Below are 72,089 nucleotides of genomic sequence, written 5' to 3'. Positions count from 1 at the left end.
ATGTACCCTTGGATTCTGAAGGAAGCAGCTGGAGAGATTGCGGAGGCATTAACAATGATCTTTCAAGAATCAACTGATCTGCCATTGTACCGGATGACTGGAACTCTGCTATTTAAGAAGGGTGGGAGGCAGCACAAAGGAAACTATAGACCTGTTAGCCTGACATCAGTGGTTGGGAAGTTGTTGGAATTGATTGTTAGGGATGAGATTACGAATTGCCTGGAGGCACATGACAAGATAGGCCAAAGTCAGCATGGCTTCCTGAAAGGAAAATTCTACCTGACAAACCTACTGCAATTTTTTGAGGAAATTGCAAGCAGGGTAGACAAAAGAGATGCAGTAGATGTGATGTACTTGGATTTTCAGAAGGCCTTTGACAAGGTGCCACACATGAGGCTGCTTAGCAAAATAAGAGCCCATAGAATTATAGGGAAGTTACTAGCATGGGTGGAGCATTGGTTGGTTGGCAGAAAACAGAGAATAGGAATAAAGGGATCCTATTCTGGCTGGCTGCCGATTACCAGTGGAGTTCCACAGGGGTCGGTGTTGGGATGGCTGCTTTTTGTGATGTATGTCAATGATTTGGACAATGGGATTAATGGATTTGTGGCTACATTTGCCGATGATATAAAGATAGGTGGAGGAGCAGGTGGTGTTTAGGAAATAAAGAGCCTGTAGAGAGACTTCGATAGTTTAGGGGAATGGGCAAAGAAGTGGCAAATGAAATACAATGTTGCAAAGTGTATGGTCATGCACTTCAGTGGAAGAAATAAAAGGGCAGACTGTTATTTAGATGGGGAGAGAATTCAAAATGCAGAGATGCAAAGGGACTTGGGAGTCCTTGTGCAGGATACCCTAGAGGTTAACCTCCAAGTTGAGTCGGTGGTGAAGAAGGCGAATGCAATGTTGGCATTCATTTCTAGAGGAACAGAGTATAGGAGCAGGGATGTGATGTTGAGGCTCTATAAGGCACTCGTGAGACCACACTTGAGGTATTCTGTGCAGTTTTAGAAACATAGAAACATAGAAAATAGGTGCAGGAGTAGGCCATTCGGCCCTTCGAGCCTGCACCGCCATTTATTATGATCATGGCTGATCATCCAACTCAGAACCCAGCCTTCCCTCCATACCCCCTGACCCCTGTAGCCACAAGGGCCATATCTAACTTCCTTTTAAACATAGCTAATGAACTGGCCTCAACAGTTTGCTGTGGCAGAGAATTCCACAGATTCACCACTCTCTGTGTGAAGAAGTTTTTCCTAACCTCGGTCCTAAAAGGCTTCCCCTCTATCCTCAAACTGTGACCCCTCGTTCTAGACCTCCCCAACATCGGGAACAATCTTCCCGCATCTAGCCTGTCCAATCCCTTTAGGATCTTATACGTTTCAATCAGATCCCCCCTCAATCTTCTAAATTCCAACGAGTACAAGCCCAGTTCATCCAGTCTTTCTTCATATGAAAGACCTGCCATCCCAGGAATCAATCTGGTGAACCTTCTTTGTACTCCCTCTATGGCAAAGATGTCTTTCCTCAGATTAGGGGACCAAAACTGCACACAATACTCCAGGTGTGGTCTCACCAAGGCCTTGTACAACTGCAGTAGTACCTCCCTGCTCCTGTACTCGAATCCTCTCGCTATAAATGCCAGCATACCGTTCGCCTTTTTCACCGCCTGCTGTACCTGCATGCCCACTTTCAATGACTGGTGTATAATGACACCCAGGTCTCGTTGCACCTCCCCTTTTCCTAATCGGCCACCATTCAGATAATAATCTGTTTTCCTATTTTTGCCACCAAAGTGGATAACTTCACATTTATCCACATTAAATTGCATCTGCCATGAGTTTGCCCACTCACCCAACCTATCCAAGTCACCCTGCATCCTCTTAGCATCCTCCTCACTGCTAACACTGCCACCCAGCTTTGTGTCATCCGCAAACTTGGAGATGCTGCATTTAATTCCCTCATCCAAGTCATTAATATATATTGTAAACAACTGGGGTCCCAGCACTGAGCCTTGCGGTACCCCACTAGTCACCGCCTGCCATTCTGAAAAGGTCCCGTTTATTCCCACTCTTTGCTTCCTGTCTGCTAACCAATTCTCCACCCACACCAATACCTTACCCCCAATAGCATGTGCTTTAAGTTTGCACACTAATCTCCTGTGTGGGACCTTGTCAAAAGCCTTTTGAAAATCCAAATATACCACATCCACTGGTTCTCCCCTATCCACTCTACTAGTTACATCCTCAAAAAATTCTATGAGATTCGTCAGACATGATTTTCCTTTCACAAATCCATGCTGACTTTGTCCGATCATTTCACCGCTTTCCAAATGTGCTGTTATCACATCCTTGATAACTGACTCCAGCAGTTTCCCCACCACCGACGTTAGGCTAACCGGCCTATAATTCCCCGGTTTCTCTCTCCCTCCTTTTTTAAAAAGTGGGGTTACATTAGCCACCCTCCAATCCTCAGGAACTAGTCCAGAATCTAACGAGTTTTGAAAAATTATCACTAATGCATCCACTATTTCTTGGGCCACTTCCTTAAGCACTCTGGGATGCAGACCATCTGGCCCTGGGGATTTATCTGCCTTCAATCCCTTCAATTTACCTAACACCACTTCCCTACTAACATGTATTTCGCTCAGTTCCTCCATCTCACTGGACCCTCTGTCCCTTACTATTTCTGGAAGATTATTTATGTCCTCCTTAGTGAAGACAGAACCAAAGTAATTATTCAATTGGTCTGCCATGTCCTTGCTCCCCATAATCAATTCACCTGTTTCTGTTTGCAGGGGACCTACATTTGTCTTTATCAGTCTTTTCCTTTTTACATATCTATAAAAGCTTTTACAGTCCGTTTTTATGTTCTCTGCCAGTTTTCTCTCATAATCTTTTTTCCCCTTCCTAATTAAGCCCTTTGTCCTCCTCTGCTGAACTCTGAATTTCTCCCAGTCCTCAGGTGAGCCACTTTCTCTGGCTAATTTGTATGCTACTTCTTTGGAATTGATACTATCCCTAATTTCTCTTTTGGGCTCCTTATTTTAGAAAGGATATACTGACATAGGAGAGGGTTCAAAGAAGATTCACAAGAATGATTCCAGGAATGAAAGGGTTATTGTATGAAGAACATCTGGCAGCTCTTGGGCTGTATTCGCTGGAGTTCAGGAGAATGAGGGGAGATCTCATGTAAACATTCCAAATGTTAAAAGGCCTGAACAGATTAGATATGGCAAAGTTATTTCCCATGGTAGGGGATTTTAGGACAAGAGAGCACGACTTCAGAATCGAAGGAAGTCCATTTAGAACAGAGATGCGGAGAAATTACTTAAGTCAGAGGGTGGTAAATCTGTGGAATTTGTTGCCACAAGCGGCTGTGGATGCCAAGTTATTAGGTGCATTTAAGGCAGAGATAGATAGGTTCTTGATTAGCCAGAGCATCAAGGGTATGGGGGAGAAGCCAGGGGAGTGGGGACGACTGGAAGAGCTGGATCAGCCCATGATTGAATGGCGGAGCAGTCTCGATGGGCCAAATGGCCTACTTCTGCTCATATATCTTCTGGTCTTATGGTCTTACCTAAGCCTTTTGCACTAAGGAGGTGCCAATCATTATTAGGAAAGTTGAAGTCACCCGTGACAACAGCCCTATTATTTTTGCACCTTTCCAAAATCTGCCTCACGATCTGCTCCTCAGTGTCTCTGTTTCTATTGGGAAGGGCGGGGAGTGTCTATGGAGTACTCCCAATAGAGTGATTGCCCCCTTTCTGATTCTAACTTCACCTACTTTTACTCAGTAGACGATACCTCCATGACGTCCTCCCTTTCTGCAGTTGTGATATTATCTCTGATTATCAAAGCCACTCCCCCACCTCTTTTTCCTTCCTCCCTCTCTGTCTCTTTTGCAACAACTAATTCCCAGATATCCAGCTGCTGTTCCTTTCCATGTGACAGCCAAGTCTCCATAATAGTCACAATGCCATTGTTCCATGTACTGACTGTGCTATAAGTTCATCATCCTTGTTTCTGATACTTCTTGCATTAAAATAGACACGCTTCAACCCATCCCAATGACTGTTGTTTTCCACTGCCTATCCTTCCTCCCAGTCTCTCTACCCTTACAACAACTATACAATCCTTTGACCTAACACGTTGGTTCCATTCCCCTACCAAACTGGTTTAAATCCTCCACGATGGCTCCAGCAAAAGTACCTGCAAAGATATTGGTCCCCCTTGAGTTCAGGTGTATCCAGTCCCTTTTGTACAGGTCATACTTTTCCCAGAAGAGATTCCAATGAACCAGAAATCTGAAACTCCATTCCCTGAACCAATTTTTCAGCTACACATTTGTCTGCCAAATCATACTATTCTTACCCTCATTAGTGCATGGGACAGGCAGCAATCCAGAGATTACTACCCTTGAGCCCCTGCTTTTCAGCTTTCTACCTAGCTTCCCATATTCTCTCCCTGGAAAAAAGATGCAGAGGGTTGTAAATTCAGTCAGATCCATCATGGGCACTAGCTTTCCCAGCACCAAGGACATCTTCAAAAGGCAATGCCTCAAAAGACCCTCAGAACCCAGTAAGTGGCCTCTTCTCATTGCTACCATCAGGGAGGAGGTACAGGAGCCTGAACATTTTAAGAACAACTTCTTCCCCTCCACCATCACACTTCTGAACAGTCCATGAACCTATGAACACTGCTTCACTATTTTTGGTCTCTTTTTTGCACTGATTTATATATGTATAGTTTTTTTCTTCATGTAATATATAGTATCTTTTATATCTTGCAATGTACTGCTGCCATAAAACAATACATTTTATGATATATCTCAGTGGTCAGTGATACTAAACCTGATTCTGAATCTGAATCCCACCCCCTTTCTCTCCTACTTTCTGTCCCTAGTACAAAACACAGTTGATCACCTCCCTCTTTAAAGTACTGTTTCATCTACATTGGGGAAACAAAGGACAGATCAGATACTTTCTTTTCCATCCCAATTCCTATCAGTCTGTAACTTCCTGCATTTTGCCAGTATGGGCCAGTACAATGCCCAATATAAACCTGAGGAGCATTAAGCAACACACATCAAAGTTGCTGGTGAACGCAGCAGGCCATGCAGCATCTCTAGGAAGAGGTGCAGTCGACGTTTCAGGCCGAGACCCTTCATCAGGACAAAGTCAGGATGAAGTTAGTCCTGACGAAGGGTCTCGGCCTGAAACGTTGACTGCATCTCTTCCTACAGATGCTGCCTGGCCTGCTGCGTTCACCAGCAACTTTGATGTGTGTTGCTTGAATTTCCAGCATCTGCAGAATTCCTGTTGTTGTTTGTTGTTTGTTGTCTGAGGAGCATTAACTTAGGTTTGTATGGAAACACCAATGCCGCTGAATGGAAAATCCTAACAAAAGCAGTGGATATGGCCCAGTTCATCACAGGTAAAGCCCTCCCGACCATTGACTACATCTACATGAAATGTTTTTGCAGGAAAGCGGCATCCATTCTCAGGGTCTCCCACCCCCCCAGGACATGTCCTATTCTTGCTGCTGCCATCAGGAAGAAGGTCCAGGAGCTGTAGGACTCACACCACCAGAACAGGTACAGTTCCTACCCCACAGCTATCAGGCTCTTGAACTAAAGACGATAACTTCTCTCAACTTCTCTTACCCCTTCATTGAAATCTTCCCACAAGCAATGGACTCACCTTCAAAGGCTCTTCAACTCATGTTCTCAATATTTACTGCTTAGTTATTAATAATTATTATTTCTTTCTTTTTGTATTTGCACAGTTTGTTGTCTTCTGCACTCATGTTGAATGCTGTAGTTGGGTGGTCTTTGGTTGGTTCTGTTATGATTATTCTATAGGTTCATTGAGTATGCCCACAAGTAAATGAATCTCAGGGTTGTATACGGTAACAAATATGCACTTTGATAATAAATTTACTTTGTACATGTTGCATCCTTCTGCACCCAGTATCAAATGCTACAAATTCAGTTGACTCTATTTTTCTGTTTATTTCCAGTTCTACTGTAGGTAATATTAACTTAGATCTGTACCTCTCCACCTTCGCTGACTGATTTTATGGCGATTTCCTAATGCTTTGAAAGATTATCTTTAATTGTCACATGCACCCCAAAACATCAAAACATACAGTGAAATGCATCTTTTGAGTTAATGGCCATCACAGTACAAAGGATGTGCTGTGGGCAGCCTGCAAATATTGTTATGTGTCCAGCACCAATATAGCATGCTCACACCTTCGGAACCCAAATCCATATATCTTTGGGATGTGAGAGGAAACCAGAGCACCTAGAAGAAACTCATGTTGTCATGGGGAGAACATAAATATTCCTTACAGGCATCATCATCATGTGCTATGTCATATGACGTGGGCGATCATGGTCTTTATCTGTCTTTCCATCTTTTGTTCTTATTCTTTTCTCTATCCTTGACCATGATTGTTCTTGGTAGACTTTTCTACAGAAGAGGTTTGCCATTGCCTTCTTCTGAGCAGTGTCTTTACAAAACAGGTGGCCCCAGCCATTATCAATACTCTTCAGAGGTTGTCTGCCTGGCATCAGGGGTCACATAACCAGGACTTGTGATCTGCACCGGCTGCTCGTACGACCATCCACCACCTGCTCCCAGGGCTTCACATGACCCTGATCGGTGGTAGGAGTGGGTGGCTAAGCAGATGCTACACCTTGCCCCAGGGTGACCTGCAGGCTAGTGAAGGGAAGGAGCACCTTACACCTCCTTTGGTGAAGATGTATCTCCATCCCACCACCCAGCTTTACTGACAGCAGCAGGAATTAAAGGTTTGTTTTTCATATTATTTCCACACTCCTCTGTTTGCTCTCTCTTTCTCCCTAACTCCCTCCCGTGACCAGTCAGCTAGAATGATACATCAGCAGCTTATCAGTGTGGCAGCCCTGTCAGACATGTTCCCTTTTGTCCTATCCATTCCACCCCATTCCATCTTGTCTGCAATTTACACCTGACTCGCTCAGTTCTTTACCAGGGTGCTGCCCGGATCAGAGGGCATTGAGAAGAGGTCGCACAAACTTGGGATTCTCCTCTTGAGTGGTGGAGGGTGAGGCGGAGACCTGATAAAGGTTTATAAAATTATGAGAGGCAGAAAGTGGGCAGCACTATCTTTCTCCTAGGGCTGAAATGTTTATATATGCATTTTCCGTGAGCAGGGGTAATTTCAACGGAGATGTGCAGGGCACATTTCTTATCACAGAGAATGGTGGGTTCCTGAATGCACTGCCACGGGAGGGGCAGGGTCGAGGGGGAGGTGCTGGTAGCGGATGCAAATGACAAATGCATTGAAGGGGCTCTGAAGGAAAAGAAAAGAGATGGACATTGTGTGGCAGAGGGATTAGTTTAATTTAATTAATAATGTGATGTTGTTAGTTTTTTCAGTCTTGGTCTGTCCTGTGTTTTGTGATATCATACCAGAGGAAATATTGTATCATTTCTTAATGCATGAATTACTAAATGACAATAAAAGAGGACTGCGTGTCTTCATAATCTAAAAAAAATGTTTAATTATGAGCTTAATTGGTTTGGCTTAACATTGTGGATCAAGGGGCCTGTTTCTGTACTGTACTGTTCTATGTTCTAAAGAAAAATCTGTGCCCTCGAACACTAACTCTGCTTCTCTTTCCACAGGTGCGGTCTGACCGTCCACTTTGAGCATTTTCTGTTTTTATTGTGACAGTTGGAGGTTAACCTGATGACTTGTTTTCTATGAGCTGAAAATTTTTACCTTGGGAACTGGTTGGTGATGAACAGGTCATGGTCTGCCGATCCTCTGCATGCCTTTGATTTTATTTTACAGTAATAAATTGTGACAAATCTAAAAAAAAAATCACTTTGCCAGATGTTGTGTGAACCACAGTCTTGAAAGTGGAAACATTCATTTGCTGTTGGTGTTAACCCTGTAATTACCAAGATGGAGATGCTATCAGGCTTTTCTTCGAAGCAGACCCAGCCCAAGTTCATCCCTCAATCAAACAATATCCTTTATCAATTTGTTGTAAGGATATTATACTTACATTATTGTATAAAGAGTTATTTATACCATAAATCCTTACAATAAAGCTAAATGGAAGATTTAGAGAGGGTAAGGAGGAGACTTTCCAGGATGCTGCCTGGATTAGACAGTGTTTTCTGAATGGACATTGAACCCATGAACACTTCCTCATTAATTTTTTAATTTCTATTTTTGCAGTACTTATTTAATTGATATATATACATTTACTGTAATTCACAGTTTTTTTTCCTCTATTATTATGTATTGCATTGTACTACTGCCACAAAGACAACAAATTTCACAACATACGCCAATGATATTAAACCTGATTCTGATGTCTTATCTTATGAGGATAGGTTGAGGAAACTGGGGTCTTTTCTCTTTGGAGTGAAGGAGGATAAGAGGAGACTTGATAGAGACTTGTACCAGGTAATAAGAGGTATTGATAGAGTGGACACCCAGAGACCTTTTCCCAGGTGGAAATGGTTAATACCAGGGGGCATAATTTCAAGGTCATTGGAGGAAAGTACAGATAGGAATATCCGAGGTAGGTATTTTACACAGAGAGTGGTGGGTGCGTGTAACTCACTGCCAGGCCGATACACTGGATACACTTAATAGACTGTTAGACAGGCTTATGGATGAAAGAAAAGAGACAGCTCTGTGGGAGGCAAGGGTTAGATTGATTTTGAAGTATGTTAAATGATCAGCATTACATTGCGGGCTGAATGGCCAGTACTGTTCTATGTTCCATGTTCTATTATGGGATCTTAATGTTCATTGCCATATACCTGTGATTCATTATTATCCCAAGGTGCCTCTTGGTAAGCTGTTCTCAGCAGCAGATCATGTGTATAGTTATGCAATTTGGAAGAAGGAATACAGGCAGAGATTCCTTTTCTAAACAGGGAGCAATTGCAAAAATCATAGGAGCAAAGGGTCTTGGGAGTCCTCGTGCAGGATTCCCTGAAGGTTAACTTCCGGGTTGAGTCGGTAGTAACGAAGGCAAGTGCAATGCTGGCATTCATTTCCAGAGGACCAGGATGTCAAGGAAACAATGTAATACTGCAGATTTTTAAGGCATTGGTCAGACCATGTAAGTGGTTTAGAGAACCTTATCTGTGAAAGGTTGTGCTGCCTTTGGAGAGGGTCCAGAGCAGATTCATGAGAATAACCCCAGGAATGAAAGGGTTAACATATGAGGAATGTTCAATGGCTTGAGGCCTGTACTTACTAGAGTTCAGAGGAATGAGGGGGATCTCTGAAACCTGCTGCATATTGAAAGGCCTGGACAGAGTAGATGTGGAGAGGATGTTTCCTAGAGTGGGGGAGTATAGGACCAGAGGGCACAGCCTCAGAACAGAATAATCTCCGGTCAGAACAGAGATGAGGATGGATTTCTTGAGCCAGAGGCTGGTGAATCTGTGAAATTAATTGTCACAGACAGCTGTGGAAGCCAAGTCATCGGGTGTATTTAAAGTGGAGGTTGCTAAATTCTTGATTAATAAGGGTATCAAAGGTTATGGGAGGAAGGCAGGAGAAGGGGGTTGACAGGGATAATAAATCAGCCATGATGGAGTGGTGAAGCTGATGTGATGCACTGAATGGCCAAATTCTGCTCCTGTGTCCTATGGCTTTATCTAATTTCAGAATCAGAGTCAGAATTTCAGGATGTATATTTGTATACATTTCTTTGACATTAAATGTACTTTTGAAACCTTTGAAAGAATCAGAATCGAGTTTACATCTCTAGCACGTCGAGAAGTTTGCTATTTTTTGGCAGCAGTACATTGCAATAAATAATAATAAAAGCATATATAATACAATAAGAAGTATATATAAAACTGAATTAATTAATTAATACAAAAAGAAAGGGAAAAAAGGTGAGGCAGTGTTTATGGATGTATTGTCCATTCAGAAATCTGATGATGGAGGAGAAGAAGCTGGCCTGAAATGTTGAGTGTGTGCCTGCAGGTTCTGTATTTGCTCCTTGATGGTAGCAATGAGAAGAGGGGAGAGGTCATGTCCTGGGAGATGGGGGTCTCTAAGGATAGATACCACCTTCTAGAGGCATCAGCTTTTGAAACTGTCCTTGACGTTGGGGATGCCACTGCCCATGGTGGAGCTGGCTGAGATGCAAATTTCTGCAGCTTTTTGTGATCCTCTGTAGTGGCCCTTTCACACCAGGTGGTAATGCAACCAGTTAGAATGCTCCCCACGTTACATCTGAAGAAATTTCCAAGTGTCTTTGCTGACATTTCAAATCTGCTCAAACTCCTAATGAAATGTAATCACTGTCATGCCTTCTTTGTAACTGCATCGATATGTTGGGTCCAGGATAGATCTTCAGAGATGTTGACACCCAGGAATAGTGCAAAAGATAGAAATAAAAAAGTAGTGAGATAATGTTCATGAATTCAATGTCCATTCAGAAATCAAATGGTATAGGCAAAGAGGTTGTTTCTGAATCACTAAGTGTGTGCCTTCAGGCTTCTGTACCTCTGTCCTGTGCAATAGCCTTTCCCCATATCTGATGGTGATGCAGCCAGTTAGAATGCTCTCTGCAATCAAATTCCTTGATCTTATTGACATTGAGAGCAAGGTCAGGACTGATGAAGGGTCTGGGCCGTAAACGTCAACTATACTGTACTTGTTTCCATAGATGCTGCCTGGCCTGCTGAGTTCCTCCAGCATTTTGTGTGTGTTGCTTGGATTTCCAGCAACCGCAGATTTTCTCTTGTTTGTGAAAGATCTGAAGGTAGTTAAGCCACATGGACCAGATGGACTACATTTCAGAGTTCTGAAAGAGATAGCTGAAGAGATTGTAGCGGCATTAGTAGTGCTCTTTCAATAATCACTAGATTCTGGAATGGTTGCATAGGACTAGACAATTGCAAATGTCACTTCACTCTTTAAGAAAAGAGGGAGGTAGAAGAAAGGAAATTATAAGCCAGTTAGACTAACTTCAGTGGCTGGGAAGATGTTGGAGTCCATTGTTAAAGATATGGCTTTGGGGTACTTGGAGGTGCTTGATAAAATAGGCCAAAGCCAGCATGGTTCCTTCAGGAAAAACCTTGCCTGACAAATCTGTTGGAATTCTTTGTGGAAATAACAGACAGGAAAAAAAGGAAAAAAGAAAGTCAGTGAATGTTGTTGTTTACTTGGATTTTCAGAAGTCCTTTGACAAGGTGCTACACATGATGCTGCTTAACAAGTTAAGAGCCCATGGTATTACAAGAAAGATACTAGTATGGATAGAAGATTGGCTTACTGGCAGGAGGCAAAGAGTGGGAATAAAGATGACCTAATTTGGTTAGCTGCCAGTGACTAGTGGTGTTCTGTATAGGTTGATATTGGGACTACTTTTCACATTATATGTCAATGATTGGATGATGGAATTGTTGGCCTTGTGGCCAAGTTTGCAGACAATGCAAAGATATATGGAGGCACAGGTAGTGTTGAGGAAACAGAGTCTATAGAAGGACTTAGACCGATTGGGGAAATGGGCAAAGAAGTCTCAAATGGAATGTAACATAGAAACATAGAAACATAGAAAATAGGTGCAGGAGTAGGCCATTCGGCCCTTCGAGCCTGCACCACCATTTATTATGATCATGGCTGATCATCCAACTCAGAACCCCGCCCCAGCCTTCCCTCCATACCCCCTGACCCCCGTAGCCACAAGGGCCATATCTAACTCCCTCTTAAGTATAGCCAATGAACTGGCCTCAACTGTTTCCTGTGGCAGCGAATTCCACAGATTCACCACTCTCTGTGTGAAGAAGTTTTTCCTAATCTCGGTCCTAAAAGGCTTCCCCTCTATCCTCAAACTGTGGCCCCTCGTTCTGGACTTGCCCAACATCGGGAACAATCTTCCTGCATCTAGCCTGTCCAATCCCTTTAGGATCTTATACGTTTCAATCAGATCCCCCCTCAATCTTCTAAATTCCAACGAGTACAAGCCCAGTTCATCCAGTCTTTCTTCATATGAAAGTCCTGCCATCCCAGGAATCAATCTGGTGAACCTTCTTTGTACTCCCTCTAAGGCAAGGATGTCTTTCCTCAGATTAGGGGACCAAAACTGCACACAATACTCCAGGTGTGGTCTCACCAAGGCCTTGTACAACTGCAGTAGTACCTCCCTGCTCCTGTACTCGAATCCTCTCGCTATAAATGCCAGCATACCATTCGCCTTTTTCACCGCCTGCTGTACCTGCATGCCCACTTTCAATGACTGGTGTATAATGACACCCAGGTCTCGTTGCACCTCCCCTTTTCCTAATCGGCCACCATTCAGATAATAATCTGTTTTCCTATTTTTTCCACCAAAGTGGATAACTTCACATTTATCCACATTAAATTGCATCTGCCATGAATTTGCCCACTCACCCAACCTATCCAAGTCACCCTGCATCCTCTTAGCATCCTCCTCACTGCTAACACTGCCACCCAGCTTCGTGTCATCTGCAAACTTGGAGATGCTGCATTTAATTCCCTCATCCAAGTCATTAATATATATTGTAAACAACTGGGGTCCCAGCACTGAGCCTTGCGGTACCCCACTAGTCACCGCCTGCCATTCTGAAAAGGTCCCATTTATTCCCACTCTTTGCTTCCTGTCTGCTAACCAATTCTCCACCCACACCAATACCTTACCTCCAATACCGTGTGCTTTAAGTTTGCACACTAATCTCCTGTGTGGGACCTTGTCAAAAGCCTTTTGAAAATCCAAATATACCACATCCACTGGTTCTCCCCTATCCACTCTACTAGTTACATCCTCAAAAAATTCTATGAGATTAGTCAGACATGATTTTCCTTTCACAAATCCATGCTGACTTTGTCCGATCATTTTACCGCTTTCCAAATGTGCTGTTATCACATCTTTGATAACTGACTCCAGCAGTTTCCCCACCACCGATGTTAGGCTAACCGGTCTATAATTCCCCGGTTTCTCTCTCCCTCCTTTTTTAAAAAGTGGAGTTACATTAGACACCCTCCAATCCTCAGGAACTAGTTCAGAATCTAACGAGTTTTGAAAAATTATCACTAATGCATCCACTAGTTCTTGGGCTACTTCCTTAAGCACTCTGGGATGCAGACCATCTGGCCCTGGGGATTTATCTGCCTTCAATCCCTTCAATTTACCTAACACCACTTCCCTACTAACATGTATTTCATTCAGTTCCTCCATCTCACTGGACCCTCTGTCCCCTACTATTTCTGGAAGATTATTTATGTCCTCCTTAGTGAAGACAGAACCAAAGTAATTATTCAATTGGTCTGCCATGTCCTTGCTCCCCATAATCAATTCACCTGTTTCTGTCTGCAGGGGACCTGTAGTGCAAGGAAGTATATGTTCATACACTTTGTTAGAAGGAGAAAATTCAAAATTTCAGAGGTGCGAAGGGACTTGGGAGTCGTTGTGTATAATTCATTAAAGGTTAACTCGCAGGCTGAGTTAGTGCTAAGCCAGGAAAATGCAACGTTGGCATTGATTTTGAGAGGATTGGAATATAAGAACAAGGATGTGATGCTGAGGCTTTATAAGGCGTTGTTCAGACCACACTTGGTGTATTATGAGCAGTCTTGGGACCCTTATCTAAGAAAGATATGCCAGCATTGGAGAGGATCCAGAGGAAGTTCAGGAGAATGATCCTGGGAACAAAAGGCCTAAACAAAATGGATGTAGAGAGGATGTTTCCTTCAGTAGGGGAGTCTAGGACAAGAAGGCACAGCTTTAGAATGGAGGATATCCATTTAGAACAGAGATGAGGAGGAATTTCATTAGCCAGAGGGTGAAGAATCTATGAAATTTATTGCCATGGATGGCTGTTGAGGCCATATCTTTGAGTATATTTAATGGGAGGGGGGATTAATAGACTTGATTAGTCAGGGTGTCAAATGTTATAGGGAGGAGACAGGAGAATAGGCTTGAGAGGGATAACAAATCAGCCATCATGGAATGGCAGTACAGACTCAATAGGCCAAGTGGCCTAATTCTGCTCTATGTCTTATGATCTTTGTGGTATAAATGATTTGTATGGATGGCAGGCAAAATAAAATGTTTTCTGACAATACCTTGGTACATATGACAATAATAAAGCAATTATCAATTCACATTTCAATAGCAGTGATTGGCTGTTTCCCTGAGGCTTCCCTAAGTTTTTGAACAGTACCTCAAATGTTTGACCTGTATATCACTTTGCAGGTACCAGTGGGACCCTCATCAGAGTCTGCCAGGGACCTCTGACTCGATAGCTAATGAAACCTTTGCAGAGACTAATACCAAGGTAGATCACAATCTATACCAGTGAGACATGCATAGCGAGACTCATTCAGAGAGAGAGGTATTTAATTATGAGAGGCATAGGTAGGGTGGAAGTGAGGATTTTTGTGTTTAAAACTGGAGGCCATCATTTTAGTGCATCGCACGGCACAGTGGTGAATCTGTGGAATTCTCTGCCACAGGAAACAGTTGAGGCCAGTTCATTGGCTATATTTAAGAGGGAGTTAGATCTGGCCCTTGTGGCTAAAGGGATCGGGGGGTATGGAGGGAAGCCTGGTACAGGGTTCTGAGTTGGATGATCAGCCATGATCATACTGAATGGCGGTGCAGGCTCGAAGGGCCGAATGGCCTACTCCTGCGCCTATTTTCTATGTTTCTATGTTTCTATGTTATAGCACCTGCGATTGGAAGGTCAGCATTCAATTTCCACTGCTGTCTGTAAGAAGTTTATATACTCTCCCTGTGACTGTGTGGGTCTCTTTCAGGTGATCCAATTTCCTTGCACATTCCAAAGACGTATGGATTAGTAAAGATTAGTTAGTTGTGGTATAGCACAGTATGCCGGCTTTGGAACCATGGCAACACTTTTGCCCCCAGTACATTTCCAACAGTGTTGGTTGTTGATACGATGTGCACATTTCACCATGTCTTTGGTTGTACATGTCACAAATAAAGCTAATCTTTAAAAGCAAAATGGTTTAGAGGGGTTCTTAGAGAGGAGCTTCCCAGATTGTGATTACCCTGTTATAGGAAAGATGTTATTTAGTTAGAATGAATGCAAAGAAGGTTTACATCGGTGAGACCTATTGTAAATTGGAGGACTACTTTGTCGAGCACCTCTACACCATCTTCCACAAGCAGGGCTTCCCAGTGGCCAAACATTTTAATTACCATTCCCATTCCCATCCAACATGTTGGTCCATGGCCACCTTTTGTGCCAAGGTGAGGTCACCCTCAGGGTGGAGGAGCAACACCTGATATTCTGTTCGGGTGGCCTCCCAACATGATGGCATGAATATCAATATCTCCTTCTGAGAAGCAAATTACCCCTCCCCACCCTTCCTCTATTCCCCACTTTGACCTTTTACCTCTTCTTACCGGCCTATTACTTCCACCTGAGCACCTTTCTCCTGTGGTCCACTCTCCTGTCCTATCAGGTTCCTTCCTCTCCAGCCCTTGACCTTTCCCACCCACCTGGCTTCACCTTTCACCTTATAGCTATCTTCCTTCCCTCCCCTCACTTTTTTATTCTGGTATCTTCCTCCTTCCTTCTCAGTTCTGAAGAAGGGTCTCGGCCTGAAATGTCAGCTGCCTGTCCATTTCCATAGATGCTGCCTGACCTGCTGAGTTCCTCCAGCATTTTGTGTCTGTTGCTTGGATTTCTAGCATTCGCGGATTTTCTCGTGTTTATGATTTACGAGGTATCACCAGCGCTTGAGGGCCTGAGTTATAGGGAGAGGTTGGACAGGCTAAGGCTGTCTTCCTTGGAGTAACATAGACTGAGTGATGACCTCACAGAGGTAAATAAATCATGAGGGATATGGATAAGGTGAAGACACACATCATTTTTCCAGGGAAGGGGAATTAATAACTGGAGGGAATAGAGTTGAGGTGTGAGATAAAAAATTTATAATGGATCTTCTTCATACAGATGGGGTGCATACATAGGCAGGCTGCCAGAGAAATTAGTTGACGCAAGTCCAATTTCTTCTCTGCACATCTCTATATGTCATGAGTGTTTTTTGGACCCCGTGGAACATCACTGGGCAACATGTGGATAATATGTTGGATTCCAGTTCCCCTCTACTGCCACTCTGCTCCACCTAGCGGAATTAGTCCTTACTCCTAATAATTTCTCCTTTGGCTCCTCCCACTTCCTCCTAACTGAAGGTGTAGCCATGGGCACCCGTATGGGTTCCAGCTATGCCTGCCTTTTTGTTGGCTTTGTGGAACAATTCGTGTTCCAAGCCTATACTGGTATCTGGCCCCCACTTTTCCTTCGCTACATCAATGACTGCATTGACGCTGCTTCCTGCACGCATGCTGAGCTCGTTGACTTCATTAACTTTGCCTCCAACTTTCACCCTGCCCTCAAGTTTACCTGGTCCATTTCCGACATCTCCCTCCCCTTTCTAGATCTTTCTGTCTCTATCTCTGGAGACAGCTTATCTACTGATGTCTACTATAAACCTACGGACTCTCACAGCTACCTGGACTATTCCTCTTCTCACCCTGTCTCTTGCAAAAGTGCCATCCCCTTCTTGCAATTCCTCCGTCTCCGCCGCATCTGCTCTCAGGATGAAGCTTTTCATTCCAGGATGAAGGAGGTGTCCTCCTTTTTTAAAGAAAGGGGCTTCCCTTCCTCCACCATCAACTCTGCTCTCAAACGCATCTCTCCCATTTCACGCACCCCATCCTCCTGCCACCCCACTAGGAATAGGGTTCCCCTTGTCCTCACCTACCACCCCACCAGCCTCCGGGTCCATCATATTATTCTCTGTAACTTCTGCCACCTCCAATGGGATCTCACCACTAAAGCACATCTTTCCCTCCCTCCCTCTCTCTGCTTTTCGCAGGGATCACTCCCTACGTGATACCCTTGTCTATTTGTCCCCCCCATCCCTTCCCACCGATCTCCCTCCCGGCACTTATCCTTGAAGGCGGAACAAGTGCTACACATGCCCTTACACTTCCTCCCTTACCACCATTCAGGGCCCCAGACAGTCCTTCCAGGTGAGGCGACACTTCACCTGTGAGTCGACTGGGGTGATATACTGCGTCCGGTGCTCCCAATGTGGCCTTCTATATATTGGCGGGACCTGACGCAGGCTGGGAGACCATTTCACTGAATACCTACACTCTGTCCACCAGAGAAAGCAGGATCTCCCAGTGGCCACACATTTTAATTCCACGTCCCATTCCCATTCTGACATGTCTACCCATGGCCTCCTCGACTGAAAGATGAAGCCACACTCAGGTTGGAGGAACAACACCTTATATTCCGTCTGGGTAGCCTCCAACCTGATGGGATGAACACTGACTTCTCTAACTTCCACTAATGCCTCACCTCCCCTTCGTACCCACCCATTATTTATTTATTATTAATTTTTTTCTCTCTCCTTTTTCTCCCTCTGTCCCTCTTACTACTTGCCCATCCTCTGGGCTTCCCCCCCCCCCCCACCTTTCTTTCTCTCTAGGCTTCCTGTCCCATGATCCTCTCATATCCCTTTTGCCAATCAACTTTCCAGCTCTTGGCTCCATCCCTCCACCTCCTGTCTTTTCCTATCATTTTGAATCTCCCCCTCCCCCTCCCACTTTCAAATCTCTTACTATCTCTTTTTCCAGTTAATCCTGACGAAGGATCTCGGCCCGAAACGTCAACTGTACCTCTTCCTAGAGATGCTGCCTGGCCTGCTGTGTTTACCAGCAATTTTTATGTGGATAATCTGCTTTATTTGTGGAGATCCGACCCAAAAGTAGATATCCTTATCTGTGCAGAGTCAGGAAGTAGAAATATTTGTATTTCTACAGTCAAAGTCACCTACGCATGAGCAGTCCCTAAATCAGCTGTAAAAGGAGCAATCCCATCCTGTAAAAACCCAGTGCTACAGAAAAGCTTACAGAAGCCCAAAAGACCTCATCCCTAGGAGAGGAAATATCCTCACCTGGAAGACGTATGAAGTCGTTTGATGAAAGCGGAAGCCACAGGGCGGATCAACTTTTGACCCAGGTCAAAGGGCACTGGCGAGCTGCTGTTGGCGGCCAATGGCTCAGTAGGAGTGATGGGCTTAAGAAGAGGAAGAAAGTCAAAATCAACTTCAGTTTATGGTCAAAGTATGTAAATGTCACCTGAGATTCATTTTCTCACAGGCATTTACAGGCAAATAAAGAAATACAATAGTATTTATGAAAAACTATACATAAATACACTAGTGAAGTTTAAGAGACTAGTAGACAGGTATATGGAGGAATTTAAGGTGGGGGATTATATGGGAGGCAGGGTTTGAGGGTCGGCCCAACATTGTGGGCCAAAGGGCCTGTACTGTGCTGTACTATTCTGTGTTCCATTTTAAATAAATACTGACAAACAGCCAAGGAGACAAATTATGTAAGTAATATATATATATTTTTAAGTTATGTAATTAATATATAAATAATATTGAAAACATGAGTTGTAAATTCCTTGAAAGTGAGCCTGTAGGTTGTGGAATCAGTTCAGTGTTGACTGACTGAGACTGACAGAGCTGACAGAATAGTGGTGAATGAAGTTATCCACGCTGGTTCAGGAGCCTGGTGGTTGTTGGGTAATAACTGCGTACAGACCCTAAAAGCAGCTTTTCAGAGTGCTCAGAAAGTGAACTACAAGTGTATACACTACATTGTCCATATCCACTTAAGAGATGTGCTGATCTTGTGATGATGTGCAGATCCATTCCCATTGCAAGCACCCAGTTAGGATGCTTTTGCTTGGTACATCAGTAAAAATGGGGAGACAACTGGTCATTTGCATTCAGAGAATCAACCCTCTCTGCCTCCACAGCGTGGTGGGATGGGTGAGTATAGGGTGACTCCTGCTCCTCTGAGCCCTTGAGGAATAACTTGAGGATGCACTGGCATGGATCCCGCTTTAATTTATTCAACCCTTTGCCAACTCCAGCTCTCTAGTTAACACAGTGAAACGGGCAGAAGGCCACCTTTGTCTGTAGGCTGTGGAGGTGCTCCCCAGATTGGGAAGGAGAGCAGGCTGAGAGAGACACAGGATGGGGTCGTGCCGGTGAAAATTTTGACTATGGAACTATATCTGCTATCAATCCTGGCTTCTAATTGAGGGTTATTGGGAAAATGGAAGAGCTGGTCATTGATTTAAGGAAAGGGGTAGTGCACGTGCTCTTGTCTATATCAGTGGTGCTGAGATTGAGAGGTTTGACAGCTTCAAGTTTCTAGGAAAGACCATCAACAATAGCCTGTTCTGGCCCAACCCTCTTGATCTCACGTGGTCCCTCACCACTTTTTATAGATGCACCATAGAAAGAATCGTATCCTTTCAAGGTGCATCACTGTAAAGGCAACTGCTCTGCAAGGAACTGCAGAGAGTTGAGGCACATCGTGGGATCCTGTCTTCTTTTCATGGATTCCGTCCACACTTCTCACTGCCTCACTAAAGCAGCCAGCACCATCAGTTACCTCACCCACCCCAGTCTTTCTCTCTTTCCTCTCTCCTCTCATTGGACAGAAGATACCAAAGCCTGAAAATATGTATTACCAGGCTTAAAGACAGATTGGTTATTAGACCCAACATTATAAGGCTGTTGAATAGTTCCCTAGTACATTAAGATAGACTCTTGACCTCACAATCTACCTCATCAAACCACTTACCCTGGCTTCTGCCTCCTTCCTTCCCAGTCCTGTTGAAGCTTATCAGCCTGAAATGCTGTTTATTTATTCCCCTCTATAGAGGCAACCTGACCTGCTGGGTTCCTCCGGCATTTAGGATGTGTTGCTCAAGTTCAAGTTTATTGTCATTTAACCATATACATGTTTACCACCAAATGAGTCAATATTCCTCCAGAACAACACACACAAAATGCTGGAGGAGCTCAGCAGGTCAGGCAGCATCTATGGAAATGAATAAATAAACAGCATTGCTGGCTGAGAACCTTCTTCAGTAATGGAAAGGAAGGGGGGGGGTGGAGACACCAGAATAAAAAGGTGCGGGGAGGGGAAGGAAAATAGCCAGAAGGTGATAGGTGAAGCCAGGTGGGTAGGAAAGGAAAAGGGCTAGAGAGGAAGGAATCTGATAGGAGAGGAGAGTGGACCATGGGTGAAAGGGAAGGAGGAGGGTCACCGAGGGAGGTGATAAGCACATGAGAAGAGATAAGAGGTTAAAGTGTGGAATAGAAATAGAGGGGAGGGGAGGGAAATTTTATTATAATGGAAGCAGAAATTAATGTTCATGCCATCAGGTTAGAGGCTATTCAGACGGCTTGAAACTTTCGATTGTTTATTCATTTCCATAGATGCTGCTTGACTTGCTGAGTTCCTCCAGCATTTTGTGTGTGTTGCCCTGGATTTCCAGGATCTGCAGGCTTTCTTGTGTTTATAATGTTCCTCCAGACCAAGGTGCACGACACAGTACATAAACTCACACACAACACATAAGGGAAATTACATTAAATTAACTTAAAGGCATCCGTTAGTCTTACGAGACCATGGACCTGCGCCTGGAAAGTCTTCATTCTTCAGGGTGCAGGCCAGGGCAAGGTTGTATAGAAGACCGGCAGTTGCCCATGCTGCAAGTCTCCCCTCTCCACGACACCAATGTTGTCCAAGGGAAGGGCATTAGGACCCATACAGCTTGGCACCAGTGTCATCGCAGAGCAATGTGTGATTAAGTACCTTGCTCAAGGACACAACACGTTCCCTCGGCTGGGGCTCGAACTCACGACCTTCAGGTCGCTAGTCCAATGCATTAACCACTTGGCCACGTGCCCACACACATAAAATAATATTATCACAAATAAACTTACAAAGAATAAAATATATTCCAGAAGATTTCCATTTAGCATAAGGTGCATTTTCGATGCAAGTTAAAAAGTAAACAGTATAACGCTACTGGTACTTCATACGTGATGAGACCTGGGTGGTGGCAGGAAGTTCAGTCATCTCGCGGTCTGAGGAAAGAAGCTGTTTTCCATCCTAACGTTCCTCGTTCTAATGCTAAGGTACTTCCTGAATGATGGTAGGGGGTCAAAGAGTTTGTGGGACAGGTGGGAAGGATCCTCGACAATGCCAAGAGTTTAAGGTGAGGCGTAAAGTTTTAAAGGAGACCTGAGGGACATGCATTCACACAGATAGTGGTAAGCATTTGAAATGAGCTGCTGGAGGAAGTGGTAAAGGCAGGCACAATTAATATTTCAGTGGTTCAATGGGCCAATTTAATATCAGAGAATGTATACAGTATACAACCTGAAATTCTTACTCCTCGCAGACATCCACGAAACAGAAGAACCCCCACGTCAAAAAAAAGAATGACAGATGTTAGAACCCCAAGGACCCCTCCTTCCCCCCCATGCACAAGCATCAACCATCCCCCCCCTCCACTTGCTCCAGCAAAAGCAAAGTACAATATTCAAACAACACTTGGATAAGTATGGATAGAGAAGGCTTAGAGGGACATGGGACTGGCTCAGAGAGTCATCTAGGTGGCATGGATGAGCTGGACTGACTCTATGGCTCTGTGATCACTGCTCCTCATGTACGACCACCGTCAGTGGATGTTTTCTGTATCAGCAACAAATGGCAAGCTTTTATTTGCATTCCCATGAAAATCCTTTGCAACACAGCTCACAGATCGCTGAATAATTCCTTCCTCACTCATTCTCCCAATGGGTGCAAGGAAATGAAATTATTGAATATTACAAACCAACCTCCTTCAGGGAGGAAAGTGAGACAACATTTGTTTTTATGTTTATTCATTTTCTTTGGGATCTGGGTATTGCTATCAATGGCAGTATTTATTGCTCATTACTAATTACCCCTGAGAAGGCAACCATGAGCCCCTGCAGTTACCTTGCTGAAGGCGCTGATGGAGTGTTAGAGGAGCGGGGAGTTCCAGGACTTAAACTTGGTGATGATGAAAAGTCAGTGATATAAAAAATAGAATATAGAAGAGTACAGGACAGTGTACTTACCTATACACTCAGTGCATGCTTTATTATGTACCTCCTGTAACTAATAAAGCAGCCACTGAGTTTATGTTTGTGGTCTTCTGATGTTGTAGCTCATCCACATCAAGGTTCAATGTGCTGTGTGTTCAGAGATGCTGTTCTGCAAACCATTGCTGTAATGCCGATTTAACTTCAAGAGGAGGAAACCAGAGGGCATGAGTCAGTTCTGATCAGAGGATCAGAGTTGGAGAGGGTCAGCAACTTTAAATTCCTCAGTGTTATTGTTACAGAGAATCTGTCCTGGGGCCAGCACGTAAGTACAATTATGAAGAAAGCACGGCAGCGCCTCTACTTAGGAGTTTGCGAAGATTTGGCATGACATCTAAAACTTTGACAAACTTCTATAGATGTATAGTGTAGAGAGTATATTGACAGGCTGCATCACAGCCTGGTATGGAAACACCAATGCACTTGAATGAAAAATCCTACAAAAAGTAGTGGGTATGGCCCAGTCCATCATGAGTAAAGCCCTCCCCACTACTGAGCACATTTACATGAAATGTCGCAGAAAAGCAGCATCTATTTTCAGGGACTCCCATCACCCAGGTCATCTCTCTTCTCACTTCTGCCATCAGAAAGAAGATACAGGAGCCTCAGGACTTACGCCACCAGATTCAGGAACAGTTAGTACCGCTCGACCATCAGGCTCTCGAACCAAAGGAGATAACTTCAATCAACTTCATTTGCCCCGCCAGTGAGGTGTTCCCACAACCAAAGGACTCACTTTCAAGGACTCTTCATCTCATGTTCTTGATATTTATTGATTATATATTTTTATATTATTATTATTATTATTCTTTTTGTATTTGCACGGTTTGCAGTCTTTTGCACATGGATTGTTTGTTCCTCTTGTGTGTGGTCTTTTATTGACTCGATGGTGTTTCTATGCATTTACTGTGAATGCCTTCAAGGGGATGAATCTCGGGATTGCATTTGGTGACACATACAGTACTGAGGAAAAGTCTTGCGCACATGTAAAAAAAAACTTGTAAATTGAAGATGCTTTCAAAAGTAAATGTACTGAAAAATTTCTAAATATCAGAAAATTTCTATAAGAGCAGTCATCATCATCAGCATCAGGTGCCATGCCCAGTTTGAGCTTTGACTGCCATGGCCCACACACTCCTGTTTCGGGTCAGTGGATCAATTCATTGGTATTCATTTCCAGTTCTCTGGCTGCTGTCTGCATCATCATTTGTCTTTGTCTTCCTCTTGCTTTCTTCCCTTCAATCTTTCCCATAATTACCGTGCATTCTAACTCCTCTTTCCTAATCACATGTCCAATGAAGTTATGTTGCCTTTTCATGATCTCATACATTATTTCTCTTTTTGTGTTTGCTCTGTTCATGTCATCCTCGTTAGATATTCGTTTCGTCCATGTTATTCTTTGCATCCCCCTCAAAAACAACATCTCTGCTGCTTCAATTCGTTTCCTCATGTTACTAGATATTGTCCAACATTCTGAGCCATATAACATAACTAGATAAACGTACGATAAGAGCAGTAAACAGTCAAAAACTAAAACAAATCAATATTTTGTGTGACCACTCTTTGGCTTTAAAACTGCATCAATACTCTTAGCTACACTGTCGTGTAGTTTTACAAAAAAAAAATCAACTGGTTGGTTGTTCTAGTCATCTTGGAGAACTTGCCACAATTCTTCTGCAGACTTTGGCTGTCTCATTTGCTTCTGTCTCTCCAGGTAATCCCATCCAGCCTTGATGGTGTGGAGATCAGAGCGCTGTGGAGGCCTTACCATCTGAAACCACGTGAAAAATCTAGGTGCCTAAGACTTCTGCACAGTACTGTGTGCACTTTGATTATAAATATACTTTGAACTTCATGTTTCACAACAATTTCGCCAGACTTCATATCATCCACAAATTTATTGATTATACCTTCCAAACCCACATCCAAATTATTCATGTATGTTACCTGCAGTGAAGGTCCCAACATTTATCGCTGTGGAACATTACCAGCCACCTGAATCCAATCACAAAATCAGCCCTCTCCTACCACCTCTTGTCACCTATCATGAAGTCAATTCTGGAAGCAATTTGCCAAATTACCCTGGAAACCAGAGTCTTTGGTGCTAAAGGCAACAGGTTCTACTAGACGTGCCACTGTGTCACCACTTTACGCAGTCTATTTAACAAATGCCACTTGGAGTCTTGAATAGTTCAAAGTAAATTTATTATCAAAGTACGTTTATGTTCCATATGCTACTTTGGGATTTATTTTCTTGTAAATATTTACAGGAATAAAGATACTATGGAATTTACGAAAAACTACTGTATATATAGGAGGAGGGGAGGAGAAGATGGCGGCGCGACGCAGTGCGCGCGGCCGCTCCGGAATGATATCGGTATTTGTTAAGTAGGTACCGTGCACAATCCTGATTTGATGGAGACAGACGTGGGAAGCACGGAGGAACATCTGGAGAAACTTCTGAAATGCCCGCTTCGCTGCCGCTGCTACTGTGCGATCGAGAATCTCCGGAGGGGAAGGCCCCAAATCCTCGGCTTTGCCTGTTGTTGGCGGCCGGAGCCGAGGTCAAAGCGCTCGGCAGAGATGGTGCTCGGTGCTCGGTGTCAGAGGGCTGGTCGGAGGCTCAAAGTTTTTGGACGGAATCAAGAGTCGCTGTGGTCAGGTGCTTCCAGGGTGCTGCATTGGCAAGTTTGCGGCGCTGGAGGTTCATGGCAGGGAGAGTTTTTCTTCCTTCTGCCGTCTACGCGAGATGATGGGACTTTCGAGAGAAGTTGAGACTTTTTTTTTAACCGTGCCCATGGTCTGTTCTTTATCAAATTACGGTATTGCTTTGCACTGTTGTAACTATATGTTATAATTATGTGTTTTTTGTCAGTTTTTTTTTTAGTCTTGGTTTGTCTTGTGTTTCTGTGATATCACACCGGAGGAATATTGTATCATTTCTTAATGCATGCATTACTAAATGACAATAAAAGAGGACGCGTGTCCTCATAATCTAATCTAATGTAATCTAATATAAACAGACAAAGACTGACAAAAACCAAAGTGCAAAGGGTATTCTGTGCAAATAAAACAAAATACTGAGAACATGGGCTGTAAAGACTCCTTAAAAGTGAGTCTGTTGTTTTTAGAATTAGTTTCATTGCTGTGGTGAGTGAAGTTGACCACACTGGTTCAGGAGTCTGATGGCTGAAGGGTAATAACTGTTCCTGAACCTGGTGGTGTGGAATCTAAGACTCGTGTACCTCCTTCGCAGTGGCAGCAGTGAGAAGAGAGCATGGCCTTGATGGTGGGGGTCCTAGATGATGGATGCTGCTTCTCTGGGGCAGTGCTCCTTGTAGATGTGATCAGTGGTGGGGAGGGCTTTACCTGGGTACCTCATTATGACCTTGCACTTTACTGTCTCCCTGAAATACACTTTCTCCATACAATGTATTCTGTATTCTATTAGTGCCTTTCCCTTTGTACTACCTCGTTGTACTTATGTCTTGAAATTCTCTGTCTGCATGTCAAGCGGTTTTACACTTTATCTTGGTACATGTGACAATAAAAAAAACAATTACCAATTTCCCAGTCATCCTTCAGGTCAAAATGATGTTCCCAATATGTGAATGGCCTTACTTGACATTGAATGAGGCAGTGGCTCTATTAACTGGCTCTATTAATTGCAAAGTGATACCAACAGCTGGTGATAAGATGCCTCTTTGTTTAAAAACCTTCCTAATAAATTCTCCCTCTCCCCCCACCACCCACCCCGCCCCACTCTCGCCATCTCAGGGTGTCTATTAAATTAATTCCAGAATATTTCACGCTGACTGCTAAGTGATAATTTGCACGTGTTTCGTGTTGTTTGCGTTTTTTTTTCTTCAACTTTCACTCTCGCTCCCTTGTATGAATTATCGCCTCAGCTGAGCAGAGATGATGGACGCTCAGCTCCCTGATAGCGGAGAGACATTAACCCTTTTGCAGCACGCTCGATCACGATGCTTGCTTGTAGCGTGCAACTATAACTTCACAAAGCATCTTATAGACTAGAATCACAGTCATAGAACACTACAACACAGAAACAGACCCCTTGGCCTGTCTAGTCTCTGCCAAAATGTTATTTGCCTATACCCTTTAAACTACACCTGGAACACCCTTCATCCATGTACTTATGCAAATATCCCTTAAATGTTAAAATCAAACCTGCATTCACCACTTCCTTTGGCAGCTCGTTCTACACTCTGAGTGAAGACGTTCCTCCTCAAGTTCCCCTTAAATATTCCACCTTTCACCCTTAACCTATGACCTCTAGTTCTAGTCTCACCCTACCTCAGTGGAAAAAGTCTGCTTGCATTTACCGTTTATACCCCTCATAATTTTGTATTCTTCTATCAAAATCTCCCCTCATTCTCCTTTTTATTCAGCTGATGAAAAGCTTTGGGCAGGGTGGGTACTTTTGGGACATGCAAAACATGGCAACTTATTTGTGCACCGCAGGATCCCACAAAATGGTAACAATCAGATAATCTGCATTAGGGAAGTCTAGGGAAGTCAAGTTAAACACTGTGGTGATTCATGGGTGACAACACATCTTGGCTCTCCTTCAAGAACATAGGAGAGTTCAGCACAGGAGCAGACCCTTTGGTGAATGATGTCTTTACTGAACACAATGATGAATTAAACTCTGCCTGTCCATGGACCATGTCCCTCCATTTGCTGAAAATTCACGTGTCTGTCTAAAATCCTCTGAAACACCATTATCGTATCTACCTCCACCACCACCCAAGGCAATCTATTCCAGGCACCCACCTCTCACTGTGTAAAATCTCACCCTGCACATCTTTGTTACGTTTTCTAGCTTCAAAACATTAAATGCAGGAGTCCAAAATGCGGTTTAACTTTGAATTTACTTTAAGCAAGGCACGCACATGTCAAGTGGTAGCGTGATGATGCATGCAATTGATGTATTTATACATATAATCCATAATTAATTATTTAAACCAACAGGAATGCTTAATCATACACAAAATTACTCAAATATTATTGAAATACTAAATACACAACAATTCCTCTGAACTTTCCTTCACTCACTCTAAATGCTGCCTTCTAGTATCTGACATTTCTGACTATTTTCATATCTATGCTTCTTAAAATTTTATAACCTTTTATTAGTTCACCCTGTAGCCTCTGGGCGGCATGGTAGCATAGTGGTTAGCACAACGCTTTACAGTACAGGCGACCTGGGTTCAATTCCCCCCGCTGCCTGTACATTCTCCCTATGACCGTGTGGGTTTCCTCTGGGTGCTCTGGATTCCTCCTACACTCCAAAGACGTACTGGTTGGTAGGAAAATTGGTCATTGTAAATTGTCCCAGTTTTAGGCCAGAGTTAAATCGGGGATTGCTGGGAGACCCGGCTCGAAAGGCTGGAAGGGCCTATTCCGTGCTGTATCACAGTAAATAAATAAATAGATATTCCAGGGAGAACAGTCCATGTTTGCTCTCTCTCCAAGGAGCGATGACTCAAAAAGGTGGCATCCATCATTAAGGACCCCCATCACCCAGGTCATGCCTTGTTCTCATTGCTACCATCAGGAAGGAGGTACTGAACTGTGAAGGCACACACTCAATGATGCAGGAACAGTTTCTTCCCCTCTGCTATCCGACTTCTGAATGGACATTGAACCCATGAACACTACTTCATTACTTTTTTATTTCTATTTATGCTCAACTAATTTACGTTAGCCATCTACTATATATATATACTTACTGTAATTCAGTTTTTTTCCCTATTATAATGTATTTCATTGTACTGCTGCTGCAAAGTTAACGATTTCACGACATATGCCGGTGATATTAAACTTGATTCTGATTTGTCATACTCTCTAACCCAGGCAGCATCCTGGTGAACCTCTTTTACACCTTTTTCCAAAGTTTCCCCATATTTCGTGCTATGGGGTGATGGGGTAACCAGATCTGTACGTGGTGCTCCAATTGCGGCCTAACCAATATCTATACAGCTGCAACATGACTTCCTGACTCTTATACTCAGTGCCTGAACCAATGAAGTTAGACGGAGCTGCAGCCTGATGACTTGCCCAAAGGCTCAATCTCCAACTACACACAGTCTTTCAGTCTAGGACAGAAATGACCTTGAGTCCTGCAGAAGTCTTGGCCTCTACAACGTGTACTGTAGTGCAGTCACTAAGTGGGTTTAACCTGCAGCCTAAGCTTCATTATAGAAGGTGCATAGAAGGCAATTCAGCCCGCTAAGTTTAAAGTGGCTCTCAGAGCAACCCATTCGCTCACCTACTTCTCAGTCAGTGCTTGCTTTTTTTCTGTCTGGCACTGAGTGTAAGAGTCGCAAAGAACATGCAAAATTCTGGAAAAACACAACAGTTCAGGCAGCATCTATGGAGGGGAATAAGCAGTTGATATATCAGTCCAAAACCCATCATAGGGATTGATGAAGGGTCTTGGCCCCGTATATTGACTATTTATTCCCCTCCATAGATGCTCCTGACATGCCAAGTTCCTCCAGCATTTTGTGTGTGCTGTTTAAGAGTTCCAGCATCTGCAGATTTTCTTGTGTCTCTGAAAGTCACTAAATCATGCTGGAGCTGTGTAAGAAGTTTGGTAGGGATCCATTTGCAGCACTGTGTGCAGTTCCAGTTGCCCCACTGCAGGATAGAAGAGGATATTTTGTAGAGGTTCACCAGGAAGCTGCCAGGATTAGAGAGCATGTACTGTAAGGAGAGGTTAGACAAACTTGGGTTGTTTTCTCCAGTGCGTCGGAGGCTGAGGGAAGACATGATAGAAGTTTATAAGATTATGAGAGTCATAGATGGAGTAGGCAGGCAGATTTTTTCCGTGGGTAGTAAGCAAATACAAAAAGACATGCATTTAATGTGAGGGGGAAATGTTTTAAGGATGCATGCTGGGGTAAATTATTCACACAGAGAGTGGTAGATGTCCAGAATGAGCTGACAAGGGAAGTGGTGGTAGCAGAACGAACAATAATGTTTAAGAGAAGCTTAGATACACGAACAGGTCCATTTATCTAAAAAGGAATATAGTAACACTGAAGGCAGTCCAAAGAAGATTCACCAGGTTAATTCATGGGATGTGAGGGCTGTCCAACCAGGAGAGGCTGGACAAGTTGGGATAACATTCTTTGGATTTCAGAGGAACGAGTGAGGACCTTATTCAAACACATTAAGACCCTAAGGCAAGGTTTCCAACCTGGGCTCTGTGGACCTCTCGGTTGATGGTAAAGGTCCATGGCATAACAAATGTTGGGAACCCCTGGGATCTGCCGTGATAGAGATGTTTTCATTCTTGGGAGAGTCACAAACAAGTGGCCGTTACAATAAAATAAAGAGCCATCCACTTTAAAACTGAGGTTGGTAGAAATTTCTTTTGTCAGAGTGTAGTGAATCTCTGGAATGTTTTGCCCCTGAAGGTGGTGAAGGCCAGAGCACAAATCCATCTAAGATGGAGATAGATAAACATTTGTGGGCAATGGGGAACTTTTCTCTGAGGATCGTCACCTTGTTGTGGTGAAGAGCCTTGTGAGTTCCTGTGATGCTGAGATCCTGAGAGTGATGCCGCCTGGAGATTAGCCACCTGGTGCTTCGCTCCTGATAGGGTCACCCATGGTGGTAAGGTCAATGGGGAGGTTACAGGCAAGGAACGATCCAACCACGATCTCAACGGCGGAGGCGGCGGAAGATGATGACACATCACAACAGCCTTGAAGGGTCTCTAGTCATCTTGCACTCCATGCCACTGGACGCTGACCGCATGGTAGCTGCCCACACGTCAGTCTCTGCATGTTAAATAAAGTCACACACAGGTGTTCTCCATTATGGGAATCTAACAACAATGGGGAACTGGCACAAAAAAGGAGTTGAGGCCAGCATAGAACAATCATGATCATGTTAGTGTTATAGATTACCCTAATACAGGCATAATACAGGTTGGAAACAAAGCCTTCGGCCGACTCATTCTTGCTGATCCAGATGCCATCTAGGCTAGTCCCATTTGCCCACATTTTCAAAGTTCAAAGTTCAAAGGACATTTATAATCAATGTACAACTTTAAGATTTATCTCCTTAGAGACAGCAATAAAACAAAGCAACCTAATAAAAAACAATTAAAAAAGATGACTGTCAAATAACAAATGTGCAGAAAAAAAAATCATGCAAAGAATAAAAGTAAGACTTCAGAACTGAAATTCAAGCAAGTGAGTCCACAGCTTTAAATATACCCAATGACTAGGCCTCCACAGCCATTTGTGGCAATAAATTCCACAGATTCACTACCCTCTGTTCCACAAATTCCTCCTTATCTCTGTTCTAAAGAGGCATTCTTCTACTCTAAGGCTGTACCCTCTGGCCCTAGACTCTCCCCTATAGGAACATCCTCTCCATGTCCACTCTATACACAGATACACTAGTGAAGTTTAAGAGACTACTGGACAGGTATATGGAGGAATTTAAGTTGGGGGCTTATATGGGAGGCAGGATTTGAGGGTCGGCACAACATTGTGGGCCGAGGGGCCTGTACTGTGCTGTACTATTCTATGTTCTATGTTCCATGTTCTATCAAAGGCTTTCAATATTCGATAGGTTTGAATGAGATTCCCCCTCATTCTTTTGAACTGCAGAGAGTACAGGCCCAGTGCCATCAAATGTTCCTCATACATTAACCTTTTCATTCCCGGGATCATTCTCGTGAAGCTCTTTTGGCCCCCTCTCCAATGCCAGCACACCTTTTCCTAGATAAGGAACCCTAAGCTGCCCACAATACTCAAAGCACCCTGTCCCTATTTTCTTGTTTTCTTATGAACCACCAACGTTAGAGGTGCAGGAGAAATGTAGCTGTGATGCTGTCTCGTCTCACTGATTCCACCTTCTTCCTCATCGCTGTACTTCCCACATGTACTGCTAGACATCCTGACGGTTCACTGTGGGTGAGCTTTCGAATTTTCTTAATGCAGTAGTAACAAATTTCAAGGGTGCCATCACAGAGTGATGATGAAAGATAACAAGTCATTGCACCAAAATATGTTCCAGTGTTTTATTTCTCTTATTGAGTACAATCCCCAGATACGATCTCTCCAGATGTGACTCAATGTCAGAACCTTTCCATTTTTTACTCACAGGACACGGCAGTAACTGACAATGTCAAGATTTATTGTCTGGCTCCACTTACCCATGAACCAAGTGTCAGTATTGAGTCAAGTACATGGGTGGGATGGGAGTCAGTAAAAGTCCAAAAAAAATAAGGAAGCCAAGTTTCTCTCCACAGAAGACAGTAAAGAACCAGGTGTTATTCTCACTGTTACAGTATGTACAAATTTAGTAAGAGTGTTGTTTTCTTTTAAAAAAAAAAGTGGTCTTCTTCAAAAGGCGGTTCACCAAGAAGGCAGAATTCATCATTAAGGGCCCTCACCATTCAGGACATGCCCTCTTCTCGTTGGTACAGTACTGCGCAAACGACTTAGGCACCCTAGCTATATATGTGGGCACGTGGCCAAGTGGTTAAGGCATTGGACTAGCTACCTGAAGGTCATGAGTTCGAGCCCCAGCTGAGGGAACGTGTTGTGTCCTTGAGCAAGGCACTTAATCACACATTGCTCTGTGATGACACTGGTGCCAAGCTGTATGGGTCCTAGTGCCCTTCCCTTGGACCACATTGGTGTCGTGGAGAGGGGAGACTTGCAGCATGGGCAACTGCTGGTCTTCCACACAAACTTGCCCAGGCCTGCGCCCTGGAGAGTGAAGACTTTCCAGACGCAGATCCATGGTCTCGTAAGACTAACGGATGCCCTTTTAAGACTTCTTAACAGTACTGTACCATTAGGGAGGAGGTACAGGAGCCTGGAGACCCAGTGATTTAGAAACAGCTTTTCCCCCTTTTGCTATCAGATTTCTGAAATGATCCATAAACCCATGAACACTACCTGGTTATTCCTCTTTTGCAGTATTTATTTATCTTTTTTATTGTAATTTTATAGTAATTTTTTATGTATTGTACTATATTGCTGTCTCATAAAAAACAATAAATTTCATGATTTAGATCTGTGATAATAAACCTGATTCCAATTCTGACCCTATTATTGGAAGGATATGAAGGTTGTGGCGAAGGTGCAGAAGGGGTTTACCAGGATGCTTGGATTAGAGCTATATTGATAGGCTGGACAAGTGTGGGTTGTTTTCTGAGTGGTGATCTGATAGAGATTTGTAAGGGTAAGAGAGGCATAGATTGAGAAGATATTCAGAGACCCTTTTCAGGATGAAAATCAAATATTAGATGTATTGTGGTGACCCACTTTCCAGCACACACGAATCGGCTCACAACAACGCGCGCAGGCAGAGGGCCGGCCCCAAAAAGGGCGCCAGGCCATCTTCACCAGCAGGGGGAAAATCCCACACGTGGAAAGGGTCTGGGAATATGCATTCCCCACAGTAGTCCCACCCGGGGAGGGCGGGAACGGGAAGGCTTTAAAGGAGGACGCGAAGTTTGAATAAATCTTTTTTTATCGCAACTCCAACTCACTGACTACGTGTCGTTATTCTAGCGCTGTCTGTAGCGCACCACTACAGTATTATGTTTTGTAACTTCAAAACATTAAGCTTAAAGGAAGGCACAAGAGTCCAAAATGTGAATCTAACTTCATCTTTTACCTAAAGTGAGGCACGCACGTATCACGTGGTAGCATGATGACCTGTGCAATTAACATAATTTTACATATAGCCCATAATGATTTATTTAAACAAACAAGAACGTTTAATTAAACAAGTAATCAAACAAGATTACTCAAATATTACTGAAATATTAAATACACAACATCTATAGGGACATCCCTGGTGGCCATTTTGCAAATCTATAGGGATGTTCCTAGTGACCATGTTGTAAATCTATAGGGTCATTCTTGGTGGCCATTTTGCGAATCTATAGGGATGTTCCTTGTGGCCATGTGTGAATCTATAGAGACATTCTTGGTGGCCATTTTATTCCTTCTAGCTATCCCTGCACGAAACCGTCATTGTTTATAATTTCATTGGAAAGGGAAGGGTGCGGTTTTGCAATGAATGGTTGGAGCAAGAGTTCACGGCCTCAAATCATGGTGCTGCTGAAGGAGCTAAGATCCCACGGCAAGTTACAGATGAACTTCAAAGCTGTGATTAACATCCTTCACAATTTTATAAGCAGGAAGGGTAATTAACCTTCCTTGATTTGAGACCCTCCATTGGTTAGGGTCGACCATGGATGTTGACTCCTAGCTGTCTGTCAGTCAGTACACAGGTTAGGACAGCATGATATGGAGGGCAAGCTGTTGCCCATACAGCTGTCTTCTCCTCTCCATGCTGCTGATGAATCCAAAAGAATGACAGAGACCAATACAGTTTGGCACCAGTGGTGTCGCAGGAGTTGCCAGTCAACATTGAACACATGATTGCCTTAGGGACTCCAGCTCTGGATATTTCCTCGGGGTTTACTCCCTAAGACCTCCCCATAGGGCAGTAGAGGTTTGAGATCAGAGTTTTCTTTCTCCTCGATGAGTTGCCAACCACGGCTGTCAAGCCCCATCTATCCGAAGTGACTGGTTTTAAGACCTTTGCCCCTTCTCTTGTCAGTAGAAATGGTTCCTCCAGGCTTAATAGCTGAAAAACACATGAAGGCCAGGAGCTGGACTTTGTTGTCAGAGGTTACTTGAGGCGCACGCCATTGGGAACATTTAATGGGTAGTGGGAACTTATCTCTACTACCTTCTCCAGCTATGACAACCTTAAACAATCAAACTTTCTTGATTGAAGCTATTATTTCAGGCACATCATCCTCCCCACCAAGACCAAATGAGAATCTGAGAGAGAAGGAGGCTGGCTGGTGGTGATTGAAGTGGAGAGAACATTGTAACATTCAGAACTTGGCACTGATTACGCACATACTTTCACTTAACTTTGGACGATGCTGACAAAATAATCCCACAATTCCTTGGGTCCCTAAGGGGGTAATTTCACACAGTTATTCAGAGGGAAAAGATTTGAAGTTCTTGAAGATCTGCTTTATTGGTCACATGTACGTCCCAAATCAAAGCAGACAAATGTGTTATTCAAATCAAGTCAAATCAGCGACGATTGTACTGGACGGTCTGCAAGTGTTGCCATGATTCCTGCACTGACGTAGCACATCCACATCTCATCAACCCTAACTTTAACCATACGTCTTCAGAATGTAGGAAGAAACTGGAGCATCCGGAGGAAGTCCATGCGGTCATGGGAAGAATGTACAAACTCCTTACAGACAGTGGCGGGAATCGAACCCCAATCTTGCTGCTAGCACTAACACCTATGCTACTGTGCCATTCAGGTCTCCATCTGCTTAGTGAAGAGTGATTGAAGTCATTTTTTCTGCTGCCACCACAGAAATATTTTCACTCCAGTGCTCAATGACCCAGGAGCTTGGTCCTTGAAGGCCTTCCACTGAACACGTGTGTATTTCCTACTATCGCTTGGCTGGTGGGAGCTTGCTATGTGTAAGCTGGCTGATCTGTTTCCTAGACTAAGACCATAAGACCATGAAACCATAAGACATAGAAGCAGAATTAGGCCATTCGGTCCATCAAGTCTGTTCTGTCAGCCCATCATGGTTGATTTATTACCCCTCTCAACCCCATTCTCCTGACTTCTTCCCGTAACCTTTGACACCCTTACTAATCAAGAACTTTTCAACCACCGCTTTAAATATATCAAATGACTTGGCCTCTGCAGCTATCTACGGCAATGAATTCACCACCCACGCTAAAGAAATTCCTCCTCATCTCTGCCTAAAAGACCATGCTTGTATTCCAAAGCTGTGTCCCTTGGACACCCCCACTATTAGAAACATCCTCTCCACATCCACTATATCCAGCCCTTTCAATATTCAATAGGTTTCAATAAGATAATTCTTCTAAACTCCAGTGAGTACAGGCCCACAGCCATCAAATTCTCCTCATGTGTTAACCTCTTTATTCCTGGGATCATTCTGTTAACCTCCTCTGGACCCTCTCCAAAGCCTTTCTTAGTGCAGGGGCCCAAAACTGCTCACAATGCTCCAGACTACAGAAATAGCTGCTCTTTAGAAGTTCTTATTCTGGCATCTTTCCCTTCCTTTCCAGTCCCAAAGCACCAACTGTTTATTCCCCTCTGTAGATGCAGCCTGACCTGCTGAGTTCCTCCAGCATTTTGTGTGTGTTGTTCTTCCAAAGTGATTTATTGGCGGGAAATGCTTTAAGACGCTATGAGTGATCTCCCCATGAGACCCACTACCTTGGGAGTATTTTTTCTCCAGCTTCACCTCCTCTTACTGACAGGCTCCATCAGATCTCTTAATCCCAAGCCTGGCCAGAGAGCTCATTGAGTCAAACATCTTGGAAGCAGGCCCTTTGTTCCAACTTATCCATGCTGACTCATTTGCCAAATTGAGCAAGTCCCATTTGCCCGTGTTTGGTCCATATCCCTTTAAACCTTTCCTAGCTATGTATGTGTCCAAATTGTACCCACCGCTAACACTTCTTTTGGTAGCTCTCTCCAGATACCCACTGCTCTCTGTATGAAAAGCTTGTCCCTCATGTTTCTTTTTAAAAATCTTTCGTCGCTCACATTAAGCCTATGCCCTTTTTAGTTTTAGCCTCCCCTACCCTAGGGAAAAACACTGTGACCCTACTATTGTCCACTCTCCTCTCCCATCAGATTCTTTCTTCTCAAGCCTTTGACTTTTCCCACCCATCTAGCTTCACCAATCACCCTCCAGCTAGCCTATTGCCCCTTCCTCCACCCTTTTATCTCGTTATCCTCCCTCTTCCTTCTCAGTCCTGAGGTTGGCCTGAAACAGCGACTGTTTACTCATTTCCAGAGAAGCTGCCTGACCTGCTGAGTTCCTCCAGCATTTTGAGTGTGTTGATGTGACAATCAATCTTCTTTATAGCTGTCGTGATTTTCTTTACCTCTACAAGATCTCCCGTCAGCCTCCTACACTCCAAAAAAAAGAGCCCCAGCCTTTCCAGACTCTCCTTAGAACTCAAAACCTTGAGTCTCAGTAATCTTCTACAATGCTCTCACCAATGTCTTGTACAATAGTCTTAGAGTCATAGAAAACTACAGCACAGAAACAGGCCCTTCAGCCCATCTAGTCCATGCTGAACCATTTAAACTGCCTACACCCATCAATCTGCACCAGACCGTAGCCCTCCATACCCCTAACTTCATGTATCTATCCGAACTTCTCTAAAACGTTGAAATTGAAGTCCCTGACACCTGGAATTTCCACCATACCGCTAGTGCTTTCCATAGTGAAGACTGATGCAAAATACATGTTCCGTTTATCCACCATTTCCTTGTCCCCAATACTACCTGTCCAGCATCGTTTTCCACCAGTCCAATATCCACTCTCGCCTCTTTTTTACACTTCATGTGTCTGCAGAAACCTTTGGCATCCTCTTTAATATTAGTGGCTAGCACACTTTTGTATTCCATCTTTATCTTCTAAATTACTTTTTTAGTTGCCTTTTCTTGGTTTTTAAAGGTTTCCCAATCCTCTAACTTCTCACTAATCTTTGCTCTACTATATGCCCTCTCTTTGGCTTTTATGTTGGATTTAACTCCTCTTGTTAGCCAATGTTGTTGCATCTTTTCTTTAGAATACTTCTTCCTCTTTGTAATGTATATGTCTTGTGCCTTCCGAATTGCTTCCTGAAATTCCAGCCATTGCAGCTCTGCCATCATCACTGCCAATGTTCTTTTCCAATTAATTCCGGACAACTCCTCTCTCAGGCCTCAATAATTCCCTGTAATCCACTGTAATACTGAGACATCTGACTTTAGCTTCTGCTCAAGTTTCAGGGTGAATTCGATCATATTATGATCACTTGTCCCTATGGGTTCTTTTACCTTAAGCTCTCTAATCAGTTGTGATCACTGCACAACACCCAATCTAGAACAGCCAGAGCAGCTGATCCTCTAGTGGCCTCAACCACGAACTGCTCTAAAATTCCATCTCTTAGGCACTCTAGAAATCCTCCTCCTGTAATCCAACTCCCATCAGCATCTTTTTGCCCTTGCAGTTCCTTAGCTCTATCAACAAAGATTCAATACCTTCCAACCCTATGTCACTTCTTTTTAATGATTTGATTTCATTTTTTTACCAACAGGGAAATGCTGCCCCCTCTGCTTTTCTGCCTATCCTTTTGATACAAGGTGTATTTTTGGACATTAAGCTCCCAGCTATAATCTTTCAGCCACGATTCCCTGATGCCTACAACATCATACCCGCCAATCAGCAACTGCGCTGCAAGTTCACCTACCTTCTTCCGTATACTGCGTGCATACAGTTACAACACCTTCAGTCCTGCACTCACCCTTTTCGATTTTGTCGCACCATGCTCAATCTTCTGATTTCTAAGTTAGTCTGAGGATTTACCAACATCTCCTCCACAACCTCTCCACTAACTATTCTGGCACTCTGGACTGCATCCCCCTGCAACTCTAGTTTAAACCCCACTGTGCAGCACTAACAGACCTTCCCACTAGGATATTTCGTACCATTGAGTCAAGATTTTTGAGGCTGGGAGAGTGGAACTGCCCCAGTGCAAGGGCTTTTTCACTATAAAACTCCTCCCGCACAGCTTTATACCATTGCCAGAAACGACAGACAACAAACACAAGATCGAATGTTGATAGACCTCAATGGAGTGGATGCGGCAATGTTTCCTGTGGTGCTGGAGTCTAGGACCAGAGGGCACAGGCTCAGAATAGAGGGACTTCCGTTTAGAACAGCGAGGAGAAGTAATTTTGTTCACCAGAGAATGGTGGATCTGTGGAATTTGTTGCCTCAGCTGGTTGTGGAGGCCAGGTCACTGGGTATATTTAAGGGAGAGTTTGATAGGTTCCTGATTAGTCACGGCATGAAGGATTGCAGGGAAAAGGCAGGAGACTGATGCTGAGATGGAAATGGATCAGCCATGATGGAATATGGTGGATCAGACTTGATGGGCCAAATGGCCTAATTCTTCTGTATCTTACTGTGTTATGGTCTTATGTTCAATGTTCTAAAAACAAAAGTGGTGTTAAACTTATTCTGAAATTATGTTCTAAAACCCAGCAAAGTCCCACACTAGCTGGAGGGAGGATGGTCACAGAGAAGGCAGACATTTTAGAAATCCCCTTCCTCTCCCCTCCCGTTTCCATTGTCTGGCAAGGCACAACACCAGGATGCTCAGAGCCTGCTTCTACATTCCATACACGAGCTGGAATTTATTATTTTCAGCACACCACTGGTGGCGTGACATTTGAAATATTTATTTCTCAGCTGCCTCTTGTTGACTAAACAAGCAGCGGGCACCGTTTCCTTCGACTTGGCATGAGGCCTCGCTCGTCGAGCCTGCCAGCAGGAGATCTGTAATTCAATCAGGACTCAGCACATAACTGTGGGATGATTAGCAGGGTGAAGCTCATAGCTTTCTCCTTCTACCTCAGCTGCTCCTCATCCTCTGACTGTGGTGACACTGTTAGACAGGTTGGCAAAGAAGTCCTTGGCACACTGGACTTCACCAATGTAGAAGTTAACACACAATAGAGAACAGCAGAGCACAGGAACAGGCCCTCCGGCCCACAAAGATGTGCCAGGCCTAATTAAATTAGTAATCAAATGCTCAACCAAGCTAATCCCTTTTGCCCACACAATATCCCGGCTGGGATTTAGTGTGAAGTACTGTGTGCATTTTTGGTCACCTATCTACAGGAAAGATATCGATATGGACTGAAAGTGTACAGACAAAATTTACAAGGATTTTGCCGGGTCTGGAGGACCTAGGTTATTTGAAAAGATTGAATAGATTAGGACAGAACATAGAAAACTGAAGGGTATTTGATAGAGATATGCTGCATTTCTCTCCATTGACACTGCCTGAGCTGCTGATTTCCTCCAGCAATTTGTGGGTTTCTCCGGATTTCCAGCCTTGGCAGAAACTCTCACATTAAAGTTCATCACTGCCTTCAGAGTGCCAACAGAACCCTTGGTCTTTTGGAAGAAAGGATGTGTGAAGATCATGACTTTACATCTATAATAAAATCATGGTCTAGCAGGCCGCAGGTTGACCTATCATGCTAGGATGCTGAGTGTTGCATCACTGAGAGGAACCAACGATTCTGGCAATACAACAATTTCCGAAGATAGACAGTGTGTCCCCTCCCATCCCAATGCCCCCAAAACTTAAAGCCAACTCAACAGGATCATATCACTCACATATCACACATTGGACATTGGAAGTGATGACCAGGTGGAGAGAGGGAAACATTCAACAATGTTTTGAGAGCTTCCTCGAAGAAGAGCAACATTGTCTACTGAACATAAGAAATTCTATAGATGCTGGAAATCCAAAGCAACACACACTAAATGCTGGAGGAACTTAGCAGACTAGGCAGCGTCTGTGGACCCACTGAATACTGAGGGTCGCCAGCCCATGTGGAAAAGGAAGCCTTGGAGTTAGTATTGACAACAGTGAGTCTGTATATCAGGAGCTCTCAGAAACTCAGTGCAAACTGCTGAAGGTGCAGAACATCACCAGGTGATTTCTGCCTCATTTGTGGTTGCCTCAGCACCTAAGAACCTAGCAAACCAGCCCAGAAGTAAATCAGATAATCAAATCCAGTTTATTATCAAGTGCACAACCATGTTGGCACCAGAATGTGTGACGACACAGGCAGACTGCCCCAGCACGTCCTTGGGTCTGTTGGTTTTTAATGCAAATGACGCATTTCGATGTATGTTTGCAAAGTTCAAAGATGAAAGTTCAAAGTATGTTTATTAACAATGTATACCATATACAACCTTGAGATTTGTCTTGCAGGCAGCCACAAAACAAAGGAGCACAATAGAACACACTAAAAAATCCCCACACAACAGACACCCAATGTTCGAAAGAAAGAACAAGTCGTGCAGCCAATAAAAATAGTAAACCAATAACACACAGAACATGAACTGCAGTATCCGAAAGTGAGTCCAGAGCCACAGACCCAGTTCAGCCCTGCGGCTGGTTCAGGAACCCGATGGCTCCAGGCCACGGCTGCCGAACCAGTTCAGCGCTGAGGTGGGTGCCAATGGCTGCAGGCCACAGCTGCTGAGTCAGTTCAGCGCTGAGGTGAATAAAGCCTTATGGAGCAGTGAGCTGAACACAGGTTCGTCCTTCACCCTCAGCCTCGACACCTTGACCTTTTTAATCTGGCTCACCACTTAAATCAGCTAAACATTGGCTCGTTTTCCACTCTCGGGCCCAGGCCTACTATGTCAATCTGGTCCCAAGTCCGCTTCAGCAGTGGACCCCATGCTTGTACCTGCATTCTCGAGAGTACGGTTCATCGAGTCCTTCAGGAAACCACAAAAATGCTGGACCGTACTGATGATTCAAAAGCACAACTCCCAATGGGAAATTACAGGCTGCGGATTGCAGTGCTCATAGTCCAGAAAGAGTATATTTAATAGAATAGTTAGTAGTTCTGTTTGCTGCCCACAAAGCTTTGCAGTGTCTTGCCAGTGCAATCTTTGAAACCTTTGATGTTTTAATGTACATCTGATAAATAAACCTGAATCTGAATCTGAATACGTAGGTAGAATTGGTCATTTGAAAGGCTGATGGTCATTAGAAATGAGACATTGGATTTTACTGCATGGTTGGAGCTTAGAGGTTTCAATGCAGCTGTATAAGGTTTTGTCTGGGCACATCTGGAGCACTGAGCACGACTTTTGCCATTCTGCTTAAGGATGGATAAGCAGGCCTTGGAGTCTGTGCACGGCAGATTCACGAGTTTAATGAGGGTCTTGTTCCGTGGGTAGACTGACCTGAGTTCACTGGAACTTGGGAAACTGGGAGCCAATCTCACTGAGACTCCGCAGATTCTGAGAGGAGATAACGTTTCTGGAAACTGGATGGTTTAGGAGGCAGAGTTCTGAAGTGCTTTCACTTGGTGGTTTGTTAATCTGTGGGAATCCTGATGCCACAAAAATCTGGATGCCCACCAGTCAAATATAGTAAGGCTCAGAATAAACTAATCTTGGATATCTTGGGATATGGCGAAGTGGGTGGAAAAACTGGCTGAATTTGGAATGACAGGGCAGACTTGGAGGTTTGTACAACACTCCTCGTTTTGGTTTTAAATTAGAGAATTAAAAACTTAATGGAGAATTTTAGCACAAAATTAGAGATGTGACTCACTTTGGACATTGTCTATTCACCACACTCCCATTGGACAGAAAATGCAAAAGCCTAAAAGCATGTACCACCAGACTCACGTACAGCTTCCTGACTTGATAACTTGCATTCTCAGTATTATCTGTTTACCTATTTATTTAGTATTATTTGATTTTTTTAATATTTGCTCTGCTTGTTTTCTTTTGCACATCTGTTGCTTGCCGGTCTTCATTTTGTGTACTTTTAAATTATTTATCATATTTCTTTGTTCTACTGTTAATGCCCGCAAGAAAACAAATCTCTCTGGTGTCCTTTGATAGTGTCTGGTCTACTTTGATAGTAAATTTACTTCGAACTTTAAGCTTCTGTCCTACTGTTATAAGACTGCTGAATGGTCCCCTTCAAAATTCAAAGTAAATTTATTATCAAAGTGCAGATATATGTCACCATATAGCACACTGAGATTTATTTTATTGTGGGCACACTGAATAAATCTATAGATTAATAACTAAACAGAATCAACGAAAGACCGCTCAACTTCGATGTTCAGAGTGTAGAAGACAACAAACAGTGCACATATAAAAAGAAAGAAATAATAATAATAGATAAGTAAGCACCAGATATTGAGAACATGAGATTAAGAGTGCTTGAAAGCGAGCCCATTGGCTGTGGAGATATTTCAATGATGGGGAGAGTGAAGTTGAGTTGAGTGAAGGGTCTTGACCTCACAATCGTTATGCACTTCCTATGCGACGGTAATTCTTTGATCTGCATTCTGATATTGTTTTCCCTTGTACTACCTGAATGCACTGATGTGAAAGCACCACACAGTGGTGAATCTGTAGAATTTGTTGCCACAGGTGGCTGTGGAGGCCAGGTCATTGGGTATATTTAAGGCAGAGGTTGATAGATTCTTGATTAGTCAGGACATGAAGGGTTATGGGGAGAAGGCAGGAGACTGGAGCTGAGGGGGAGAATGGATCAGCCATGATGAAGTGGCAGAGCAGAGTCAATGGGCTGAATGGCCTCATTCTACTCCTATATCTTATGGTCTTATGATGAAACCAAATTTTTCACTGTAGTTCGGTATGTGTAACAATCATAAGCTAATTTTACCTATTTTTCTATTCAATAATAAGGTCAGGAAATGCTGGAAACACTCAGTAGGACGGGCAGCATTTGTAGAGGGAGAAAAAGGATTGACACTGCAGTCACGTACCAGTTCCTATTCGATATTTATCCGCCCTCAGCTCCAGGCCTGATATTACTCCATCCATCCACACATTCTCTCTCAGTGCCAGATGTTGGTGTCCTGATCTGTTACCAGCCAAGAACTCCGAGACAAAAGAGAAATTCCTGCCGTATGGAAGGGTCGCTAAGCAACAGAAACATTCCCTTTCTCCTCCGCCTGTGAGGCAGCTGATTCCTTCACACTCCATATGGACCAGCGATGCAGCGTAAGCTGTTAATGTGTTATTTACCAGATGTTTCACACCACCTAGACTGAAGACGCCAAGCCACCTCATCTTGTGTTGCTCTGCAGATGATGGATGTGGGGATGGGGGCTGGGATGGATGAGAAGGGGGGGGGCTGGTGTTTTAGTGACAACCAATCACGGAAAAGTGGGGACCGTTGTGTTGCGTTATGCTGAGGCCCAGCCAGGAGATGGCAGGAGACAATGGAGGGGAGGAAAAGGAGGAGGAGAAACGGAAGGAGAGAGAACAAAGAGGAGGGATACGGGATGAAAAACATAACAAAGGAACAGAAGAAAAAAGAAGCAAAGGTATTCCTCCCCCTTCTCTCTTTTCCTGTTCCCCATTCTTGTTTCCCCCTTACCCTTTCCCTTCTCCCCTGCTCATCTCCTTCCTCTGGTGCCCACCATCTTTTCCTTTCTACTATGGTCCACCCTCCTGCCCTATCAGATTTCTTTTTCTTCTATCACCTATCACCTCCCAACTTCTTACTTCATCTCCCCTCTCCCATCCACCCACCTTCCCCCTCACCTGGCTTCACCTATCACTTGCTAGCCTGTCCTCCTTACCCTCCCCCTACTTTCTTATTCTCTCTTCATCGCCCTTCCTTTCCAATCCTGATGAAGGGTCTCGGCCCGAAACGTTGACTGTTCATTCTCCTCCGTAGATGCTGCCTGTCCTGCTGAGTTCCTCCAGCGTGTTGTGTGTGTGGCTGAGGAACTCCTACAGCAAGTTTAAACGCAGTAAGATCCCAGAGACTGCAGCATGTTAGTGGTGAGAAGACTTGTTTTAGTGATGGTTCTTGAAGCAATAAATCTTTACCAGGAGACCAAGATAAAGAAGCAGGCAGGTCATTGCAGATAGCACCGAACCTGCAAACTGCCTTCTCCAGAAGCTCCCGTCTGGAAAGGACAAAATCAAAAACTTCATTCCTGTTTAAAAGTTTCTTGCCCACCCCCCCACCAGGCCATTTATCTAATCAGCCATTCTATTTAGCACAGAGATAAGGATGGTATCGTTTTCCCCAGGCAGGGGAGTCCAAAACTTTGTAGCTTTGCGGTTAATACAATGCTATTACCGCTTGGGGCTTCGGAGATTGGAGTTCAATTCTGACATCATCGGTAAGGAATTTGTATGTTCCTCCCCGTGAATGTGTGGGTTTCCTCCCAACCTCTAAACACGCACCAGATAATAGCTTAATTGGTCATTGCAAGTTGTCTCAGATCAGTTTACTATGACCGAATATGGTGGCTTGGTAGAGCAGCTCGTTAGCCCAGAAGGGCCTGTTCCATACTGTATCTATAAATAAATAAATAAAATTAACAAAGCTGATTAGAATCAGAATCAAGTTTATTGTCACCGGCACGTGTTGTGAATTTGTTAACTTAGCAGCAGTTCAATGCAATACATAATATATATAGGCATCCGTTAGTCGCATGAGACCATAGATTTGCGCCTTGGAAGGTTTCCAGGGCGCAGGCCTGGGCAAGGTTGTATGGAAGACCGGCAGTTGCCCATGCTGCAAGTCTCCCCTCTCCACGACACCAATGTTGTCCAAGGGAAGGGCATTAGGACCCATACAGCTTGGCACCGGTGTCGTCGCAGAGCAATGTGTGATTAAGTGCCTTGCTCAAGGACACACATGCTGCCTCAGCCAAGGCTCGAACTAGCGACCTTCAGATCACTAGATGAACGCCTTAACCACTTGGTCACGCATGAACATAATACATAATATAGAAGAAGAAAAAAATAATAAATATATAAACATGTCAAACAATCATTGAATCACAGTATACATTTATTGAATAGATTAAAAATCATGTAAAAACAGAAATAATATATTTTTAAAAAGTGAGGTAGTGTTCAAGGCTTCAACATCTATTTAGGAATCGGATGGCAGAGAGAAAGAAGCTGTTCCTGAATCGCTGAGTGTGTGCCTTCAGGCTTCTGTACCTCCTTCCTGATGGTAACAGTGAGAAAAGGGCATGCCCTGGGTGCTGAAGATCATTAATAATGGACGCTGCCTTTCTGAGACCCAGCTCCTTGAAGATGTCCTGGGTACTTTGTAGGCAAGTACTCAAGATGGAGCCAACTAAATTTACGCCCCTCTGCAGCTTCTTTCAGTCCTATGCAGTAGTTCCTCATCCCCCATACCAGACAGTGATGCAGCCTGTCAGAATGCTCTCCATGGTACATCTATAGAATTTTTTGAATGTTTTTGTTGACATACCAAATTCCTTCACAGTAATACATGGCACATCCAAATAATTAAATTGCTCGCAGATTTAACACAATGGTCAACCACGAATACCAACCCTCCGCTCCCAGCTCATTCATTCTATTCCCACTCTGTGCCTGTATCGCAGCTTTACGAATGTGGCTACACACAGAGATTAGGCTAGGGTTAAATAGGTGGACTGCTAGGCAGTGCCCAGAAGGGACAGTTTTGTACTGAACCACTAAATAAATAAATAAAATCAAACTAGGAGCATCGATTTAGGGTGTGAGGTGAAAGGAACCTGAAGCACAAGATATTTTCACACAGAGGATGATGAGGAGATGGAAGAAGCTGCCAGAGGAAGTGGTTGAAGCAGGTACAAGTAGTATCATTTAAGAAGCACTTAAACAGGTACGAAGATGGGTGGACTTGGGAAATGGGCCGAACGCAGGGATTTGGGACTAGCTGGGTGAGCACCATGATTGCCATGGACTCATTGTGCTGAAGGGCTTGTATCCAGGCTGTGCTGCTCAAACTTACAGATCCAGTCTCTCTAGGCTTAAAAATTCTGAAGATTTGCCATCCATAGAGAATAAATTCCACCTTTTCCATGTCTTAAGTCACCAAGCTAATTTCCTGAAATATTTTGTGAGCAATTTTCTCCTTGACTCTTGATACTCCCAACAGGGGAACATCCTGTCAGCCTTCACCACTATTAATCACGCTCGCAATCTTATATTTTAGTGTCATCTCATTCTTTTGAAATCCAGAATGAGAAGGTCATCTTTCCTCATAATGGAACCCACGAACCAAGTGAATGAACTTTCACTTACCAAGGCAAATGTGTTGTCTCTTAAATAAGGGGAATAAAACTGTACTTAGAGTTCCAGGACTGATCTCTCCAACACCAGGTACAGTTGGGACAATTTGTACTTCATTAACACACCACCTCAGTGCAATGAAAACCAATGTTCCATTTACCGTCTTCAATACATTGAAGTTGTATAAGACATTGGTGAGGCCAAATCTGGACTATTGTGTAGAAAGCTGGTCACCTAGATATTAATGAGTTGAATAAAGTATACAAATGTTGCCGGGATTTGAGGACCTGAGTTATTGGGAAAGTTTGAAGACTCTATTCCCTGGAGCATAGGAGAATGAGGGGTATTTGACAGAGGTATACAAAATTATGAGGGGTATAGATAGGGTTAATGCAAGCAGGATGAGGTTGGGTGAGACTAGAACTAGAGGTCATGGGTTAAGGGTGAAAGGTGGAATATTTAAAGGAGAACTTCTTCACTCAGAGAGTGACATGTTTGGAACGAACTGCCAGTGGAAGTGATGGATGTGGGTTCATTTGTAGCATTTAACAGGAAGTTGCATAGGTACATAGATGTGAGGAATATAGAGGACTGAAGTCTGGGTGCATGTAGGTGAGACTAGGCAGAAGATGGACTGGCACGGACTAGACAGGCCAAAGGACCTACCTCTGTGCGGCAATGCTCTATGACTCTATTGCACCTACCAGAAATGCAAAGTGGAAACGGGAAATTCTTGGGATGCTAAACAGGTCAAGCAGTATCAGTGGGAGAGAGTAGGGAAAACAGCTGAGTATTTAGCAAAATGCTTTCTGCACTTGCTGGAAGATCGGGTTACATAGGTGGGTTGCTGAGTGGTGCAACTTGTTAGGCTGGAAGGGCCCGTTCTGTAATAAGTTAATAACATAAAACAAGGGGCATTGATCTATGACCACATAGTTTCCTCCTGGTGCTCCAGTTTCCTCCGACCTTTAAAGACATACTGCTTATAATTAATAAGTTGTGGGCATGCAATGTTGGTGCCGCAAGCATGTTGACAGTTGGAAGCTGCCCCCAACACAATTTGGGCAGCCTTTGTTCTTCTCTTAAAATGACGCATTTCACTGTATGTTTCAATATTTTAATGTACCTGTGACAAATAAAGCTGATCTTTCATCTTTAGAATTGAAGAGACCACACTTGGAAGTATCGTATTCATTACAGTTTGTCCTGTTTTAGAAGATACATCATTCAACCGGAGGGAAAGTTTATTAGCTGGAGGTAGGACCTGAGGGCCTGAGATACAGGGAGAATTTGAACAGGGTAAGACTTTATTCCTTGGAGTGTAGGAGGTTAAGGGGACACCCAGTAGCAGCAGAGGTGGACAGCCAGAATCTTTCCCAAGGTAGAAATGTCAAAAACCAGAGTATGTGTATTTGAGGTGAGAGTAGGTAAGTTCAAAGGAAATAGGTGGGCAAGTTTCTTACTCAGAGAGTAGAGAGGGTCTAGAGTGTGCCACTAGGGGTGGTGGTTGTCCATCATGTCCGACAGTGACAGGAAACCTCCGCTGGAAGTTTTTAATGTGAAAAAGCCGTTGCACTGGGACAGTTTCTCTCTCTTGACCTCAGAAGTTTAAGTCCAGTGATACGAACAAGTGTCACAAACTGGGGTCTTCCTTTGTTGCAGTGCATGACCTTAACATTTTTCTGTGCCTTGTCATGCCCCTTGCTCTCCACAGAGGATTGCAGTACCGCCTTCCTAGCCACGGGATCTCACAGGGGTATGAGACCACTAGCTATCTTCACCTGGTTTAGCCCAGCTGTCGAAGCGGTGTACTGGAGTGTAGCTGCTGTCACATGCAACCAGCTACTTGGGGCCACAGCTGAGGGCTGAATGTCTGCTGGGGACCAAAGGTGAGTGAGCTGCCCCGGAATGGACACGACAACAAGCCCCTTCACCAGAGGTGCTACCCCATACTCCCCAGATACAACAGTGAGGCAGTTAAGAGGCTTTAAGACCAATACATGAATACACGGAAAATAGAGGAATATGGATCATGAGCAGGCAGAAATTCGGCTTCATGTTTGGAGCAGACATTGTGGGCTGAAGGACAGGTCCTTTTCAATGTTCCATTTCCTTTGGTGCTGTTTAACTGAGGTACAATCTGTACAGAGGGTCTGGTGAACGAGGGTAGTTCAGAGAAATAGTGCTGGAGATGTCACATGCAAAATACTTCAGATTCTAAATACATAGCTCCATAAAACTCTGGTTAGACCATGTTTGGAGTATTGTGATCAGTTCTGGTCAGCTCACTATGGGAAGAATGTGGAGCTTTAGAGGGGGTGCTGAGGAGATTTACCAGGATGCTGCCTGGATTAGAGAGCATGTTTTATCAGGAAAGGTCGAGTAAGCTAGGACTTTACTCTTTGGAGTGAAGAGGATGAGAGGAGATTTAATGGAGGTGAATATGATTTATTTATTGAGAAACAGCATTCAATAGGCCCTTCCAGCCCTACGAGCCATGACGACCAGCAATCCCCCAATTTAATCCCAGTTTAATCACAGGACAATTTACAATGACCAATTAACCTACTACCCGGTACATCTTTGGACTGTGGGAGGAAACTGGAACACCCGAAGGAAACCCACGTGGTAATGGGGAGAACGTACAAACTCCTTACAGGCAGTGTCTGGAAATGAACCCAGGTTGCCTGTACTGTAAAGTGTTTTGCTAACCACTATGCTATCATGCCGCCCTATGATAAGAGGCACAGATAAAGTGGACAGCTCACATTTTTTTTCCCGGAATGGCATTGGCTGATACAAAAGAACATACTTCAAAGGCAATTGGAAGAAAGAATAGGGAGTATATCAGAGGTAGGATTTTTACACAGAGTGGGGGGTGCTTGGAATGCCCTGCTAGGGGTAGTGGTAGCAGCAGATACATTAGGTACTTAGATAGGCATATGGATGACAGAAAAATGGAGCTTTATGCATGAGGAAAAGGTTGGATAGATCTTGGCTCAGGTTAAGATGTCAGCATGACACAGTGGCTTGAGGTGCCTGTACTGTACTGTAATGTTCTATGTTCTACACCAACTAAAAGAGAAACACTCAGTGAGTCGGGCAGCATCTGTGATGAGAGGAGCTGAATTAATGTTGTAAGTGGATGATAGTCATAGTCATAGTCATAGTCATTGTTATACTTTATTGATCCAGGGGGAAATTGGTTTTCATTACAGTTGCACCATAAATAACTAAATAGTAATAAAACCATAAATAATTAAATAGTAATATGTAAATTATGCCAGGAAATAAGTCCAGGACCAGCCTATTGGCTCAGGGTGTCTGACCCTCCAAGGGAGGAGTTGTAAAGTTTGATGGCCACAGGCAGGAATGACTTCCTATGATGCTCTGTGTTGCATCTCGGTAGAATGAGTCTCTGGCTGAATGTACTCCTGTGCCCACCCAGTACATTATGTAGTGGATGGGAGACATTGTCCAAGATGGCATGCAACTTAGGCAGCATCCTCTTTTCAGACACCACCGTCAGAGAGTCCAGTTCCATCCCCACAACATCACTGGCCTTACGGATGAGTTTGTTGATTCTGTTGGTGTCTGCTACCCTCAGCCTGTGGCCCCAGCACACAACAGCAAACATGATTGTACTGGTCACCACAGACTCGTAGATCTCACACCTGTGCTACGTTTCATTGGCCGCAACACACTGAAATGCTGTGTAAGGCACAAGCCTTCTTCATGCAGTTGTCGGAGATGGGAATCCCGTCCATTCTCTCGGACTAACCTGGTATTATTTGTCTCAGAAAAAGACATCTCAGCCCTCCAAAGCCCTAAAATGTTGATAATGCTTTGCTATACAATGCATAATTCACAATGGCTGAGTGTAAACTGACACAAGCTGACAGGCATGGTTCTCATTATTATTGAACTGATAGGCTTTATAATGGCATTTCCTTGTCAGAATAAATAAAGAATACTTTGAAATGCTCAACCATTAAGCCATCAAGCTAAAACAAAGAATTTAACACTTTCACAGCTGAGGTAAGAAACCAGGAAAATGAAAACCTATCTGATTTACGTAGATTTTGTCTCACAGTCTATTGGCTCATTTCTCTTTTAAAAAGTTATTTTATAGGCCCTTTCAGCTCATGGAGTTACACTACCCAGAAATCACCCGCCACCCCCGGTACATCTTTGGACAGTGGAAGGAAACCAGAGTGCCCGGAGGAAACACAGTGGTCGGTCATGGCGACGAATGTACAAACTCTTTACAGGCAATGTGGGGAATTGAACCTGGGTCACCTGTACTGTAAAGCTTTGCGCTGAACACCATGCCACACCTTATTTTCTTGAACTTAATCGTATTCCTTAAACCTCCCATTTATAAATCAAATTTGGTGTTGGAACGACCGCCCTTCAGAGTCAGCAAAACAGAAGAGCAAGACATTGACTTCGGGAAGGGGGTCTGCGCACAAACTCCTCTTTACATCAACCGTGCTGAGGTAAAGAACGTCAAGAGCTTCAAGTTCCAAGGTGAGAGCATCACCTTTAGCCTGATCTGATCCATCCACAGGGACACCACGGCCAAGAAAGCTCACCACTATCTCTGCTTCCTCAGGAGGCGAAAGAAATTTGACATGTCTCCTTTGACCCTCACCATTTTTTATTGAAAACCACAGGAAGCATCATACCTGGACATACCACAGCTCGGGATGGCTACTGCTCTGTACATGATCGCAAGGAATTGCCGCGAGTTGTGGACACCTCTCAGCAGCCTCCCTCCAAGGACCCTTCTTGCTGCCGCGGCAACGCAGCCAGCGTGATCTAAGCAACGCACACAAAATGCTGGAGGAACTCAGCAGGTCAGGCAGCGTCTATGGACATGAATAAACAGTCAATGCATCGTACCGAGAAAGGAAAAGGGCAGATATCAGAATAAAAAGGTGAAGTGGAGGGGAAGAAACATAGCTGGAAGGTGATAAGTGAAGCCAGGTGGGTGGTAAAGGTCAAGTGCTGGAGAAGAAGGAATCTGAGAGGAGAGGAGAGTGGACTGTGTGAGAAAGGAAAGAAGGGGGACAACAGGGGCATGTGTTGGGCAGGTGAGGAGAAGAGGTAAGAGTTCAAAATGTGGAATAGAAAAAGAGGAAAGGAGGAAGAAGAAGAGGGATAATCTATAAATTTTCTTTATACCAGAAGGAGAAATCGATACTTATGCCATCAGGTTGGAGGCCACTTAGACAGAATATAATGTGTTGCTCCTCCACCTTGGGAGAGGGCTCATTGTGGCACAAGAGAGGGCCATGGAACTACATGTTGTGAAATGGGGACAGGAATTAAAATGGCTGGCCACCAGGAAATTCCGCTTAGACAGAAGGAGTGGGAGTGCTCAACAAACCAGATCCCCAGTCTATGTTAGGTCTCACCAATATGGAAGAGGTCACATTGGGATCACTGGATACAGTAAGTGACCACAACAGATTTGCAAGTGAAGTGTTGCCTCACATGGGTAGACAGCTTGGGGCCCTGAATAGAGGTGAGGGAGGAAGTGAATGGGCAGGTGTAGCATTTATGTTGCTTGCAGGAGTCTGAGCCAAGAGGGAGATTAGTGGGGAAGGACAAATGGACAAAAGGAGGGAGTGATCCCTGCAGAAAGCAAAGAGTGGGAGGGTAGGTAAAGATGTGTTTAGTGGTAGGATCCTGTTGAAGATGGAGGACATTGCGGAGAATGATGTGTTGAATAATGTGGAGGTTCATGTGGTGGTAGGTGAGGACAAGAGCACTCTAACCTTGTTAAGGCAGCTGGAAGATCAGGTGAGTGCAGATGTCCAGAAAATGGAGGAGATGCGTGTGAGGGCAGCATCAATGGTAGAGGAAAGGAATCCCTGCTCTTAAAAGGAGGATATCTCTGAAGTCTTATCCTGGGAACAGATGCGATGGAGATGAAGGAACTGAGTAAAGGGAATCATATTTTTACAGGAGACAGCGTGGGATAGTCGAGATAGCCATGGTATCTTGACTATCCCACGCTGTCTCCTGTAAAAATATAAAAGATGTTGGCGGACAGTTTGTCTCTAGAGATGGAAAGAGAGAGATTGAGAAAGGGGAGGGGAGGCGTCAAGAATGAACAAAGTGAATTTAAGTGTTGGGTGGACGTTGGCGGTAAAGTTGATGAAATTGTCGAGCTCAGCCTGGGTGCATGAAGCAGCACCAATGCAGTTGTCAGTGTAGCAGAGGATGAGTTGAGGATCATTACCAGGGAAGGCTTTGAACATGAACTGTTCTAAATTTCCAGCAAAAAGACAGGCGTTGCTGGGGCACATGCGGGTGCCCATGGCAACCCCTTATGTTTGGAAAAGGTGGGAGGAGCTGAAGTAGAAATTGTTGAAGGTGAGATCCAGTTCTGACAGACAGAGGGGGGTGGTGGTGGAGGGGAAATGGTTGGTCCTTTTATTGATAAAGAAGCAGAAAGCTTTAAGGCTGGGGGATAGAAGTGTATAGAGACTGGACATCCATGGTGAAAATGAGGCGATCAGAGCCAAGGAATTGAAAGTTGTTGAGGAGATTGAAAGCTTGTGAAGTGTCACGGATGTTGGTGGGAAGGGGCTGAACCAAGGGGAATAGAACAGTGCGGAGTTGATGTATGTAGACACGAGTTCATTTGGGCAAACAGACAGAGACAATGGGCCTATCCAGACAGTCAGGTTTGTGGATCTTGGGCAGGAGGTAGAAATGACCATAACCAGAGAGCCACCCACCTTGCACATTCTCTCTTGTCTCTTCCATCAGGAAGAAGATACAAAACCTGAAAGCATGTACCACCAGGCTGAAGGACAGCATCTACCCTGCTGTTACACTCAGTGGCCTTTTTATTAGGTACACCTGTACACTTGCTCGTTAATGCAAATATCTAATCAGCCAATCATGTGGCAGCAACTCAATGTACTAAGGCCTGCAGACATGGTCCTGAGGTTCAGACCAAACTTCAGAATGGGAAAGAAATGTGATCTAAATGATTTTGACCGTAAGATGATTGTTGGTGCCAGACAGAGTGTTCTGAGTATCTCAGAGACTGCTGATCTCTTGGGATTTTCATGCACAACATTCTCTAGAATTTACAGATAATGGTGTCAAAACAAAAAAAAATCTACTGAGTGGCATTTCTATGGGCAAAAGTGCCTTGTTAATGAGAGCGGTCAGAGGAAAATGGCCAAACTGGTTAAAGGTGCCCAGAAAGTGACAGTAACTCAAATAACAATGTGTTATAACAGTGGTGTGCAGAAGAGCCTCTCGGAATGCACAACATGTTGAACCTTGAAATGGCTGGGCTACAGCAGCAGTGGACCACGTACATACACTCAGTGGCTATTCTGTTGGACCTGTGTGACGTCGGGGGAGTCAGAAAATCTACTGCTATGGGCCCGAAGATCAGGAGATCTTTGAGATCTTCAGGCACAGAGCTCGAAAAAAGCGACGTAATGGACTTCTAACATCGTAAACCAGCGAGTTGCTAGTATGTCTCCCTGCTCGCTGGGAAAATGGAGACACCTCTTTCTCCCTTATTAGGGAGGGAGAGAACCTGTGGTATGTCAAATACTGGGTGAAATGTGAAGTCTTTGGGGTAGCTGCCAGTCTGTGTCTTTGCTATTGCTTTGCTCACGCTGAGTGCTCGGTGATGGGGCCAATGCTTGCTTTTTTTTTGCTGGTAGGGGAGGGGGGATTGTTACTCACTGCCGCTTACACTTGGGAGGGGAGAGTTTGGGGTTCTCACATTTAACTGTTGTTCATTCTTTGGGGCATTTCTCTGTTTTTGTGGATGTTTGTGAAGAAAAAGCATTTCAGGATATACATGGCATACATTTCTCTGACACTAAATGGGACCTATGAACCTTTGAACCTAATAGTGGCCAATGAGTGTATAAGACAACTGATCGGCTCCTCGTCTCTTGCACTCACAATATACCTCGTTATGACCTTACATCTTATTGTCTGCCTGCACTACACTTCCTCCATAACTGTAATACTTTACTCTGCAGTCTGTTACTGTTTTCCCTTGTACAATTTCAGTGTCCTGCAGCAATGAAATGATCTGTATAGATTGCACACCTAACAAAGACTTATATTGTATCTCAGTACCTGTCACAATAATAAATAAATCAGATACTGTACATAGTAAATCAGATGAAACATTTACTTGCTTATGATACTGAAGCAGAAAAAAAAGGATGTAATGCTGAGGCTTTATAAAGCACTAGTGAGGCCTCACTTGGAGTATTGTGAGCATTTTTGGGCCCCTTATTTAAGAAAGGCTGTGCTGACACTGGAGAGGGTTCAAAGGAGATTCACGAAAATGATTTCAGGATTGAAAGGCTTGTCCTATGGGTAGTGTTTGAAGGCTCTGGGCCTGCACTCACTGGAATTCAGAAGAATGAGTGGTGACCTAATTGAAACCTATCAATTGGAGAGAGTGAATGTGGAGAGGATGTTTCCTATAGTGGGGGGGGGGGCATGGACTAAGACCAGAGGACACAGCCTCAGATTAGAGGGATGTCCTTTTAGAAGGGAGATGAGGAAGGATTTCTTTAGCCAGAGTGGTGAATCTGTGGAATTCTTTGCCACAGGAAACAGTTGTAAAGGCCAAGTCTTAATATATATATAAGGCAAAGGTTAATAGATAGTTGACTGGTCAGGGCATGAAGGGATATGGGGAGAAGGTGGGAGATTGGGGCTGAGAGAATCAGAATCACCGGTAAATGTTATGAAATTTGTTAATTTAGCAGCAGCAGTACAATGCAATACATGATAATACAGAATAAATAAATAAATTACAGTAAGTAATTTTATGTATATTAAATAGCTAAATTAAAAAATAGTGCAAAAACAGAAATAATATAAAAATGTGAGGGAATGTTCATGGGTTCAGTGTCCATTTAGGAACTGGATGACCGAGGTGAAGAACTATTCCTGAGTCAGAGAGTGTGTGCCTCCAGGCTTCTGTACCTCCTTCTTGATGGTAACAATGAGAAAAGGGCTTGTCCTGGGTGATTGTGATCATGGTCCTTAAAAACGGACACCACCTTTCTGAGACACTGCTCCTTGAAGGTGTCTTGGACACTACGGAGGCTAGTACCCAAGATGGAGCTGACTAATTTTACAACTTTCTGTAGCTTCCTTCGATCCTGTGCGGTAGCCCCCACACCCCCATACCAGACAGTGATGCAGCCAGTCAGAATGCTCTCCATGGTACTTCTGTAGAAGTTTTTGAGTGTTTTAGGTAACAAACCAAATCTCCTCAAACTCCGAATGAAATATAGCCATTGTCTTGCCTTCTTTATAGCTACATTGATATGTTGGGGCCAGGTTAGGTCCTCAGAGACCTTGACACCTAGAGAAGGAAATGGATCAACCATGATGAAATGGCAGAGCAGACTCGATGGACCAAATGACCCAATTGTCCTCCCACATCTTATGGTCTTATGGTCTAAAAGTTCCCATGCCAGACTGCTTAGCTGCTAAAGTTGGTCTCCAGCTTGTCCTAATGTAGATTGCTCATCTGATGGAAGTAGGATTTACAAGTCTTATGAGGAAAAGAGTGAACTTTTCTCTTTGGAGTGAAGGATCATGAGAAACAAGTTGATTGAGGTGTACGAGATGAAAAGAGGCATCAATAGAGTGAACAGCCAGAGACGTTTTCCCAAGACAGAAAGGGGTAATACCAACGGCCACAATTTTAAGGTGATTGGAGTAGAGCGTAAGGTGGATATCAGAGGTAAGTGTTTTACACAGTGTAGTGGGTGCATGGAATGCCCTGTCAGGATTGGTGGTAGAGACAGATGTGTTAGGACTTTTAAGAAACACTTAGATAGGAATATGGATGATAGAAAAATGGAGGGCTCTGCAGGAAGAGAGATTCAGATTGATCTTAGAGTAGATTAAAAGATGGGCTGAAATGCCTGTACTGTGCAGTAAGTGTTCTATGTCTATTGTTGGTGCTTAAGTGCTAATCTCAGAAAACAGCAAAGGTAGTGCATACATAATGTTGAAAGGTCAGATGTGAAAACTTAATTGTGGCTTTTAGCAACTGGGAGAGAGAGAGGGGAAATTAAGCACAACAGTGAGAGAACTAACTGGAATGGGACAGTGGAGGCTGGAGCAAGGGAAAGGTTAAAATGGTGTGCTGACAGAACAGAGTGCAGATACTGGATGGTCTCAAGCTGAACAAAACTTTTGAGAGCTGGACTTCCTTTGGTACAGTTCTTTTCAAAGTGTGGAAATTCAGTGAGGCAAGAGCCAAGGTGATAAAAGGGACAGAGGCAGAGTGTATAGTGCAGTCACCCGAACAGAACCCTTAAAGCCCAACTCTCCTTTGGACCAACTTTCTGTCGAAGCCTGGGAACCAAGAAACCAGGAGAAGACAGAAAGAAAAAAGGACTGAAAGATTGGCTTCATTTGCCACATTTACATTGAAACGTACAGCGAAATGCGTCGTTTGCATCAAATCGAATCGAGGATTGTGCTGAGCAGTCTGCGAATGTTGTCATGCTTCTGCCGCCAGTATAGTATTACCACAACTCTCCAACCCCAACCTGGCTGCCTCTGCATTGAGGGAGGGCACTGGGGCACCTTGCCAGACGAAGTATAAAAATTTTATTGGACAGTTATCTTGCTAAGTATTACAAAGTATTATCTACCAAAATATGTATTATGATAGCTTTTTAATTATGTAAACAGAAATACTCAATTTCTGTGTAAAAATGTCATTTCTTTGTTCAAACTTCCAAACAGCTTGGTGACAGGGGTTAACCTGTTCACCTTCCACGCAGGTAAACAAAGTATGGTTGAGTTGATGTAATGGCATTGGACAGGGTCCAGAGGAGGTTCATGAGAATGATTCCAGGAAGAAAGGCTTAACATACAACGAGCATTTGATGGCTCTGTGCTTGTGCGCACTGGAGTTTGGAAGAATGGGGTGGGGGGAATCTCATTAAAACACTGAATATTGAAAGGCCTAGAACCTCAGGGGTTCCTAAACTGGGGTCCACTGACCTCTTGTTTAACGGCATTGGTCCATGGCAATAAAAAGTTTGGGAACTGCTGGGCGAGATAGATTAAATGTGGTGATGATATTTCCCATAGTAGAGGTGTTTAGGACCAAAGGGCATAGCCTCAGAATAGACGTAATGTTATAGCTAGTACAGAGACGAGAAAGAATTTGTCTAGCCAGAAGGTGGTGAATCTGTGGAATTCATTGCAAAAGATAACTGTGGAGGCCAAGTTCTTGATATATTGAAAGCAGAGGTTGATAGATTGCAGATTAGTCAGGGTAAAAAAAAGGTCATGGGGAGAAGCGGGGAGAAGGCAGGAGAATGGGATTGAGAGGGATAATAAATCAGCCATGATGGAATAGTGGAGCAAACTTAGCAGGCCAAATGATCTAACTTTGTTGCTACTCTTATGGTCTTATGGAGATGTCAGAGTCCAGTTAATCGGCGATGACAGTACCAGGGCTGAACATAGAACATAGAACATAGCACATTACAGGCCTTTCAGTTCACATCTTTGTGCCGACCATGTAATCTACTTGAGAAACTGCCTCAAATTTCCTTACCATGTAGCCCTCTATTTTTCTAAGCTCCATGTACCTATCTAAGAGGCTCTTAAAAGACCCTATTGTATCCGCTTCCACTGCCGCCGCGGGCAGTGCATTCCACCCACCCACCGCTCTCTGTGTGGAAAATGTACCCCTGACATCCTCTCTGTACCTATTTTCAGGCACCTTAAAAATATGCCCCCTCATGTTACCCATTTCAGCCCTGGGAAAAAGCCTCTGGCTATCCACATGAACAATGCCTCTCATCATCTTATACACCTTTATCAGGTCACCTCTCATCCTCTGTCGCTCCAAGGAGAAAAGGCCAAGTTCAGTCAACCTATTCTCATAAAGTACACTTTCAATCCAAGCAACATCTTTGCAAATCTCCTCTGCACTCTCTATAGTATCCACATCCTCCCCATAGTGAGGAGATCAGAACTGAACACAGTACTCCAAGTGGGGTCTGTTCAAGGTCTTATATGGCTGTAACATTACCTCACGGCTCTTGAACTCAGTCCCACGGTTGATGAATGCCAACACACCATACGCCTTTTAAACAACACTGTCAACCTGCACAGCAGATTTGAGTGTCCTATGGACATGGTCCTCAAGATCTCTCAGATCCTCCACACTGCCAAGCATCTTACCATTAATATTATATTCTGTCTTCAAATTTGGCCTACCAAAATGAACCACTTCACACTTATCTGGGTGGAACTCCATCTGCCACTTCTCAGCCCAGTTCTGCATCCTATCAATGTCCCGCTGTTCAGACTATCTACAACTTCCCCAACCTTTGTGCCATCAGCAAACTTACTAACCCACCTTTACTTATTCATCCAGGTCATTTATAAAAATCACAAAGAGGAGGTGTCCCAGAACAGATCCCGGTGGAACACCATTGGTCACTGACCTCCATGTAGAATATGAACTATCTACAACCACACTTTGCCTTCTGTGGGCAAGCCATTTCTGGATCCAGAAAGCAAGGTCTCCTTGGATCCCATGCCTCCTTACTTTCTGAAGGAGCCTCGCATGGGGAACCTTATCAAATGCCTTACTGAAATCCATATACACTACATCTATTGATCTACCTTCATCAATGTGTTTTGTAACATCCTCGAAGAATTCACTCACACTTATAAGGCACAACCTACCCTTGACAAAGGCATGCTGACTATCCCTAATCAGATTATTTCTCTCCAAATGCTCATAAATCCTGCCTCTCCAACAACTTGCCCACCACTGAAGTCAGACTCACTAGTCTATAATTTCCTGGGTTATCTCTACTCCTTTTCTTGAACAAAGAAAAACATTTTCAGCCCTCCAATCCTCCAGTACCTCTCCCTTTCCTATTGATGATGCAAAGATCATTGCAAGAGGCTCGCAATCTCCTCTCTTGCTTCCCACAGTAGCCTGGGGTACATCTCATCCGGTCTCGGTGACTTATCCAACTTGAGTTGATATACTTGGAGAAGATGCAGTTGCTCCTAGGCAGAGAAGGAAACGAGAGCATTTAGTATTTATTAGAAATCGGTTTATTATTGTTACATGTATTGAGATACAGTGAATGTATACCATCTAGACAGATCATTCCATACATATGCGCGTTGAACATAGAACAAGATAGAACATAGAATAGTACAGCACATTACAGGCCCTTCGGCCCACAATGTTGTGCTGACCCTCAAACCCTGCCTCCCATATAACTCCCCACCTTAAATTCCTCCATATACCTGTCTAGTAGTCTCTTAAACTTCACTAGTGTATCTGCCTCCACCACTGACTCAGGCAGTGCATTCCACGCACCAACCACTCTCTGAGTAAAAAAACCTTCCTCTAATATCCCCCTTGAACTTCCCACCCCTTACCTTAAAGCCATGTCCCCTTGTATTGGGCAGTGGTGCCCTGGGGAAGAGGCGCTGGCTATCCACTCTATCTATTCCTCTTAATATCTTGCATATCTCTATCATGTCTCCTCTCATCCTCCTTCTCTCCAGAGAGTAAAGCCCTAGTTCCCTTTTGAGTTAGAGGTAGAGAATCTAGTATAAAATGTTAAAATTACCAAGAATGTGCAGTGCAGGTATACACATAAAGTCTTAGGGCCTCAGTGAGCTAGACTGAGAGATCAAAAGGTCATCTTTTAATCTCTCGTACTGTGGGGCAGCATGGAAGCATAGTGGTTACACCAACCCGGGTTCAAATCCCCCCACTGCCTGTAAGGAACTTGAATGTTCTCACTTCTGGGTGCTCCGGTCTTCACCCACGCAGCCCAAAGATATCTAAGAAACAATATGCTTGTGCAGTAGGAGGTCCAGAGGACTTTCATAGGTACTTGATTAATAAGGGTATCAAAAGTAATGGAGAGCAGGCAGGAGAATGGTATTGAAAAGGATAATAAATCAGCCATGATGTAATGGCAGAGCAGGCGCGAAGGTCTGAATAGACTAATTCTGCTCTTATGTCTTAAGAATTCCACAGATTCACTGCCTTTTGGCTGAAGAAATTCTTCCTTATCTCTGTTCTAAAGGGACGTCCTTCCAATCTGAGGCTTTGCCCTATGGTCCTGGACTCCCCCACGACAGGAAACTTCCCCTCTGCACTCGTTCCATCTAGGCCTTTCAATATTCACCTTCCTGGACTTTTCGGCTGTGGGGAAGAGATTGCTGTTACCTACTTGTAATTTTGTGTAACTCTACCAGCTCTCCCATTTGTCCTGGATGGGAATGGAGGGGGTTAATGCACGGCTGGGTTAGCGTGTGGCTCTGGCTACCAGATAGCATTGGTTGCCAGGTCACACATATGCAACAAGGATGGGCCCCTGAGGAGAAACCATTAGAGCTCAAATTCATACAGTCTCTCAAGAATAATTTGTCAATCGTTGGCAGAGGGGAGACTGTAGAGAAAAACAATACCATGTGTGGGTGATTAGCCAAAAAAAAGGACTAGGGAATTGGTTTTTATTACTGAAAAATATTTGAACTGTTATCCCTGGCTCTCCAATAAATGACTACATGTCAATTGTTAGAGCCCTACTTCCCCTCTCTGCCATCCCCATCTACGTTGTCCTGTCCAACAAACTGAAGGAGACGGGGCTCAGAGTTCCAATGGAGGGGGAGGAAGTAGATCTGAATGGAGGGGGAAGGGAGTAGGGGGCCCTGTTAGGAATTTGGAATGAATCTTTTAACTAAAAAAATGTAGTGAAGTAGGAAGGACGCAGAGAAATATAACCTGGAGAAACAGCAATCAAATGGGCCTTTTGTGTCAACAGGTCAATATCAACCTGCTTGGTCATCTACACTGATTGTGTTTGCCTGAATGTGGCCAAAGTAGCATTGGAATTTTCTCCTTGAACATTTAAAATATTTGTCCAAATATTCTGTATTTGTGATGTCAATACAATGAAGGACCTCTCCCACCCTAGTCATTCTCTCTTCACCCCCTCCCCAACGGGCAGAAGACACAAAATCTTGGAAGCACATGCTACCAGGCTCAAGGATTCTACCCTACTGCTGAATGGACCTCTTGCCAATGAACTCTTGATCTTAGTTCATCGTGGATATTGCACTACATTTGTCTACTTGTGCTGAACTTTCTCCGTGATTGCGACACAGCATTCTGTTATATTTTTGTAGGCTTTTTGTTGCAAAAGCAGACAGAAAGCGGTGGATACAGCCCGGTCGATCACAGGAAAAGCCCTTCCCAACATTGAGCACTACTACAAAGGGTGCTGCCACAAAAACCCCGACCATACAGGCCATGCTCTCTTCTTGCTCCTGCCATCAGGAAGGAGGTACAGTATCCTCAGGACCCACAACGCCAGGTTCAGGAATAGTTCTTACTCTCCAGCCGTCAGGCTCCTGAACCAGTGTGGATAACTCTGAACCGTTTCTGCAACCTATGGACTCTCTTTCAAGGACTGTACAATTCATGTTCTCAGTATTACTTATTTACTTATTTATTATTATTTGTTTGTATTTGTACATTTTGTCTTCTTTTACACATTAGTTTTTGTCGGTCTTTGTGCACAGTTTTTCATTGATTTTATTGTATTTCTTTGCTCTAATGAGAATGCTCACAAGAAAATGAATCTCAGGGTTGTATATGGTGACATATATGGACTTTGATTATAAACTTACTTTGACTTTTACTTTTGTGTCCTGTTCTCACATTCACTCTTTCTGTCAGGCCTCAGCAACATTTCCAATCTGCATTCACAGCTTTATCAAGTCTCTTTACTTCTCTCTCTCTCTCTGTCTCCCCCCACATTCTCTCCTCCTCTCTCTCCCACCACTCTCCCCCTCTCTCACTTCCCTCCCTCTCTTCCTCTCTCTTCTCCTGTCTCTCTCTCTCTCTCTCCTCTCACTCCCTGTCTCTCTCTCTAACTCATGTGAACTTTTTGTGATAACATTTCCCACTGCAGTATGATGTACAATGTTGACAGTGACCTGTCAGGATGGAATTCAAACAAAGGTCTTCACTTTATCTCAAAATATTGAGATTGAGGGAGGAAAAGATGGCGGCACGACACAGCGTGCGTGGCCATTCCGAATGGTATCGATTATGTGTTAACTAGGGGGCCGTGCACAATCCGGATGTGATGGAGACAGCCGTGAGAAGCGCAGAGGAACACCTGGAGAAACTTCTGAAATGCCTGTTTCGCTGCTGCTGGTACAGTGCGATCGAGAATCTCCGGAGACAAAGGCCCCAAATCCTCGGCTTTGCCTATTGCCTGTTGCTGGGGCCGGGGTTGAAGCGCTCGGCAGAGATGGTGCTTGGTGTTGGAGAGCTGGTTGGAGGCTCGGAGTTTTCAGACGGACTCGGAGTCGGACTGTGGTCGGATGCTTCCAGTATGCTGCATCAGCAAGTTGGCAGCGCTGGAGGTTTACTGTCTGCATGAGATGATGGGACTTTCGAGAGACTTTGAGACGTCTACTGTGCCATGGTCTGTTCTTATCAAATTACAGTATTGTTTTGCACTGTTGTAACTATATGTTATAATTTTTTTGGTTTTTGTTAGTTTTTAAGTTGGTTTGTCATGTGTTTCTGTGATATCATTCTGGAAAAACATTGTATCATTTCTTAATGCATGCATTACTAAATGACAATAAAAGAGGACTGCGTGTCCTCATAATCTAATCTAATCTAATCTAATTATGGAACAACAGTGAATCAATTGCCAATTGGTATCAGTTTCAAACGTGGATGTATTATTGTTAAATTTCTAGAAGACAACTGACGAGATTACTGTGGAAAATGAAAGGCGGTAAAATACAGGTATGGATTTACCAGCTAACATCATGGAATGCATCATACAGCCAACGCACCCCACGATGTGCTGGGAGCAGCCTGCAAGTGCCACATTCCAGTGGCAACATAGCATACCCACAATTCTCAGTAGAACAACACAGAACACAACAGAACTGAACTCCACACGCAACAAGACAACAACAGTAAAACAAGCCCCATTGTTCCCTCCAACTCTCCAACTCATCACATCGGAATCAGAATCAGGTTTAATATCACTGGCATATGTCCTGAAATTTGCTGTTATGTGGCAGCATAATAAAAACTACAAGTTTCAATAAGAATATATATATATAATTAAATAAGCAATTAAATTAAATATGAGGTAGTGTTCATGAGCTCCATGTTCAATCAGAAATTGACCCCATGACTTTACCTCACTACACATACTCAGGACAGGCCAATTTCTTCAGCCTCTAGTGGACTTGCATTCAGACTAGTCAAACTACTGGTGGTGAACATGTCAACAAGGTGAGGCATTTGGCTTCCACAAGGGTTAACCAGGATCTCACTTGTTATATTTTGTAACTTCAAACATTAAAATAATTCAAACAGAGACACGGGAGTCTAAACTGCAGGTTTAACTTGAGTTTACTTTAAGTGAGGCACGTTCGTATCACGTGATAGCATGATGACATGTGCAATTCACTTATTTATACATATAACCCTTAATTAATTACTTAAACAAACAGGAATGCTTAATCAACCAATACAGATACAATATTACTCAAATTTTATTGCAATATTAAATACACATCATCACTGATTTGGACTAGGCCAGTCAAGCAGCCTACACTAATAACTAAAAGCTATTTTGCTTTTCATTTGAGGATATCAGCACAGTTACTAGAAGATACACACCATCTGGCAAACTGCATATTGTCCTGTTCACTCTGGACAAATGGTCAGTATGAATGTATGTGCCTATACACACACCAGTCCTCATTGAGTGAGCAGTCAGCAGTGGAAAAGGCAAGCAGTTTCAAGTTCCAGGGTGTCAATACCTCTGAAGATCTATCCTTAGTCCAACATATTGATGCAATTAAGATGAAAATACGCCAGTGATTATATTTCATTCGGAGTTTTAGGAGATTTGGTATGTCACTGCACACTCAAGCAAGTTTCTACAGGTTTACCGTGGAGAGCATTCTAACTGGTTGCATCACCACCTGTTTTGGAGAAGTCATTGTATAGGATCGGAAAAAGCTGTGGGGGGTTGCGAACGCAGCCAGTTCCCGTCATGGGAACTAGCCTCAATCTTAATGAGGACATTTTTAAAATGGCAGTGCCTCAAAAAGGCAGCATTAATCACTGAGGACTCTCAATACTCAGGACATGTCCTGTTCTCATTGGTATCATCAGGGAGGAGGTACAGGAACCTGAAGACATACACGTAATGTTTCAGGAACAGCTTCTTTCCCTGCACCATCAGATTTCTGAATGAGCAATGAACACATGTAATTTATTATCAAAGTACATACACAGTGCACCTAGATTTTCTACATTGTTTCAGATGGTACGGCCTCCATAGAGCCCTGATCTCAACATCTTCGAGGCTGCCTGCGAATACCTGGAGAGACAGAAGCAAGTGAGACAGGCAAAGTCTGTAGAACTGTGGCAAGTTCCACAAGGTGCCTGGAACATTCTACCAGATGATTTTTTTAACTAAAACTGCACGCCATATACCTAAATATATTTAAGAGAATTGATGCAGTTTTAAAGGCAAAGAGAGTTCACTCCAAGTATTGATTTGATTTAATATTTTATGACAGTTTACTGCTTTTTATTATAATTTTTTGATATATGGGAACTTTTCATTTCATTATTTTTGAAAGCATCTTCACTTTACATTACCACTTTTACATTTGCCTAAGACTTTTGCACAGTAGTATATAAACAGTATATTTCCTTTTGTAATTCATAGTATATTTTATGTATTGTACTGAAAGCAATAAATTTTGCGACATATGTGACAACACTTCAAACGTACTCATGAAAGGTTGGAGGTGTAGAGACACATCAAATAGTGCTAATCCCCTCTCTGCTGTTTGACTCGGGTTCAATCCAGCCAATTCAAGGATGGCTTTTATCCCACTGTTACAGCAAACTTGAATTAACCCCCTGTATGACAAAGACAACCTTTCAATCGACCTCCTTGTGGTCCTTGCACCCTATTGCATGCCTCCACTACACTTTCGCTTGAACCAGAGCTGATAACTTCACTCAATTTCACTCACTATACTGTTCCCACAACCTATGGACTCACTTTCAAGGACTCTTCATGTTCTCAATACTTATTGTTTATTTATTTATTTGTTTGTTTGTTTGTTTTATTTTCTTTTTGTACTTGCACTGTTTGCTGTTTTTCCGTCTTGTGTTTGGGATTTCATTGATTTTGTTGTGTTTCTTGTATTTACTGAGAATGCTGACAAGAAAATGAATCTCAGGGTAGTGTATCAGAGTTCAAAGTAAATTTTATCATCAAAGTACATAGAGTATATGTCACCATATACAGCTCTGAGATCCATTTTCTTGTGGGCACACTCAACTAATCTATAGAATATAACCATAACAGAATCAATGAAGGGCCACCCAACCTGGGCATTCAACCAGGGTGCAGAAGACATCAAACTATGCAAATGCAAAAAGAAGAAACAATAATGATAAGTAAATGAATAAGCAATAAATATCAAGAACATGAGATGAAAAGTCCTTGTAAGTGAGTTCAATGGTTGTGAGAACACTTCAATGATGAGGCAAGTGAAGTTGAGTGAATTTATCCCCTTTGGTTCAAGAGCCTGATGGTTGAGCTGTTCCTGAACCTGCGGGTGTAAGTCCTGAGGTTCTAGTACCCTCTTTCTGATGGCAGCAGCAAGACGAGGCCTTGATAATAAATTTACTTTGAACTTTGAACTGTAACACTATATTCTGCATTCGATTTACTTTTTCCTTTTGCTCTAGCTCGTGTCACTAATGTATGGCATGAGAGGTGTGGATGGCATGCAGGCTAAAGTTTTTCACTAGAGCTCAGTACATGTGACAATAATAAACTAATACTTTCATGTACCCAGTAAGAGAATCATAGGGCCATAGAGCAACAGAGCTTTGATACAGGCCCAACGGCCTAACCAGTACATCCGACCACAGTGGCCATCCGACTAGTCCCAATTCCCTGATGTTGGCCTTCTAAGGCCTGTTCTTCCATATACCCAAGTGCTTCTTAAATTATACTATTATACCTCCCTCAACCACTTCCTCTGGCAGCTTGTTCCATATATGAAACCCTTCTGTGTGGAAAAACTTGAGTTTCTTGTTGCCATTAAATCTATCCCCTCTCATCCTAAACCCATGCCCCCCAACCCTGGGGAAAGGACTGTTACTATTCACTTTTCTTACAGATGATGCTGGAATTGAACTCCGAACTGCTTTTCCCCAAATGCTAATGGCGTCGTGCTAACCGCTATACTACCATGGTGGCAGGGTGCATATAAGTCTCCACCAGAGGAAGTGTAAGGTGCTCCTTCCCTCTGCTGGCCTACAGGTTACCCTTGGGCAAGGTGTAGCACCTGCTTAGCAAATTCATGAACAGGGCCATGTGAAGCCATGGGAGCAGGTGGTGGATGGTCGTATGAGCAGCTGGTGCATGTCATAAGTCCTGGTTATGCGACCACTGATGCCAGGCAGACAATATCTAAAGAATATTAGTAATGTCTATCTTGTAAAGACACTGCCCAGAAGAAGGCAATGGCAAACCACTTCTGAAGAAAAATTTGCCAAGAACAATCATTGTCATGGATAGAGATAAGACTTACTTACTTACTACCCGTTACGCCGCTGGTGCTTAGGGCAGCAATGAAGGTCCTCCATCTCTGGCGGTGTTCAGGGCTTCCTTCATCATGTCACTTGCTTCTTACTGGTTTGCACCACTGTTAGTCATGCAAGTTTTGGCTGGAGACTCAGGAATACTGTCACATTCAGTTGTAGAAGGATTCTTCATTGCTGTTTCTGTAACAGTTTTGTTTTACCAGTCAGGGTTGTTAGCCCTGAGCTGAACCTGCAAACCTGCAGGACTGATGGACCACTCAGTCTGGCCTCTGCCCTTTGAACTGTTAGGCATGGGTGATCCTACCAAGAGCCAAAGCACCAAGTCCTGACTCCAGCCAACATAGTTCTCCAGGTAAATGGGGCAAACATTGACAAGGTTGTGGTCCTTTTGGAGGGGAAAATTGGTAAAGTGGTTTATTATTCTCACATGTTCTGAAGTACAGTGAAAAACTTTGTTTTGCCTGTTGCCTCTCCAAATCATTTCATCACGTCAGCTCATGGAGCTGCCATGATCCAGAGGAATGGTGAAGCAGGCTCAGAGGGACAGACAATCGACTCCTATTCCTTCTTCTTAAGTTCCATTGTTGCACCTCACCAAAGCCAGACAACATTACACACCTGTTTCCAAGGATGGGGCTGTAACCCACGAGGCTCTGTCCCAGGAGGCAGAGAATGAACTGATCTGACACTGATATACAGCTTTGCTCAGTTTTTCCCTTCTGTATTAGCAGGAGCAGATGTCGTTTCATGCCTGTATGCAGCTGGGCTCAAGGCACAGATGTTACAGAAAACAATCTATTATTCATGGAAGATTCACAGAAAAAGGTCAGTCTTGCGCACAATAATTTGATCAATTTTCTCCATTTCGTGATATTCTGATGAAGTGTGGACAAGAGTAAGTGGTGGCTGTGGTTAGTGTCGGGTCTTTTGGTTGTTCACTCTCTCCTTTCGCAGCTGTCGCTTGTTCTCCGTGGCACAGCACAGGTTGCTCCTATGTAGCACAGCTCCCTCTTGAACAGATTTCCTTCACCCATTTCAATTCTACTTCCCATTCCCATTCTGATATGTCCATCCATGTGAGGCCAAACCAGGTTGGAGGAACAACACCTAATATTCCATCTGGGTAGCCTCCAACCTGATGGCATGAGAATCGATTTCTCAAACTTTCAGTAATGTCCCCCACCCACCCCGCTCACTGTCTTATTTCCTGTCGTGCATTAGTGTGTTTGATTTAGCCTGGAGTCTCTGCACTTTTAACTAAATTTGTATACCTGTTGTGGTTCATTGTGTTGTTCTGTTGAACATGTTGGCCATGCTATGTTGTTGCCAGAATGCGTGGCGACCCTTGTGGGCTGCCCCCAGCACAACCTTGGGTTGTGTTGGTTGCTGACGCAAACAACACATTTAACTGCATGTTTCAATGTACCTGTGATAAATAAATTAATCTGAATCTGAAACATAGAACATAGAACAGTACAGCACAGGGACAGGCCCCTTGACACACAACATTGTGCTGAATCCATTTTAAATTAGTAATCAAATAACTAACTAATCTCTTCTGCCTGCACAATATCCATATCCTTCCATTTTCCTCAAATTCATATTCATGTGCCTAATAAACGTCTCCTAATAGTCTCTAATGTAACAGCTTCTACCACCACACCAGGCAGTGCAATCCAGGCATCCACCTCTCAGTGTAAGAAAACTTGCCTCTCACATCTCTTTTGAAATTACTACCTCTCACCTCAGATGTACGCTCTCCAGTATTAGACATTTTCACTCTGGGAAAAAGATATTGTCTGTCTAATCTTCAGAATCAGAATCTGGTTTAATATCACTGGTATATGTCATGAAATTTATTGTTATGTGGCAGCAGTACATTGCAATACATAATAAAAAATAAATTACATTAGTATATATTAAAAAAGTTACATTAAATAAATAGTGGAAGAAGAGAAATAAGAAGTAGTGAGGTGGTTTAATGTCCATTCAGAGATCTGATGGCAGAGAGGAAGAAGCTGTTCCTGGATCCTTGAGTGCCTTCAGGCTTCTGTACATCCTTCCTGATGGTAGCAATGAGAAGAGGCAGGTCCTGGGTGATGGAGACCCTTAATGATGGCGCCGCCTTTTCGAGGCACCGCTTGTTGAAGACATCCTGCATACTATGGAGACTAGAGTCCATGATGGAGATGACTAAATTCACAACTTTCTGCAGCTTTTCTCGATCCTGTGCAGTGCCCCCTACCCCCCATACCAGACAGTGATGTAGTCAGGTAGAATGCTCTCCATAGTACATCTGTAGAAATTTGCGGGTGTCCATGGTGACATATCAAATCTCCTCAAACTCAAAATAAAATATAGCCACTGTTGTGTCTTCTTTGTAACTGCATTGATGTGCTAGGCCCAATATGGATCCTCAGATAGACTGACACCGCAGACCATAAAATTGCTCATCCTTGAAACACGGTTTGGAGATAATTATAATTACAGGGAGAGAATGGGCAGGAAAGGACTTTATTCGTTGTGACATATTGTAGGAAACTGAAGGCTGACGTCACATAGTGTAGGAGACTGAAGGCTGACCTGAAAGAGGTGCATAAAATCATTAGGGTTAACTGAGAAGGGGAACTAAAAATTAGAGGGTATTGGTTAATGTGATAAGTGAAAAATGTAAAAAGGATCTGAAAGACAACTTCTTCACCCACCCACCCATCTGGTCTCACCTATTATCTACTGGCTTGTACTCCTGCCACTCCTCCCAGCTTCTTACTCTAGCTTCTGCTCCCTCCTTTCCAGTCCTGATAAAGGGTATCAGCCCAGAAAGTCTACTGTTCACTCCCCTCTATAGATGCTCTCTGACCTGTAGTGTCCCTCCTGCTTTTTGTGTGTGTTGCTTAAGTTTTCCAGCAGAATCTCTTGTGTTTTAAATCTCCTTACCCCGCTCCCTCAAAAGTATGCCCTCCTGAGAATGAATCAGAACTAGAATCAGGTTTAATATCACCAGCATATTACCTGAAATTTTGTTGTCTTTGTGGCAGTGGTACAATACAACACACAATAATAGAAAAAAATACAGTGAATTACAGTAAATATATATATAATAGTTAAATTAAATAAGTAATGCAAAAATAGAAATTAAAATGTAGTGAGGTAGTGATCATGGGTTCAAAGTCCATTCAGAGATCAGATGGCAGAGGGGAAGAAACTGTTCCTGAATCATTGAGTGTCCACATTCTCCCTGCAATGCAGTGACCAGTACCGCACTCAACAGTCCAACTGTGGCCGAACCAGTGTTGTCACAGTGCACGCTCGCTGACTGGACCCAAGTGCAGAGGAATGGCGGCTCTCTCTGTCATGGTGGTCATTGGTACCAACTCAACCCAGGTGTAGTGGATGGCAGCCTCAGTGTTGGTAAGTGCTGACATGATTCGGCCCAGGAGTGGAGGAACAGCAAACTCCCCCTGAAGAAGCGGAAACAGGAGGCTGGACATAGGACTACCAACAGGTCTAAGTAATACACGAAGCTAAGTGGTCCCACAACCAATGGATCAGGTCTAAGCTCTGCAGACTTGCCACCTCCAGCCGTGAATGGTGGTGGACAATCAAACAACTCACTGGAGGAGGAGGCTCCACAAATATCCTCGTCCTCAATGATAGAGGAGCCCAGCACATCTGTGCAAAAGATAATGCTGAGGCATTTGCAACAAGCTTCAGTCAGAAGTGCCGAGTAGATGATCCAGCTCAGCCTCCTCCAGAAGTCCCCAGCATCCCAGATGTCAGGCAGTATGCAGCCAATCCGATTCACTCCATGTGATATCAAGAAATGGCTGAAAGCACTGGATACGGCGAAGCTACGGGCTCAGACAAAATCCCAGCAATATTCCTGAAGACTTGCGCTCCAGAACTTGCCGCACCACTAGCCAGCCGTTCAAGTACAGCTACAGCACTGGCATCTACCTGGCAATGTGGAAAATTGCCCAGGTATATCCTGTACATAAGAAACAGGACAACTCCAACCCAGACAATTACCGCCCTATCAGCCTATTGTCAATCATCTGCAAAGTAATGGAAGGGGTCATCAACAGAACTATCACGCAGCACCTACTCGGCAATATCCTGCCTACTGATGCCCAGTTTGGTTCCATCAAGGTCACTCAGCTCCTGACCTCATCACCTCCTTGGTCCAGACAATGACCAAAGAGCTAAATACCAGAGGCAAGGTGAGAGTGATAGCTCTCGACATCAAGGCAGCATTTGACCAAGTACAGCATTAAGGTGCCCTAGTTAAAATGGAGTCAATGGGAATTGGGGGAATCCCCTCCACTGGTTGGAATCTTACCTGACACAAAGGAAGATGGTTGTGGTGGTTGAAGGTCAATCATCTCATCCTCAGGACATCACTGCAGGAGTTCCTCAGGGAAGTGTCCTAGGACCAAGCGTCTTCAGCTGATTCATCAATGGCCTTCCTCCAGCATAAGGTCAGAAGTGGGGATGTTCACAGATGACTGCACAATGTTCTGCACCATTTGTGACTCCTCAGATAGTGAAGCAGCTCATCCCCAAATGCAACAGGACCTGGACAATATCCAGGCTTGAGCTGACAAGTGGCAAGTAACATTTGAGCCACACAAGTGCCAGGCAATGACCATCTCCAACAAGAGAGGCTCTAACCATTTCTCCTTGACATTCAGTGGCATCACCATCACTGAATCCCCTACTATCAACATCCTGGGGGTTACCATTGACGGGAAACTGAACTAGTCTAGCCATATAAACACCATGGCCACCAGAGCGGGTCAAAGGCTTGGAAACCTGCGGCGTGTGACTCACCTCCTGACTCCCCAAGGCCTGTCCACCATCTACAAGGCTCAGGTCAGGAGTGTAATGGAATACTCACCACTCGCCTGGATGAGTGCAGCTCCATCAACACTCATGAACCTCGACACCATCCAGTACAAGGCAGCCCACTTGATTGGTACCCCTTCCACAAGCATCCAATCCCTCCACCATCGATGAACGGTTTCAGCAGTGTGTTCTATCTACAAGATGCACTGCAACCACACACCAAAGTTCCTAATGTAGCACCTTCCAAACCCACGACCACTACCATTTAGAGGGTCAAGAACAACAGATACCTGGGAACACCACCACTTGGAAAACTCCCTCTAAGTCACTCACCAACCCGACTTGGAAACATATCACCATTCCTTCATTGTCACTGGGTGAAAATCATGGCATTCCCTCCCTAACAGCACTGCGGGTGTACCTGCAGTGGTTCAATAAGGCAGCTCATCACCACCTTCTAAAGGGCGGCTAGGGGTGGGCAATAAATGCAGGCTTAGCGGGCGATGCCCACATCCCATAAATGAATAAATTAAAAAAAGATAATCAGAGGCACAACCAAGCAACACTGCGAGACAAATAATTCTTCAAACACACAGTAGGACTCCGCTTACAGAGCACACTGAGAGTCCCCTTTAAATAATCGTAGAACATGGGAATCACATGCCCGTCACAATCAACCTGACAAGACCAAACAGAAAGTTCCTGGGCCTAACAGCTCTAACAATTAGTAAATACAGGTGCTCACGAAACC

This window comes from Mobula hypostoma, chromosome 4 (genome assembly GCF_963921235.1).
Source record: "Mobula hypostoma chromosome 4, sMobHyp1.1, whole genome shotgun sequence".
NCBI classification, from domain to species: Eukaryota; Metazoa; Chordata; class Chondrichthyes; order Myliobatiformes; family Myliobatidae; genus Mobula; species Mobula hypostoma.
The sequence above is the reverse complement of the archived record's forward strand: the minus strand, read 5'-3'. Positions refer to the sequence as shown.